The 72,089-nt window shown below is 39.6% G+C and overlaps 2 protein-coding genes and 1 pseudogene across 5 annotated transcripts; 1 reads left to right on the forward strand and 2 right to left on the reverse strand.

Annotated features, from left to right (window-relative positions):
- Positions 1 to 318: 318 nt before the first annotated feature.
- CD53 (CD53 molecule) lies at positions 319 to 34,416 on the forward strand. Its single transcript, XM_056123014.1, has 8 exons — positions 319 to 406; positions 23,563 to 23,642; positions 25,583 to 25,771; positions 26,553 to 26,627; positions 27,145 to 27,240; positions 31,007 to 31,087; positions 31,566 to 31,649; positions 33,108 to 34,416. The coding sequence occupies exons 2-8, from the start codon at positions 23,580 to 23,582 to the stop codon at positions 33,177 to 33,179; spliced, it is 660 nt and encodes a 219-aa protein (XP_055978989.1). The 5' UTR covers positions 319 to 406; positions 23,563 to 23,579; the 3' UTR covers positions 33,180 to 34,416.
- On the reverse strand, positions 17,830 to 18,684 carry LOC130031438 (ATP-dependent zinc metalloprotease YME1L1-like; annotated as a pseudogene).
- An 8,302-nt stretch (positions 34,417 to 42,718) lies between the features above and the next one.
- Positions 42,719 to 58,590, reverse strand: LRIF1 (ligand dependent nuclear receptor interacting factor 1). 4 transcript variants are annotated; one of them, XM_056123006.1, is made up of 4 exons: positions 58,208 to 58,590; positions 45,836 to 47,336; positions 44,292 to 44,564; positions 42,719 to 43,636 (listed from the first exon to the last, which is right to left on the reverse strand). In XM_056123006.1, the coding sequence occupies exons 1-4, from the start codon at positions 58,273 to 58,275 to the stop codon at positions 43,193 to 43,195; spliced, it is 2,286 nt and encodes a 761-aa protein (XP_055978981.1). In that variant the 5' UTR covers positions 58,276 to 58,590; the 3' UTR covers positions 42,719 to 43,192. The 4 variants fall into 4 exon arrangements, with proteins under 4 accessions (XP_055978981.1, XP_055978980.1, XP_055978982.1 ...); XM_056123005.1 differs by having other exon boundaries at positions 42,719 to 43,639; positions 58,208 to 58,587; XM_056123007.1 differs by lacking the exon at positions 58,208 to 58,590 and adding an exon at positions 57,695 to 57,978 and having other exon boundaries at positions 42,719 to 43,639.
- Positions 58,591 to 72,089: the final 13,499 nt, after the last annotated feature.

The raw sequence follows: 72,089 nt of genomic DNA on the forward strand, positions 1-72,089 counted from the left end.
TTTGCCGTTTGGGCAAGATACTCTTGATAGCTTGCTGGGCTCTACGAGAGGGCTGGAGGATTCGAACCTGGGTCAACCCAGGTCGGCCGCATGCTAAGCAAATGCCCTACCCACTGTGCTATCGCTCCAGCCTCATAGAAACTAGATTAGATATTTGAGTGAGTTGTGGAATTAATCTTTTAAACACCATCAGATTGTATCTCTTGTCTAAATAGGAGAGGCCCAGGCCTACTTCCTCCCTCTTCTCTTACGGGTTTCCTGTTGTCACAGTGCGACATACTTATACCTCCTCCACTTCTGCTTTTACATAAATAGCACCAGACATCCGTGTTACCAGCCTTGTCGTGGCCCTTCAGGGAAAATCTGAACTTTCGCCTAAAAGACTGAGGAGGAGTGCCTGCGAAAGGTAAGATCCACGACATTTTGTTACAATTTGAGAGCGAAAACATGAACCATTTCGTGTGAGATAAGGTGTTTTATATGTCTCCAAATCCTCTAGCAACTCTAAAAATCTCTTTTAACTTCTGTTTCACAAATCGTTAGTAAGGAAGTAAAGTTAGCAGGAAGTAAAAAGCTCAGCATGAACCTAGTAATCTTCAAAAGGCAATCGGGCCAGAAAGATTTTTAATTAACCAAGTTTCCAGATTGGCTATCTCCTTAGCTGACTCCATTTAAGTGCTTACGTTTCTTCAGAAATTGAATTTCTCTGTGTAGTTATTTCTGGTGACTAGAGCCTCCGTACCAGATGAAGTGGGGAGATTTCCATCATGTTCTGGTTTTGGTTTTATAATTTCAAAGTAAGAAAAGAATCAAAAGCAGAACGATTTAGAAAATCAGCTAGAAGATTAGGTCTTCTTCACAAAAATTGTCTTAAGTGTATCTAGTGACTCCCACTGTAATTGCTCAGAGGCGCTTAATAGAAGGATAACAAAAAGTACAACACATAGTTCAGAGCTAGGAACACAGGGTGTGCTCAGTACTTTTATTTCAAGAGATAAAAGTTACCATCTTTGAGCTTGGAGTGATAGTACAGCGGGTAAGGCATCTGCCTTGCATGCAATGTACCCAGGTTTGATCCCAGGTGTCCCATATGATTCCCCAAGCACTTCCTGAGTGCAAAGCCAGTAGTAAGCCCTGAGCGCTGCTGAATGTGATCCAAAAACAAAAACAAAAGTTACATTTCCAGGGGTAAGAAAAAACAATGTGAACTTCAGGGTTCTCCCAAATAAACTTACCCTTGTTGCAAAAAATATAAACATTGATAAATATAATATGAATGCACCAACCAACTGAATTTGATATTGCAATGATTATTGTAACTCAAAAATGATAATTCTGATTTTCTGTGGTCACAATAGTTTTAGTGGGACAGGTCTTTATAGAAAACTTTATAGCTTATATTATAATCTGTGTATATTTATTTGCAATTGAATAATCAGAAGACATTTATGAATAAACCACAATTAAAAAAGATAAAAAGAAAACTTTATATCAAAGCTTTCTTTTTCCCAAGATCTTCAAGAATTTTACTTGATTTTTCCCTGGAAAGAAAGGAAAGTCTCATAGAACCAGACCCGCCTCCTAACAAAGAAATGAAAATTGTAATTCTCAAATCACAGCAAGGGCTACTGATACTTGTTTTTAACCATAGACAATAAGACATTTTGATATATTTGATAAATGTCTCCATGGGCTAGTCACTGTGCTTTAGTGGAAAGGAGGAATTTCAAAGAAAAAAAGAATATTTATAACATATATTATATAATACATATGTTATACATTATATTATATATATACATATATATAATGTTTGTCCAGAAAACAGTTCTTCTATTAAGGAACTTAATGGAGTCATTACTTTGTCCGCCTTCCCCAGATCTCAGTTCACAGCACCTTTGGTTTCCAACCACATTGGCCAGATGAAAACACTTCAAACAAGGGTCCCAGCCTTCCGGCAGTTCCCATGAAAACAGAATTTTAGTACTGAGGATAAATTTCATTCTTAAATGCCCAATTTGGAAATTAAGACGAGGGATCAAAGATACCACACCAGTTAGAATGAAAGCCGAGGCATAACTGTAATAATGTGCCAGGAGTTTGGTCATTTTAGTTGCAAAATAACTCAGAAAATGTTGCCTTTATGGGTAGGCGGAGATTTTGGAGAGAAATGGACAATTGAGACAGTGTTGAAATAAATACATGTGTTTCTGTGAAAATGGTGGGGGCAAGAAACCTAGATTTGTTCATTGTTTTAAATAACAGTTTTACTTAAATTTGTTTATTGAAGTAACATTTGTTTTCAAGGTTAAATAGTCTTCAGATGCACATTACAGTTTAACTTTTGTGTCTGTACATGAAACATTACAATCTCCAGCAAAAATCTAATTGCTCTCTATCACCATGATTGGACTGTTTAATTTTTTTATTTTAAAAAGCTCAAATTTTGAAACAAAAGGGGGAAAAAGAACTCCCTTGGGAAATATCAAGTGTGTATGTGTGTGTGTGTGTGTGTGTGTGGTGTGTGTGTGCGCACATGTGTGCGTGCACACACATATGCACACGCATGTACACACCTTGGAAGAGAGTTGCACAAAAGTAGACTATTAGCTGTTGGCTAAATAAGTACATTTTGTTTTATCAGTTTCCAGTAGAAGCTGTACTGTTTTGAAACTGCGGTTGAAGTATATAGCACAGAGAGAACTGAAACATGACTTCCTGTGATGTTTCCTGTGAGGGCCAGTAAAAGTATTTTGCATTTTATTTAAAGGAATGGGCACCACTGCATTCACAGGAAGTGATTCTAAGTCCATCCTGTCCAGCTATCATTATTGTGACTTAAACAACTTCACCTATGGTAATTAAAAGAGGCATATAACTGGAAAAGACAAACTTGATTGATCCTAATATTTTTTGGTACCGTTTCTGGAACGATAGCACAGCGGGTAGGGTGTTTGCCTTACACATGGCTGACCTGGGGTTAATTCTTCTGTCCCTCTCGGGGAGCCCAGCAAGCTACCAAGAGTATCCCGCCCCCCCGCATGGCAGAGCTTGGCAAGTTCCCCGTGGTGTATTCAATATGTCAAAAACAGTAACAAGTCTCACAATGGAGACGTTACTGATGCTCACTCAAGCAAAATCGATGAACAATGGGAGAACAGTGCTAACAGTGCAATGCTAACCGTTTCTCCCAGTGATGCTGGGGTTTGGGGAAATGGGGTGTTCCCAGTCAAGGTCAGCTTTGCGAGTGTGGGCTTGAAGCTGAAGATACTTAAGTTGAAGTTTCTTTTCTTTTCTTTTTTAATTTTATTGAATCACCATGATAGTTACAAGCTTTCATGTTTGAGTTACAATCACACAATGAGCAAACACCCATCCCTTCACTAGTGCACATTCCCTATCACCAATATCTCTGGTATATCCCCCCTTTCCCACCCTCCCCCTGCCTTCATGGCAGACAATATTCCCCATACTCTCTCTCTCTACTTTTGGACAAGTTGAAGTTTCTGAAGGTGGGAAGTAGTACCTGTTGTGCTGGGGATGGAACTCAAAACCTGACATGATCAATTTCCTCAGCATTTGTCTTTAATTTTTGTTGTCGGTGAACCTGACTATCTGGAGGACTTTAGACTTCAGACATGAGTCTGTTTCTCTTCCTTGCTCCCTTTCCACATTTTGTTTGTGCAGGATAAGTGCTGGAGACACAAGGACAATGTATGGTTCTTTGGTTATAAATCTCAAAGTGTTTGTAGAGTTGGACAGAGGGGGATGGATACGGCAATACAGGGATAAAACATAATGTGGTGATTTTTTTTCTGTAACAGAGTAGTAGTGAACAAATGTAGTAGCAGTTTGTAAGTTTGCCCAAGATTTCCGGGGGGTGGGGGGGGAAGAGTATACTTAACTTTTTAAAAAAAGTAACAGTTTTTTATACAATCTGGGGGGTAATGACGTTCCAGAGAGGGCATAGTGTACAGAAAGTCAAAGAAGCGTGAAATTTCCACCACCACCCCCACAGCATGTTAGAAAATAAGAGTAAGCAAATGAGATGGGCATATGACATATCATGGCTGCCGATCAGAGGAAATAGGAATCCCGTTTTCCTTCTTGGTTCTATACCTTAACACCGAAATTGATCACTGAGTAAACAAGCGTCACTAAAACGCAAGTTCTAGGTCTATCCCTGGACTATGCCTAAGATATCCACACAACATGGTGGGTCAGACGTGGCTTAAAGAGGTTAAAGTCATATTTCCTCCTCCTTAACCAAGACTTTCCTCTTCATTAGGATGAAGGGTGGAGTTTTTCACCAGGTTATAATCTTTTTTTTTTTTAACTTCTGTTATAACTTCTGTTTCAGGAAACGTGGTGCTGATTTAGTCAGAGTGGTTTGGTTTTCTTCCTATATTAGTAAGCCATAGCACTTCCTGTACAGAATAAGTATCCAGGTCTGGAGAGTTAGTACTTGGGTTAAGGGGGGAAAGGGAAGATAATGTGTATCCAAAGTCAGTGTTGAGCATTCACAATGGAGGATATAGATCTTCGGCAATATAGCAACTAATCTTCTATTAATTTCCCCTTCACTAACACACTGAATTCCTACCCAAGCAACAGCAACACACACCAGATATATTGGGCAAGAATCACTTGTAAAAAGCAAAAATGCCACAAAGATACAATTCAGTCATCACTTAAATAAGAGTGCTACATTTCAACTATCTGAACATTGCTACTTAAGGGAACTTTAGAGATTATTTAGGTTCAAATAAAGATTTTAACTTATAGTGATATATGAAAAAATACTAATAATTATTATAGCTTTCCAATCAGCTTGCTTTTGGGTAAGTTAACTTACCCAGAATCATAGAACTACTGTGGTATAGAATGTTTCCCAATTCTCTATGAAATGTCATTTCCTACCTAATATATCTTATTCCCTTTTTTCTAATTTTTTTGAATAAATGTTTATTAAATAAACATAATTGCTCTGCATTCTTGACTTAAGAAAACATAAAGATACAACTAATTATAAATTCAAATTAATATCTGAAATTACTGTGTCTGGCATATCGAATACTCTCGGTAGCTTGCCGGGCTCTCCGAAATTAATAAACTAGCAAATAAAATAATTATATGTAATTTGAAAAACTTTCAAATTACATATAATTTGGGCTGGAGCGATAGCACAGCAGTAGGGCATTTGCCTTGCATGCAGCCAACATGGCCGACCCGAGTTCGATTCCTCCGCCCCTCTCGGAGAGCCTGGCAAGTTACCGAGAGTATCTTCAGAATTTTAAAATTAAGAAAATCAGATTTAAAAAATGGAATAAGAAATGATTTTGGAGGCCAGAGAAATAGTACAGTGGCCAAGGTGCTTGCCTTGCATTTGATTGATCTGAGTTGCTCCCCAGCACCTCATAGGGTCTCCCAGTCACTGCCTAAGGCAGAGCCAGGAGTAAGCCCTGAGCACCGATGGGTGTGCCCCTCCTCTGGCCCCTGAAAAAAATAAAGTAGACTCTGAAGCCTCACATCTTTTAAAATCTGTTAAAGTAAATTATGCCTCAATGTTCTCCTTTTATTAAAAATAGAGATATAAAGAATAATAAAGAACTATCCTGGTTTCTTTCTCTTCCAGAAAAAGAGTTATTTTAGAATCTTGGTATTTATATCATCAAGGTCTAAATTAGGATTTGAAATCAGAATTTATTAGGTCATTTACTCACGTTCGATTCTTTTATTTACTTTTGGACACACATTCAACCAGCAAAAAATGAAAAACATTGCAAATATAACCCTAAGAAGGCTTGAGAGATAGTTCAAAGGACTGGAGCACTTTCTTTGTATGCTGGGAGCCAGGTCTTTGGTCCCCAACCCCATGCAGTCCTCACTCCCACTAGATCCTTTGGATCCATATATACCCACTATTACCATTTTACCACCCTATTTTAAATTCTCATCAGATTCCTCATTTGAGAATTATTGCTTACCTGGTATCCCTTTGCCTCTAATTGTTTTAGTGTGCATTTTCTACATATATACTCAGTATTTTTTTATGGAAATAAAGACTGATATCTAAAAATACCATTTCAGTATGAAATAATATAAGAAAATGGAGTATAATGTGGAGGAAAGAGTATTTCATAGAGAAATAGTAATAAAACTCTAAATCACTGTCACTATATTACTGTCATCTGGTTCGTTGTTCATCAATTTACTCGAGCAGGTGCCAGTAACGTCTCCATTCATCCCAGCCCTGAGATTTTAGCAGCCTCTCCTTACTTGTCTTTCCCAACGTATTGGAGGCTCTTTCAGGATCAGGGAAATGAGACCCGCTATTGTTACTGTTTTTCGGCATATCAAGTACACCACGGGTAGCTTGCTAGGCTCTGCTTTGTGGGTGGGATACTCTTGGTAGCTTGCTGAACTCTCCAAGATATATATCAGGATCACTATCATCCTGTTGTCGTCGATTGCCTCAAGCAGGCCCCAGTAACGTCTATTCGTCCTAGCCCTGAGATTTAAAAAAAAGCCATATTCAAGGCTCTTTCAGGATTACGAGAATGAGACCCATCATTGTTACCGGTATTTGGCATATTGGGTACGCCATAGGGAGTTTGCCAGACTCTGCCGTGTGGGCAGGTAACATTTGGTAACCTGTATATATAATATATATATATATATATATATATGTATTTCTCTCTCTGATTTGTTTCCTACTGTCTGAATCCCATCAAATATGGTGTGGTAATTATGGAATATGGGTAGGAAGTGTTTTATGATGTGTTACGGCTGCACGGTCCAGGGATATGTTCACTCATGCATGAGACTCAGCCGGAGTATGTGGAAAGTGGCCTGAAGTGTGGCAGCAGTTGGGTAGTGGAGGTTGGCTGCTGGGGCTGGGTTCCATGGGATAGGGAAGGCTCTCACCCACCCTTCCCTGGGGCACCCGAGTGAAAACTGCCTGGCTAGTTAAATAGCTAGTTAAATTGTTTTATGACTTTTCGGCATATCACCTTACCCAAAAAGCATTCTCTTGTAATGGGCTGGAACAACCTGGATTCGATTCCTCTGCCTTTCCCGGAGAGCCTGGCAAGCTCCCGAGAGCTACTGAGAGTATCTCGCCCACACAGCAATGCCTGGCAAGCTCCCCGTGACGTATTCAACATATGCCAAAAACAGTAACAAGTCTCACAATTTGTTGTGGGAATTTACTGGTGCCCGCTCGAGCAAATCGTTGAACACGGGGAGGACAGTGCTACAATAATCAAAACTATTAAATTAATACTGATAAAATACTTTTTAAAATTTATAGATCTTAAGGGCCAGAGAGCACAGCAGGTAAGTCTGGCATGTGATTCATCCAGGTTTTATTCCTTGCACTTCATATTGTTCCCCACACTCTGCCAGGAATCATCCTTGAGCACAGAGCCTGAGCACCACAAGTGTGAAATAAAACAAAAATCAGATTTTATTCAGATTCTAACAGCCTCCCCATTAGTGTTCTCTCTAGCAAAATAAAATCTTTACTCAACTACTGCTTATAACTATCATGTCTCTTCAGTTTTCTTTATTTGGAAAAATTTCTTAATTTTTTTGTTTGTTTTTGGTATTTTGCAATACTTACATTCCTTTTTAAATTAATTTTATCATAATTAGGTGATAGGATTATAATATGTTCAAATTTTGGGTATTGATATACAAACATATTGCCCATCTTATCACTGAATTCATATTCCTAAAAAGTATAGACAAGTTGTTTTCTAGAATGCAACGCTGGGTCCCTGATGCTGCCTTCTGAGATTTAAGCTATTTAAACTTTTGATAGAAATTCCTTGGGGGAGACTTTGTCACATAGATCATGAAACTTGCTTATGTTGGGTATAACTTTTCTACCCGCACGATGAACAATCCTGAGAAACAGGGACTCTCTGCCACATATTTTTTAGGTTAAGGACAAAGAAGTCTCGTTTACTGATTCTGCAGCAGTGGTAACTTTTTTGTAACTGTTCCAGAATTAGAGTGTCATTGTTATGAAAGCTTGAGCTTTAGCTTAGTTGCTAGCATTATCTCTGATTTTTTTCCCTGTTGAGCTACTTTCCTGCTACACTCCTAAATGGAAGGACACAGTCTATAACATCATTTAGATTTGTCTTCTCTCATGTCTTCTCTCTTATGTAACTTCTTCCTTTTTCCTCCCTTCTACAGTTCTTCCTTTGAGAGCAGCCTTGAAGGGAAATTTGTTTTTTCAACAGACAACAATTTTATGATGATTACTAACTTGACAGACTCATCTCTGATAAGTGGTGGAGGCATGAAAGAAAATCAGTGTATAAGTGTTGATGGTTTTGTTTTCTTTTGTCTCACTGGCGCCTGTCCCTCATAATTGCTTATATTAATATCTCAAAGAGATACACACGAAAACCCCATGTAAACCCTTCTCATAGGAGTTGAGTCTGTGGCCAGTGAAAAGTGTTTCCATGGAGATTTCTCATATTGCAGTGAATAAATTGAGCTGAGGAAAGGAAGGCACACAACCTGAATCTGAGGCAGTGGAAAGAACATGGACTTTTAGGAGACTGAAAGCTCAAAGTCCCTACTCGGTTGACTATTAGCTGGGTTTGAGTTGTATTTTCTATCAGCAAAGTGGGGCTATTGACATTTAGGTGTAAGGTATATATGAAGATTATGAATACAATATATTTATGGAGAATTTGGCATTTTTCATGGTAATTTGAATTCTATATTCTATCTAAATTTAATTTGGGTGGAGGATCTTAATTGGGAGGAGGGGCTCATGGAAAATAATTCTTTCCTACGTTGACTAAATATTTTTACTCAAAGACTTAAATATTTTTTAACCAATACTTTTTATTTATCGTTGCCTTTTTTTAAAATTAGAAAACAACCATGATTTACAAAATTATTGATTGTTGAGTTTTAGGCATATATTTCAACACCAGTCCCACCACTGTTGTTGACTTTCCTCCACCAGTGTTACCATATTACAGTATTTCCGGTGTTCCCATATACCATCCCATGTTTGCGTGTCAATGTGATGGGCATATTACAAAGCTTCGGTGGTTGCAGCTTACATTCTCAACTTTTCAGTTTTATTAAGTCTGTGTTTTGGGTATACGATTATACCACTCACCCATATCATCGATAAAACTTATGCCCTCGTGCCCATTCACCCATTACTTCCTGTTCTCTTCTTCTCCCTTTTCTTTCTTTCCTTCTCTGTCCTTCTCTCTAAGTACTGGAGTAAAGGGTGATCTAGAAAGCCTCAATATTCTTTATTGATGAATGGGAAGCCTGTACAAGCTTTATATAAGAAGAAATAGAAACTCAATAATTAATTCACTGAATACAGTGTTCTATAGAAACTGGTAAATGAACCTGTAACTAATATAAAGAGAGAAACGTCTGGAAAGATTTTCATCAACAACAGTAATTGTTGGTATCTCTGGGAGATGGGGTGTCAGATTTTATGCCTTCTTTTTTCACTTTATTGTTTGATTTTTCCAGCAAAGAACATTCAAAAATTTTTTTACCTCCCCCCTTCCATTTATTTTGGCTATAATGATCAGGGTTTGCACAAGCCTGCGTGGCTACTATTCTCCTGGACTTGCACACCAGATGGTAGTGCTAAATTGAGGGTTGTACTTCTTTCACAAGTAAGCTGGAGTCATACTTTTTAGCTGTGTTGCTCACACACGTTCTTTTTGCAGTACTCACCAGGGGCCACTAAGTTTTCACATAGGTGTTTGCGAGGAGTTGTGTTACCGGGCAAGTTGCTCAAATTTAATAGTGTGTGTGTGTGTGTGTGTGTGCATGTGTGTGTGTGAGAGAGAGTGTGTTTCTCATTGGGGTTGCACCCCTTTAGGTGTGGTACTTACACACATATGGCCCTGTGGTTCTGGTGATGACAGAGAGCAGGGCTGCAGAAATCAAACAGCAGAATTGCCAACATTTCGCTCTGTACCAGGCATTGATCCACCAACCATGCTTTTGTAAAGCTGTATACTAAGTAAGAATAGACTTTTAGCTACATACTTAGACTTTTCTGTAAGAGACCCACAATGTACATTGGCAAAATAAGTCATTCAAATGAAAAACTTCTCAAGTCATTCAATTAAAATAGTTGTTTATTTTTTAATTTAATCCCATTTACTTCTAAAATAATTTGAATTTCTCAAATCAATAAATTAAAAAGCCTATTTATTGTTTTATTTTTATTTAATCCCACTTGCTTCTATAATAGTTTGATAATGGATTCATCTCATTGCTACAGTTTTGTCTATTTGAGGAATATTTATGACCAACTCTTAAATAAATCTCTTTCTAAGGCTTCAACTGATTTCTACAATTCAATCTTAGAGTTGAAGTTTAGAGATAAGGCTAGATCTTTAGTGAGGCTGGATACCAAGAATAGATTATTGAAACTTCTATCTAATATTAATCACTTCTTAACTTGATTAAATTCAAAACTAGACTAGCCAGCACTAAAAGTATAGGTTAAAGAAAAGAGAGATGGAACTAGAAATCTATAAGACTGTTTACTACAACAAGGTCTTTGGAGGAAGCGGTGAAATTCTTCCATGGTTCCATAAGTGACTATGGGAGGAACCATAGCTGACTATAATTTAGTCAGGCATTTCCAGGAATCTGACGTTACAGGATTTCTTCACAGTCATGAGTCATAGAACTAGGAGTCTAACAGTGAGGTATTAGTTCTTATACATCAATTATCAGAAGGTGTAGGAGCCCACTAATTGGCCAGTCATTGCAAAGAATTAGAAGTGAAAATAGAAGAACATTTTCTCTGGATTCATACGAAAACTGAGATCATTGCAAGTGGTAAAAGTAATAATGATATTCACCAAATGGATAGCTTTCTTCCTTCAAATGTGAGATCTAGAAAATATGACCAGAGAAAGAGGCTCTTCTTTAAAGTTAGGATATTGCCAAGTCTGTGGGCACCTTATAAGTTTTGTGTTTTGTGGACAGTTAGATTTTATGAATCTGAAGAAGTTTTATGGAACTTCAGGATTTCAGAACCAACGGGGCTCTGAGATGCATTGGCTCAGTCTCTTTTTGAGTAGATTATCTGCCGATGTCCAAAAGATTGTGTGTTTTTTTTTTTTGACAGAATAAATCTCAAGGCAAGACTTCTCGCTGCTACAACAGACTTTTAACTGCAGTGACATGTTCAGTACATCACCAAATTAGTTGTATATTCAATAACCTCACAGTTTTTAAGTATAATCAAATGCTCTGTTAAACCTTGAGGATTCAGTGGTAAACAACTAGCTCCACCCTCAGGAACTCTCATTCTAGTTAAGAGAGATGTGCATAAAAATCAAGTGCTTAGTTAGCTTAATACAATGCATGGTATTACCTATACTCTCCTGGAGGGGAAATGTAAATTGGATATGAAGAATTGGACATATTCAGGGACGGTAGATATGCTCAAAGGTTGAAACTTGAACTGAGTCTCAGAAGTAGTTAACCAAATTTAGGAGTCAGAGTTAGAAAAAACAGCAAATTCCACCAAAGTCCATGAGCCAAAGTATGAAAGAAAGCACTAGAGCTTACCTTGCACAGGGTGATCCAGGTTTGATCCCTGGCACCACAAATGGTTCCCTGAACACTGCCAACAATGATCCCTGAACACAGAGCCAGGAGTAAGCTTTGAGCATCGCTGGGCGTGTCCCAACTCCCCCACCTTCTTGGAGATAGCAAACATATTCATCACCCCTAAAAGATTATTTGCAGCCTTTTAAAATTCTTTTCTCCCATTCTGCCCTCCTTTCACTCTATTTACCCCACCCCATTCCCTACTCCAGTCTCCAGGCAATCATTGATTTGTTTTCTGCTGCAAGTCAGTTTTCATTTTCTAAAATTGTATTTCTATATTTCTATATTTTCTATTTTTCATTGAGTTCTTTCACTCTTCATTTTGAGATTTATCTATGCTGGAGTGAATATATCTCATTGTAGTATGGATTTTCTTTTTTGTTTTGCTTTTGTGCCACGCACAGCACAGGTTGCCTGGGATAGTAGCCAAGTTGGTCCCATGTAGGGAAGTGTCCTGCCCACTGTACTATCGGTTTGGCCTCTAATTTACATTATTAAAACGCTAATGAAGTACAAGTATCCCCAACTTTTCAAATATTCCTTTTATACTGTTTCCTTTACACAAAAAATTTCCCTAACTAAAGAATCCAGAGGATTTTCCATTTTACAACAGAAGATGACAATTGCATTCTTTCTGCATTTGTTTGCAACACTGTAGCACTGTCCTCCTGTTGTTCATCTATTTACTCTAGTTGGCACCAGTAACGTCTCCATTGTGAGACTTGTTGTTACTGTTTTTGGCATATCGAACATGCCACAGGGAGCTTGCCAGGCTCTGCCGTGAAGGCGGGATACTCTCCGTAGCTTGCCAGGCTCTCCGAGAGGGACGGAGGAATCAAACCTGGGTCAGTTGCATGCAAGGCAAACGCCCTACCCGCTGTTCTATGGCTCCAGAAGGTTTGTTTGCAGCAAGTCAGTATAAAGACAAGTCACAGGCAAGCAGCAAGAGAGGCACTGCCAAGCTTCATCCTCTGGTACTACTTTATAGACAGTGGGCTTGCCAAATCATTCTAGCTTTTACTCTATGTTCCTACTAATTTACAGCTTAGTTGGCAGGATTTGGTAGGTTGCCTTTTGGAGATGGTAATGTTCAAAGTTCTTTCCCTCAAATCAGAGGTTCTCACTTGTTTGTCTTTACCTGTCCCTGTTTAGAAAACAACAACAACAACAAAAAACCCAGCATCCCTAGGAATGCTGATTTAAGTAAACCTTCAGATGGACAAACAGAAATCTCCTTCCCTCAATTGCTCCAGAGATTGCTACAGCCCCCCCAACCTCCAAGGTCATTCTAGTGCCCTCCCCATTCCCCCTGAGGATATTACCCACCTTGGAAAACTCAGCTTTAATTGCATCTTTGCTTCAAGCCATTTCAATTTACAAGATTTCACAGGAAGCTTTACTTTCAGGCAGCAAAGAATAGCTACATGCTTTTTCATGTAACTTTTCACCAAGCAAGTATATAAAATTTTTGACAAAGTAACTGCTCAGTGATTTTGCCCATTTTTCAGTGTAATGATTTGCTTTCTAGCAGAGTTTTAAGAGTTCCTTTTGTATTATGGATGCATGTGCCTTAATTTATATGTGATTTGTAATATTGTCTCATCGTTGGCCTACTTTTTTGTTTTGTTTTGTTTTGTTATGTTTGAGGGAGCTGGGGGGGGCAGGTGACCACACCTGGCTGTGATCAGGGCTTACTTCTGACTCTGCACTCAGTAATTACTTCTGGTTGTGCTCAGAGGACCATATGGGATGCCAAGGATTGAGCCTGGCTTGGCCACATGCAAGGCAAGTTCCCTGCCTTCTACTGTACTGTCATTCCACACCTCCCCGCCCCAACTGTGGTTTGTCTTTTTGTTTTCTCTATAGTCTCTTTAAAGAAAATTTTAATTCTGAACAATTACAACTTGTCAGTTATTTTAGAGAGTGTACTTTTGGTATCTTATCAGAATAATTTGCCTAACTAAGGTGTCAAATATTTTTTCCTCTATTTCTTCACAAGTACGATAGATTTAGGTTTGAAATTTAGGTCAGATATATATTTAGATTTGAGGGGGGTGTACTGGAAGGGCATTCATTCATTTAGGTAGCACCTAGCAGTGCTTAGGACCCCCTCTGGGAAGAGCATGGGGAAATATGCAGTGCCAGGGTCAAACCCTAACCTCCCACACGTGAAGTATCTGCTTCAGCCCTGAGAACTACCCTCTGGCTAGATCTTCAGTTAATTTTTTTGTTTACAAATCTCTAGGAAATGTTAATAAAATCACTTCAATAATATAATTTGTTTGCAAAACCAATACAGTAAAGGCCCTCCCGTTGATCATCGATTTGCTCGAGCGGGCCCAGTAACATCTCCATTGGAGACTTTGTTGTTACTGTGTCTGGCATATGGAATACGTCACAGGGAGCTTGCCAGGCTCTGCCGTGCGGGCGAGATACTCTCGGTAGCTTGCCGGGCTCTCCGAGAGGGGCGGAGGAATCGAACTCGGGTCGGCCGTGTTGGCTGCGTGCAAGGCAAACACCCTACCCGCTGTGCTATCGCTCCAGCCCTAATTTGTTTGCAAAACCAATACAGTGTGCTCTAAAATATTGAATTAAATAAATTCATCTATGAATCCTATAACATCACATTAATACAACACTGAACAAAAATAAACATGATACTCCATTTCTAACACAGGATAACCCAGAAGTTCACTTAGAAAAGCACTGAGATTTCTGGCTTGACTTTGCTTTCAATAACGTAAATAATTGTTATTAAGAATTTGAGATGTGTTATTTATTTGTAGCACTGTTGTCCAGTTGTTCATCTATTTGCTTGAGCGCGCACCAGTAATGTCTCCATTCATTCCTGTCGCGTGCTAGTGTAGCCCAATGGCGTCTGCTCGCTCCAAGGAATACAAAGTGAGACTTGTTTTTACTGTTTTTGGTATATCGAATACGCCACAGGGAGCCTGCCAGGCTCTGCCATGCGGGCAGGATACTCTACGTAGCTTCCCGGGCTCTAGGAGAGGGATGACAGAGGAATCGAACCTGGGTCAGAAGTGTGCAAGGCAAACGCTGTGCTATTGCTCCAAACCCTGTTTATTTGAAAATGGTTTTATTAATTGAGATTCTGTGGTTTACAATACTATTAATAGTGATTTCTCATGCACATAATTTCAATACGGGTGTGTTACTTTTTATAAACAAAATACTACTGCTCTGGACTAAATTTCACCAGGCAAAGTAATAGTAATGATAAAAATACATAGAAATGCAACCTGCACTAAAATGTAATTTAAGAGTTATAATTAGATTCTGATTTTATCTGTATATTTACAATACACTTAAAATTTTGAAAAATCTTTTATAGAGGCCAGAGAACAGTGGATTGGACTTTTCTTGTATGCCACCAACTCAGATTTGATCCCCAGCACCCCTTACAGTCCCCAGAGTCCCCAGAGTACAAAGCCAGTAGTGTTCCCTGAGCAATATCGGGAATGGCCTACAAACAAACAAACAAACAAACAAACAAAAAGTAACTACCTTTTTTAGGGGTTGATAGTACAGTGAGCAGGGCTCTTGCCTTTCATGCAGTAGACCTGGGTTCAGTCTCTAAGCACCACCGTGTGTGACTCCCGAAACAAAACAAAACAAAATATATATATATATATATATATAAAATAAATAAAACCCTTTCTTAATTTGTGATCAGTCTGGAGCGTAATTAAATGCATTTAATGAATTTTCCATTAATTCATGATATAATTTGAAGTAATGTTTACCAAAAATAATGTGACTTTTATTAAAATAAATTGTATTTTCTATCTAATAATAGGCAATTTTTAAACAATTTTGCTTTGGGGGGGGCCTGGAAAATAGTACAGTGGGTAAGGCACTTGCCTTGCACTTTGTACACTGCTAACCGGGCTTCTATTTCTGGCACTGAATATGGTTCCCCAATACTTTCAGGAGATATTCCTGAGAGTAGACCCAAGTGTAATCCCTGAGTATTACAGAATGCACACCCTCCAAAATAAGAATTTTACTTTTCTAAATAAAAATACTTGCCAAAAACTTAAGCAACAATTTATTCACATTGAATGGAGTATCAACCATAAATTTTTTTTTTTTTTTTGCTTTTTGGGTCAGACCTGGCAATGCACAGGGGTTACTCCTGGCTCATGCACTCAGGAATTACTCCTGGCGGTGCTCAGGAGACCATATGGGATGCTGGGAATCAAACCCGGGTCGGCTGTGTGCAAGGCAAACGCCCTATCGGCTGTGCTATCGCTCCAGCCCCTCAACCATAAGATATTTACGGATTTTCTACTTAATAACTAAATGGACATTTCCCAAACAAGATGTCAATCCTGATTTTTCATTACTTTCTTTATCATATTTACTATGGGTTACTAATTTGCAATACGTTTAATAAGGAGAATAATCAAAATTAGATAAATGTAATAGAAGATTGAGCATTTTTCATGCTCTAGTGATATCAGATAATCTCTTCATCGGCAACCCTCCAGAACTCATGGATGCTCCTCCTAGACAGGATTATAAAAGGAGGCTCCCAGAACCATGCCACCGGACTCCACACCTGGCTGTGGGGCTGTTGAGAGCCCTCCCCACCCCAAGGGACCCAGCCCTGGCAGCCAACCTCCACTGCCCAGCAACCTCCACGCTCCAGGCCACTTTCCGGATGGCGCGGCTGCAAGTGACAAATTATAAGACACTTCCTACCCATTTCTGCCTCTTGGAGAGCCCGGGAAGCTACCGAGAGTATCCTGCCAGCAAGGGCAGAGCCTGGCAAGCTCCCCATGGCATATTCAATATGCCAAATACAGTGACGACAATAGGTCTCATTCCCCTGACCCTGAAAGACCCTCCAATCGTTGGGAAAAGATGAGTAAGAAGAGCCTGCTAAAATATCCGGGCTGGGAAAAATAGAGATGTTACTGGTGTCCGCTCAAGTAATTTGACGACCAAAGGGATGAGAGTGATACAGTGATATCAGATCAACTACACAAAAAAAACCTTGAAAAATCACTTGATCACTTCATCACTTGACATCCTGTTACTCATTGATTTGCTCGAGCGGGTGCCAGTAATGTCTCCATTCACCCCGTAGCGTGCTAGTGAAGCTCAATGGCATCTGCTCGCTCCAGGAACACGAAGAGCCTCAACCCGTTCGTTCAGGGTCTTGATGAAGAAGTCTGACCATCTTGTAGGTGGGCAGCCACTCGATCTTTTGATACCCCGTGGAATCCAGTCGGTAATGACTCTAGTCCAGCGGTTGTCTCCAAATCGCATTACGTGTCCAGCCCATCTGATTTTCGACATTCTCGATCATTGACGGAGGTTGGAACTCCGGATTCTTTCTCTCACTTGAGTGAAGCGTGATACTCCAGGCATAGCTCTTTCAATTACTTTTTGGGAAACCCAAATAGCGTTCTCATCCTGTTTTCTTAGGGCCCAGGTTTCTGAGGCTTATGTAATGCAAGAAGAACTGTGGAGTCAAAGAGATGTGCCCGGAGCTGAAGGTTCTTCATCCTCTTAGCTATTTCTTCGACACTCTTGAAGCCGTTCCACGCCACTCTCTCCCTTCTGCGTAACTCAGGTGCCAAGTCATTTGTCATGTTGACTTCTCCACCTGGGTACACATAACTGCTGCATTCGGAGATGTTCATTCCCTTGAGAGTGAATGGAATGTCAGGAACTAGTCCGTTTCTCATAAACATTGTCTTCATGAGATTCAGCTGCAGTCCAACCTTTCAACACTCATGGTCTAAGTCGGCCAGCATTTGTGCTGCTTGGCTAATGTTTGATGTTATTAGAACGATGTCATCATCGAAGTGGAAGTAATAAATATAAAATAAAATAAATTTTATTTATTGCAAAATAGTAAAGTAAGTAAGTAAAGGCCCTCCCGTTGATCATCAATTTGCTCGAGCGGGCCCAGTAACGTCTCCATTGGAGACTTTGTTGTTACTGTGTCTGGCATATCGAATACTCTCGGTAGCTTGCCAGGCTCTCCGAGAGGGGCGGAGGAATTGAACTCAGGTTGGCCATGTTGGCTGCGTGCAAGGCAAACGCCCTACCCGCTGTGCTATCACTCCAGCCCATTGCAAAATAAAACTACTTAAATATTACTTATATTCCAGTAAAACATCTTTATAAGAAAGTTATTGTCTCATTTCTAATTTCTTCCCCTCAAGTATCTTGGCACTCTAAGACTCTAAGTCTCCAAGGCACAATAAATGTTGTGCTTAGATTCTTGTGTGCTTTTGTATGAGTCTTCAAAATGTTTTGCTACAGAATAATGGGTGGGGATTCTTGGGCATTTTGATCATGGCAAGGTGAGAAAACTGTGTACGCCAAGACCATAAATTATTTCAACACCATTGTAAACTCATTATCTTAACTTAATAATTTTTAAAATAGGTTTTTCTAATTCATTTGAGTCCCTTAGAAGGATTTTGATTGCTTGTTCAATTACAGATTGAGTGTCTGGACTCAGTTTTTCTGTATCAATATGGTCAAGCTTTTCACCCAGTCCAAAATTGGAAATCATCTGTTTTATTATTTTAGTTGCATGATCAAAATCCCAAGAATCCCTTGTGGTAACATGATTGCTTCCAAATATGAGTTCCTCTGCCATTCTTCTTCCCATCCTAACATCCATCTGTGCAAGCAACTGAGCTCTGGTTTCATTCCACCTGTCATTCTCAGGTCTCAGCATGGAGTCTTGTGACATGACTATGACTTTCTTGATGACATGGTACCTTTAGTATATGAAATCATAGCATGATCAGATTTATAACACAGTAATGTTTATTGCTGTTATTAACATTGTTGTTAGCAAATGCCACTCTTCTATTTTCAGACTCCATTAAAATTTTATCTTTGGTAAACTCTTGTTTCTTCATCATAATCATTTCTTTTCTATCAACTGCTGATTTGACAATGCTTGACTCAAAATTCAACTACTTTAGAAAAGCCAACTGTCCCTCAAACTATAATTTTTGAATCAATATCCTGATCACACCTTATTTTACTGAAATATTATTTCAAAGTTTCTATTTAACTTCTATTTCGGCCTTGGAATTTTAAGTTGGGTGTCAAAGTGATCAGGATTACTAAGGCATTACTAAATATTCCTCTGGAAACTTTGAGACTTTTACGATAATTATTTCTTCACTGGCTTAAAAATCATTTCTTTGTGTAAGAAGTAGATTTATAGCATGACTTGAATATAGCTACAATGGAGATTTGATTCATGACTCACCAACAGAACCTAATACACCAATAAATACAACACAAGCAGCATTACTCTGCTTCCCTAGAAAGATTTCTAATATGCCTAGTTGTCACACCCACTAACATCTCATCAAATTTGACCCAGAAGTCTAATGAAAAGGAACACCACTTTCTCTAGTCACAGCATGAGCAAGACATTTCTTCCCTGTCACTAGTGGTTAAACTAAAAGAATTCCTTTAAGGAGTATATCTTAAAGTACAATAATTATTTTGTGAATTTTTTAACAACTTCAAGTAATTCTTTTTGGTGGATTGGAGGGTGGGATTGGGTCGCACCAGGTTGTGCTTAGGAATTACTTCTGGAAGGAGCTCAGGGTTGCAGATATTTAACCTGGGTCAGTCTAATGCTAGGTCTTACCCACTCTACTATCTCTCCAGCCTCGACTTTCTGTAATATCTGTTTGGCTTCCTCCACTTCTTCAACATGTTAAAAGGTGACATTTTTCATCTGGACAAAATAAACTGACAGTATCAAACCCTACTGTTGCCTGTCAGTGTACAGATTAAAAAATATTTTTAAGAGTTCATATAGACAAAGTAACAGGAAGAGAGAGAGAGAGAAATAGAGAGAGAGAAAGAATAATTTGAGTTTGCCTTGGTAATCACTGGTATTTTTGGTGTTAAGTGTTTATGTTTTCAGGAAACCTGCAAAAACCAGTCTTAAAAGCATCTTGGTGAGCTTCAGGTATATTTTGATTTTCAGAGTCTATCCAAACTCTCAACATCTGATCCTTTATTCCACAAAAAAAATCTGGTCCAAATTATGGTGCTATGTGCTGTGCTTTGACTTACTTTTTCAGAGTTGGGAATATAGATTTTGTATCTTTAATTTCTGATAAGTTTGATAACTCTAAAACTATAAAAACTGGTCAGTACTGAAGATCTGACCAAATGTTTTTTAGAGTCTTGAGTGCTGTCTGTTCAAGCAAGAGGAACCATTGTAATAATATGTAACCTATGTAATCATATTTATTTCCAAAGAATAGATGTGCAGAGACATGTGATGTATGTCAATTGTCTTTACAAAACTCAGGAAGTAGATTGTCCATCAGTTGGTCAATTTGTCAATTTCTAATTCAGATTGTCTAAGATCTAGACTCCCTGCTGGAAGTCTTATGCTCTGGAATGGCATCATGATTCTGGTTTTGAGAAACAAATGCACTGATAGAAAAAAGATGCTTTGGGTAGGTTGTGAATGGAACTGAGGAGATGAATCAGAACAACTGTAACCTGGGGTGCCAGGACTTCCCTGGAATATCATCTTCAAGCTTTCATCAATATCTCCTGCCTGCCTAACTGGCTTTTTGTTACGGCCAGCTAGGATGTGCTGCGTCCTTTTTCACTCCATCTTTTTCTCCATTCCCTTGACCCTCACTCTTCCTAGAAATTGAAAATTGCTTCCCTTTCCCATAGCTTCCAAAACAACAGACATCTTCCCAAAAAGCAAAGTATTTCTGGGGCTGGTCATCTCTGGGACAGGCAGGTATCAGCACTATCTCTTTGGCCTGGCGTGCATAGCTGGGTTGCTGAGATTCATTGGTCCCCAAAGTAGTTGATATTCTTATCCAAGAATAAACATTCTTGATACCAAAAGTTCTCTAGATTTAGATTTCCCTAAATATTTCCATGTACTTTATAGGGCAAAGGGTAATTTTATAGGATACTAATTAAATATTTTGAGATGAAAAGATCATCCTGTATTATCTTACTAGATCCATCTAATCACTCATATCCTTTTAAGATAGACATAAGTGACTAGAAAAAGAGATAGAAGATGTGATGGACAAGAGAAATAAGTTGAGTTTTGTGAGAAAGGGGACAAAGTGTAGGTGTGACTTCTAAAATCTAACTAAAGCAAATAAAGTTTCTTTCCTGGAATCTCTCATAGATATGCACCCCTGCCAATACCTTAAATTTGATCTGACTTTAGCAACTACAAAAATAAATTAATCCTGTGTTGATTCACTAAAATTGTGGCAATTTGTTTTCAGTGGCACTAAAAACCAATACAAATACTTTCCATAGATCTTTGAGGTTTGCCCTATGCAGCAGTCTCCTCTAAATTACTCTGCTCGGTGAACCCTAACTCTTTCTATCTCAGCAGCATTCTCTCTTCAATTCAGGGACTCTGACTTTTCTACCTGTCCAATGTCAAAGCAATAAACTAGAGCAATCATAGAACTCATATCATTTACTTCCCATATCTCAGTGATCACTGTCCTTTATTGTCTGTTGTTCAGTTTCTTTCTGGCCATCATATTATCATATATATACTTTTTGGTTATTTTAGTCAAGAAAATAAATCTGGTTCGTGTATCTTGGTCAATGGTATATATGGCAAATATGTGAATTTATATTTTCACATAAAAAAACTAAATTAAAAAAGGTGAAATAATTTCAGGAATATGTATTGTTGCCTCACTATACAGAAAGTATTATTATATCAGTGTATTTATTATAAAATTATATAATTTTGGTTACAAAGTTTAACTTTTAAACTTACAACACATCTTACCTCATACTGATTGGATACAGAGAATTATTAGAGTTGTTTTTTGTTTGTTCTGTGCTTTTTAATAATTATTTTTATTTTTATTAGGTCAGGTAGTTGTAATAGTGTTAAAGTTTATAGTATCAATAGACAGGATTACTTCCCCTCAACACCACCAAGATGGTCATGACCATCTACCACTGTCCCTACAACTTTACTAGTCTGATTTTCTTCCAGCCATCCCCAAAACTCTTCTACCCACACTGTTTTCCAATTTCTTTCATAATATAAGTCTAACAATGACTTATTATGATTGAGTACTGTTTTTACTCTCTATATTCTGCTGATAAAAGACAAAATCCAGTATTTGTGCTTCCTCTGACTTATTAAGTGATATTCTCCAGTTCCATCTGCTGTCACTGTCACTGTCACTGTCACTGTCCTCCTTGTTCATCGATTTGCTTGAGCGGGCCCAGTAACAATGCGAGACTTGTTGTTACTGTGTTTGGCATATTGAATACATCACGAGTAGCTTGCCAGGCTTTGCCATGGGGGCAAGATACTCGGCAGATTGCCAGGCTCTCCAAGAGGGGCAGAGGAATTGAACTCGGGTCAGCCCAAGCAAATTGCATGATTTCATCTTGCCTCTGAATGGTATTCCATTGTGTATATGTACCACAGCTTCTTGATCCATGCATCCACAGTTGAACATTTGTTTCCATATCCTATTGTACTGTGTTCTACTGTGTGTACATATATCTGTTTGAAATTATGCTTTTGTGTTTGATAAAGGAAGTGGAATTGTAGGGTTGTATGGAATTTCTTTTGTTTGGGTTTTGGACCGAATTTGGCAGTGCCCAGGATTACTCCTGGCACTGTGCTTAGGGAGTCCCTCCTGGTGAAGTTTAGGGAACCATAGGCAGTGCCAGGGATACCAACCCAGGCTGGTCAAATACAAGGCAAATGTAATACCCACTGAAGTATTTATCTGGCCTTAATTTTACTTTTCTGGAGAAATTGCCATACTTATTTTTTAGAGACTGAATCAGATGACATTTCCATGAACAGTGAATGAAAAATCCTTTCTTATCATATCTCCAATACTGGTTGTTTCTAATCTTTTGGATATATGAGATAATATCTCATTGGGTTGGGCTCGAGCGATAGCACAGTGGTAGGGCGTTTGCCTTACAAGCAGCCAACATGGCCCACCCAAGTTCGATTCCTCCGCCCCTCTCGGAGAGCCCGCCAAGCTATCGAGAGTATCTCGCCTACACAGCAGAGCCTGGCAAGCTACCCATGACGTATTCGACATGCCAAACACAGTAACAACAAGTCTCATGATGGAGACGTTACTGGGCCCGCTCGAGCAAATCGATGAACAACCGGAGGACCGTGACTGTGATCTCACTGGGGTTTCTTCAGTAAAATAATAATTAGGCAAAGGCATGTTCCCTGACCCCACCTTCATTTGAAGACTTTGTAGGCCAGATGAAACATGGGAAATTTAAGAAATTGCTTGATGAAACCAGTGTCCTTTCTCCACATTGATTGATCAGCACACCCCTGACTTAAGGTCTCTCTTCCTGAATAAGTATCCAGCCATTATCCCTGAGCACTGACTGACTAGACTACTGTCTATTATTATGATTCATCTTTCTATGTAAATGACTGTGTTACTGTCCTATATAGTCTTATTTCAATATTAAATATCTTTGGCTTGCTAAACTGAAACTAAAGCAAGTGTCCAAGATGAGTTGTTTGGGACCTAATTTGATTGAGACTAAGAGAGCATGGTAATTAGGAACATTTCCAAAGGAGAGTCACAATTAAAATCCTAATTGATGTTGGATGGCAGGAGAAATATTATAGTGATAAAGCTCTTGCCTTTTTGTGACCTACTCCCATTCAACCCCCAGTAATATATGTGATGCCCTAAGTATTGTCAGAAGTGACTCCTGAGCATTGAGCCAGGAATAGCCTGTGGGCACTGTTGAGTGTAGATTCCTCACTGCCACCCTCCAGATAAAATAAATGCTGAAATTCCTGAATGTTAAACAAGTGAAGCCTCTGATGTCTGGCACTATCTTGCAGAGCCAAGTTATTCTCTTTCTCTTATTTCCTCTACGTTTTAGGTCAAGAATATACCATCATGGGTATGAGTAGCTTGAAATTACTGAAGTATGTACTGTTTTTCTTCAATTTGCTTTTTTGGGTAAGTGTTATTTCTTCTGAATATGGGTGAGTTTACTTTTCGACTATGCTCTACTTCTCTCTACTGAAAGTTCTGATGTGGAGTACAACTCATGTGTACTTGGATTATGTCTAGCATATCCAACCTCATAATAAGGAAATAACTTCCTTCTCTTATCCACCATGGTCCGCAAAATGAAAGTCACATGTGTCATTACTTATGGAGATGCTGTTTCTCTCTGGGGGATTTGGGCTAGTTATTGCTCATGAATGAAAAACCTGACTTTACATTCTACAGATTGAATGACTCTTGTACCCCACACTCTCCACCCTATAAAGGGGAATAGTTGCATGAAAGGCAGGGCAGTTACCTTTTCTGGTGATAATTCACTACATCAAAATCAACAATTGGATTTCAGGAGTAGAATGGTTTGATAGTCAACACGATCACGACTATCCTGTTATTCGTCGATTGCCTTGAGCAGGCCCCAGTAACGTCTCCTTGGTCCTAGCCCTGAGATTTTTTAAAAAGTGCCATATTCAAGGCTTTTTCAGAGTTAGGAGAATGAGACCCATCATTGTTACTGGTATTTGGCATATTGGGTACGCCACGGGGAGTTTGCCAGACTATGCCATGTGGGCAGGTTACATTCGGTAGCCTGCCAGTTTGTCCAAAGTAGGAATGAGATAATAAGATGTCAGCTTCTGGGAGCTGGGTTTTATAGTCCCTGAGTCTTGGCCGCCGATGGGATTACACGGCGCCAGGGGGCCAGTTGTTGGGTGTGACCCCTGCCTACTGGAATTTGGAGGATCTGGGTGGAGGATGCTCAGCCCCGATCCGAGCAGGCTTGGAGATCTCAGCCCCGGGACCTGCATGCCTTTGTTCCTCTGCCGGTACCTTCATGTGTGTGGAGAGTGGTCTCAGCATGGTGGTGGCTGGTTCTGGAGGTCTTTGGCTGCCGGAGCCCTGGTCGGGGTGGGGAGGGAAATTCAACCTGCTCCCCTCCAAGGGGCCCCGGCGAGGACAGCCAGGTGCGGGGGCAGGAGACTCTGCGTTGTTCTCTTCGGGGAGCTGGGTTTTATAGTCTCTTTTTTGATAGTCATATGTGTAGAATATTCTTAAAAGTTTAACAAAATGAATTTCTTCAAAAAGGACATATCTTCTAAGGGCCAGAGAAATACTACAGAGATTAAGCTGACTTCCTTGCATGTAATTAATTAATCCTGGTTCAATCCCCAGGACCACACAATGGTACCCTGAGCACTGCCTAGGATTGCCCCAAACCTAAATAAATAATATCTCTTTAACGTGGTTGTGATTTCCAAAGGCAAAACTATGTGTAAGCAGTTGTAGGGAATTTGAAGCAGGAAGATACTATGCTATCAGCAGGCATAAGTTCCTCCTGGAATCTGTGTTGTTGTTTGTTTTGTGGCCACTACTCCAAGATCTGTGCTCAAAGGTTCCTTAGGGGATCATGAAAAATTAATCACTGAACCCAGGCTTCTTGCATGCAAAGATGTGCTCAGTCATTCATTTTTTATTTTGTCCTTATTTTGGTTCATACTCAGTGATGCTCAGAAATAATTCCTGACTCTGCTTTCAGGAATTAGTCCTGATAGTGCTCAGGAGATCATATAGGATCATATAGGGATCAAATCTGGGTCTGCTTCATGCAAGGCAAATGCCCTACACACTGTACTATCACTCTGGGCATTCTGCCAGTTCTTTGTGCCATTCCTCTGATCTTTCACTTGGTACCTGATATGGGAAGGATAAAGAGTGAGTGGACCATCACAGGGCCATCATCCCTTTTTCGGAGGGGAATCTGGATAGAGAGATTGTGTAGGAAAGCCTATATAGAGCAAATGGAAGAAGATAATTGATTTCAAGTAAGTGAGAAATTAAGGAGTTATTAAAGAATCACATCTTTACTAAAAATATTATGGAATTCTTCATTTCAGTTCTGTGGATGCTGCATTTTGGGCTTTGGGATTTACTTTCTGGTCCACAACAGCTTCGGAGTGCTCTTCCATAAACTCCCTTTCCTCACGCTGGGCAATGTGCTCATCATTGTGGGCTCCATTATTATGGTGGTTGCCTTCCTTGGCTGCATGGGCTCCATCAAAGAGAACAAGTGCCTGCTTATGTCGGTGAGTCCCTAGATGCACATGTAATGCCCTAACCAGGGTTACACAATGTCGTAAGTTATAGGTATGATGTTTCTATACTATGGTTCAGGGAAAACATAGAACTATAGGATTGATAAATCAAGTCTGACCAATAGTATTTTGCTTTTGATTAGAATTGTAGGATAATTAGAAGTGAGCATCATCCTTCTTTGCATTCGTTTTTACACTGCTAATAAGGGCTTTTGTCATCATAATTTCCATTTGTAGCATTTAATTCTTCTTTGTGTATGCTTGAAATAAAATATCACCCCTTTAAATTCTCACATTAGTATGAATTTTAAGGATGTGACTTAGTGTTACGAGCATAGAAAATTTAATCTCTAAATTCTTTGGATTACTATGACCTTCCATAAATTTTCTAAGATGCTTCCCTGTCATATATGTGCATAAGAATTGTTTAGTTTGCTGCCCTTTTTATAAATTATTTTAATAGATTAATACAAATTGCTTTATTGATTTGGCAGATCAATATGCAGCTATATAACATTCAATACACTACATGATGTTCAAGAGGCAAATGAAAGATAAAACAATGTAGATAGAAGATAGAAGATAGCTGACGTGTCCTCTAGAGACTTGGAATTAAGTTGTAGAAATAGAATACATAGTAAAAGAAGACCCAAGAAGACAGGAACAGGAACCTGTGCATATGTGGAAAGAAATGTCTGAATCTTTTTAGAGTGGAGTGGCAGTGGGGAAGAACTGAAATTAATGCTGTTTTCATCTCTCTGATATCACTTAGTTTTTTGTCCTGCTGTTGATTATCCTCCTTGCTGAGGTGACCTTGGCTATCCTGCTCTTCCTGTATGAACAGAAGGTAAGTCAGAAGAATGCAACTCATTTTTATATGACTGAGAGAGTAGAGTGTTCTGTGAAGAAAACCTATAATAAATGTAAAAGCTACATGGAAGAATGAAGCCAAAAGAGGTTTGTTATCATTTGGAAGAGGGGGAAAAACATTTAATACATGTTTTTTATAAAATAAATAAAAAATATTTTATCTGATGACTCTGAAAAAATGCACAGGAAGTATAAGAAATTCTTTCTCCTTCTCGATTCTTCCAGGTATTTTGCAGTAGGCAATATTTGCTCAGCATCTAAAGAGAGGCTACACTCTATTGTCCTTTTACTTCTCAGAATTGCAGAGGAGAAAGAATACTGTGTAATTCTTGAATGCTGTCTCACCCTTAGCACTTTTTAAAATATACAAAATCCCTTTCTCACTTCTTTTAGTTCTAAGGAGTTCAATAAAACCTCTAGTCTATAATAAAAACTCAATATTCTATTCACATACTTTTTATAATGTTGACTTTTCTGCATTGTGCCTTGTCTAGCTGAACAGATATGTGGCTGAGGGCCTGGCTGACAGTATGAAACGTTACCAGTCGGACAATAGCACTAGGGCAGCGTGGGATTCCATTCAGTCATATGTGAGTACAGATGTTAATATTACTCATCTCATCCCAAACTTCATTTCCAACATCAGTTCCAAGGGTCTAGAAGAGATTTCGTTTCCTGGGATCGAATGCCCAGAGCCAGGTAATAATGACTCTGGCTATCATAAACAGAAGGGTACAATACATATGATTAGTATAAATTCTATACATTCTTTACTTCCTGTCCACAACTCAATAAGACTTATTGTTTAAACACTACTAAGAAGTAAAGAAGAACAAATACATCATACTGAATTTTTTTACCCCAAAAATTTCCAGGGAAAGTTTGAGCCACTTTAGTGGTGTTCAGGGTCAACCCCTAATGATGCTCAGGGTACCACATGTACCCTAGATATTGAACTAGGGTAAGGCCAAAGTATCCACATAACAAGGGTAATGCCTTGCCTCCAGTACTATCTCTCTGGTCTCTATTTTCCAAATTTTTTTTCTTCCAAAGGGCTGGAGCTATAGCACAACAGGTAAGGCATTTGCCTTGCACGCGGCCGGCATGGCTGGCCTGGGTTCGATTCCTCCTCCCCTCTCAGATAGCGTGGCAAGCTACTGAGAGTATCTCGCCTGCACGACAAAGCCTGGCAAACTTCCAGTGATGTATTCAATATGCCAAAAACAATAACAACAATTTGTTGTGAGATGTTACTGGGCGTGCTCGAGCAAATCGATGAACAACGGGAGGACAGTGCTACAGTGCAGTGCTACTTCTCTTCCAAAAAAGAGAAATTATAAATGAAACTTAAAAGTTTGTAAGTATGCTAAATAAAGCTTATTAGACTACCAGTACCCCATTATTTATGCCTCACAGAAAACCTATATATTAACTCTTATTCATATTTCTGTGTATTGATAAAGAAAAATAATGAGATTACTCTGGCACAGACATAGTGTGAGTTTTGAATAATACAGCTATGCATCCAATTTCTCCCTTGTCCAAGTGTGGAGTACAAGAAATGGAATAAGAATTAGAAATAGAAAGAACAGGATTTGATGGCCATGAAAGTTACTAAAGCTCTCGGTATTCCCAACCCTTTATTTAAAAAAAAAAATCAGTCTGAATCCTTTTCGTTATAGAATTTTCAGACATATAGAGAAGCAAGGACAATATTAAAAAATAAATTTCCAGGTCTATATTACCCAGTTTCAACAGTTATCATTTTATTTTTCAATTGTATCTAAACTAATCCCATAGAATATTCTGGGGCTGAAGAAAGAGCTTAGTGGACTGAGCCTATGCTTTGCATGCATAAGAGTTAGGTTTGATTCTAGCACTGCATATGGTTCCCTGAGCACCTCTAAGAGTGAACCTGAGTACTAAGCTGAAAATGGTTCCCAAGAAACACTGTGTGGACTGAAAAAAATAAAAACAATACTTTAATAATATTTTTACATGGGTCACATTCAGTGGAACTTGGGAGGCCTAAGAGCACTCTTGGAGATGTTTATCCAGATGGTGCTGGTCTGATGACTCAGGACTTGGTCTAGTTGTTCTCAGGAGTCGCCAGGGTTTCGCTGGCGGTGTTAAGGGGCCATGCAGAGCAAGTAACTGAATTTCGGGACTCACAAAAACTAATCATATTCTACAATTTGAACCCTACAATATTTTTAAAGCAAATGCTAGAAATTATGCTATTTGGTCCATTTGTTTCTTCTTTTGCTTAGAGAAACTTTAGGTTTACAAAAGAAATGAAAAGGAAGTATAGAGATTATTCATGCATTGTCTTCATTATTGCCAATATCACTCACCAGGATTCTGAGGAGATGAGAATATAATAATTTTAAGCAAGGATATGCCTACATTGACAAGTTATAATCACCCAAGTCAACCACAGTTTATTCTAGGTTTAACTAAATAAATGGAGATATATTTGATGCTCATTGGTAGAAATACTCGATAATGTCAAGATATTAGTTCTTTCAAACTTATCTATATATTCAATACAAAATCATTGAAGGTTTAGTAAATTATTGCATGAATATTGACCAATTCTGAAGTTTACCTGCAGAGCAAAAACCCAGAAGTCAACATACTATTTGGGGGGAAAAAGTTTTAGATTCTATGCTATTCAATTTTAAGACTTCTTATATACTCACAATAATCGAGACTGTTTGGCATTTGAAAAGGAGAAAAATCGATCAATAGAACAAAATAGAGATACCAGAAGCAGGCCCACATAAACACAATCAACTGAAATTTTACAAAGGGACAAAGGCTATCTGAAATGAATAAAACAGTCCCTTCAACAAACTGTGCTGGGACAACTGAATATTCATATGCCAAAAACATCTGTAGTCATGGATCTCATAACCTTCAAAAAATAAACATCAACTGGTTCACATGCTAAATGTTAAACACAAAATTTCCTAGATAATCAAATAGAAGGAAAATATGAGGATATAGTGATGTCTTTTTAGGTGAAAGTGGGAGTGTTCAGGGTACATGTCCATAGATAGTGATGCTTTTTAATAGCAACACAAAAGGCATGATTTATGGAGGAAAAAACTGCAAAACTGAACTGAAGATTTCATTTTTTGATGAGACTAACCCAGCTGATATTAAAATGAATCACTTCTGTTCTATGAAAGACAGCATCAAGACAATTAGAAGAGGACCTGCAGTGATAGTACAGTAGGAGGGCATTTGTCTTGCATGTGGCTGACCCGGGTTCGATTCCCAGCATTCCATATGGTCCTTGAACACCACCAGGAGTAATTCCTCGGTGCAAAGTCAGGAGTAGCCCCTGTGCATCATTGGGTGTGACCTAGAGTCCCCCCAAAAAGAAAACTAGAAGAAAGGTAATATTATCTAATGTTTTATGTGAAACATAACATAAAGTTTGATGTAAATTAGAATTATTCTACTTTCTGTAGGGCATTTGCCTTGCACTTAGCCAACCCGGATTCGATTCCTCTCTCTCTCTCTCGAAGAGCCTGGCAAGCTACTGAGAGTATCCTGTCCACACGGCAGAGCCTAGCAAGTTCCCCGTGGCATATTTGTTATGCCAAAAACAGTAACGACAAGTCTCACAATGGTTACTAGTGCCTGGTGTTACTGGTGCCTGCTCAAGCAAATTGATGGACAATGGGAGGACAGTGACAGTGCTATTATCTTAAGTGTTTAGGGGGCCTAGTTAATTCAATCTGATCATCCCTCTATTATATAATTCCCTAGATGTGTAATTTTTAATCTGTAGAATATTAATAAATCAAACATGCCCTTTCTACTGTACATATTCTTCTGTGAATTAAATGATATGCTAGTGATAGAGAAGGGAACACCAAATAAAGGGTGTTGGGAGGATCCTCCCAGGATGGGAGAAGCATGCTGAAAGTAGACTATAGACCAAACATGATTGTCACTCAATGCCTCTTTTGCAAACCACAACACCCAGTAAGAGAGAGAGAACAAAAGGGAATGCCCTGCCACAGAGGCAGGATGGGGGGTGGGAAGGATACTGGGATCCGTGGTGGTGGGAAATGGGCACTGGTGGAGGGATGGGTATTTGATCATTGTATAATTGAAACCCAAGCACAAAAATTTGTAAGTCTACAACTGTACCTCATGGTGTCTCACTAATAAAAATTAAAATAAATAAATAAATAAAGTGCTTTGTTACAGGGAACTCTTATACTTAAGTCAATTTATTTTTTGCAATAAAATTAGATCTAAATGGATCACCTATTCCTCTAAGGTCTGTAGTTTCCTTTCTGTTGACTCTCTAATGATGACTTTTTGTTGAACTTTTAGCTGCAGTGTTGCGGTATAAATGGCACAAATGATTGGCTCGAAGGTCCACCATCATCTTGCCCCTCAGACCCACAAGTAAAGGTAATTTTTGAGAAACATTTCTATTATTGGCCTATTTGGTTAGTTTTGAATTACCTTAAAATTAAGACCTTTCTCTATCTTCTTTGCTCGGATTGGGAGATGTGAGCTGAATATATCTAATACCAAGCTTAATTCTCTTGGCATCATGATCACGATCACGATCATCCTGTTGTTCATCAATTTCCTCAAGCAGGCACCAGTAACGTCTCCTTCTTCCTAGCCCTGAGATTTTAAAAGAGCCATTTCAATGCTCTTTCAGGATTAGGAGAATGAGACCCACCATTGTTACTGGTATTTGGCATATTGAGTACGACACGGGAAGTTTGCCAGACTCTGCCATGCGGGCAGGATACTTTTGGTAGTCTGCCAGGTTCTCCAAGATTTACATAAGGCAAAAATATAAGCCATCTTTCAAAATAAGTCTCCTAATTAAGTTGAATACTGTGGAAACTCATTTGTATTTGTAAATTTTTTCTAGGGTTGCTATATGAAAGCAGAGCTGTGGTTTCAATCCAATTTCCTGTATATTGGAATTATCACTATCTGTGTGTGTGTGATTCAGGTAAGAGTTTAGTCACAGAACCATTATGAGGATTAAATTAATTAAGCCATGCAAGGTTTTAGGACATATTGGATATATAGATATACTCTATAAATATGAGCTCCTCATATTTGTAATATGTCGACATGCCACAAATTATATTATCAACTTAAGTCACTCAGAAAATTAAAATTAAGATATATCTAGTCAATTTGTCCCTACGATATACAAGTGTTTCATAGTCAGATGAAAGGCTACCTAGGAGTTTGTATAAAAAGAACACAACTCAGGCTTTCAGCCCTTAACTGCTGCTGGCTTTGGTCCATTCATTGCACTTCTCTGTGCTTTCGTATGTGACCTCAGCTGTTAAGTGGACACCATATCTGGCTTGTGTTAAGGATTATTAACATTTCTTTCCAATGCTTAGGATGATGCCTCAAAACAAATATTTAGTAAACAACAAATCTTTCTTTTAAAAACAAAAGGAAAGAAAGAAAAGCTACCAGGAGAGGTCAGAGCAATAGCATAGTGGCGCGAATGTTTGCATTGCTTGTGGCTGACCAGGGTTTGAATCTCAGAACACCACCAGGAGAGATCCATGAGCATGGAGCCAGGAGTAAGCCCTGAGCACCACCAGATGTGGTTCCAAAACAAAACCAAAATAGAAAAGCTACTAAAGGAACACTATCTTGTTTTTTTGTTATTATTGTTGTTGTTTTGGGTGGTCACACCCAGTGGTGCTTAGAGTCTTTACTCAGGGATCATTCCTGGTGGTACTCTGGAAACAATATTGTGTTCTAAGGATTGAACCGCAGTTAGCCAAATGTAAGACAAATGCCTTACTTGCTATGCAATCTCTCTGGTCCAAGGACAGCACTGTTTTAATCTCAAAAACACTTGTGACAGATAAAACCTTCCACTTGGAAAATTAGCTTTGTATGCTAAGAAAAACTGTATTATAAAAATTTAATCTATTTTGTCCATGTTCCCTTTTTTAGTTTGACAAGTCAGGGATTAAAGGCGTGGGTCTAGTTTCGTGATAGTTTGTGATAGCCTTTATACCATGTGATAGTTTGCCCATTTTATGTCCAAGTGCTTTGGGTCTGTCACAGATTAATTAGGGCTATCCCAAGAAACTCAGTGAGAAACAATATATTCTCTACTTAGAAATCAAGCCACTGAGGATATAGAATGATTCATTGTACAAAGTCTAACCTTGTACTGTGCCAGTATTAGAACATCTATATTTCTTATGAAGACTTAAGATGTCCCAACACTATACTCTAACATCTTGATGTTACTCATCTCTGCTTCCTACTGAAAAGCTAAAGGGGGCAAAATGTAGGAATTTAAAATAATTGCAGGAAGGCTGATATTAGTCTGAACATGTTCTTAGTCTCTGAGTTCAAGACTAGGGGCTATGGGAGAGATGGTTTCTCCTCTGAAAATCTTATATTTCTCCATACTTTACCCCCTCAGGTGTTAGGAATGTCTTTTGCACTGACCCTAAACTGCCAGATTGATAAAACCAGTCAGGCTTTAGGACTATGATCTACTACTATGCTGTGCTGGAGAGACTGACTTCATCTCTCTGAAAATCTAAAATCATCAGCCACATTCCTCAAGGTACAGATGCTACTACATGGGCATTTTCGAACATGAAAAAACCAAGAAAACCTGTATAAAAAGGGCTCAAGATCAAAGGTTGTGCTCGGAACTTGAAGTTTTGCATCTCCTATTGTCAAACAGGTCTCTAGTCTTTAAATTCCATCCAGTTTATTTTCAAAGTCAAGCAAGATAAGAGCGAAAGTGATCTCTGGGGATACATTCTTCTGTTTTCTTTTGACTGAAAACCCTTACAGTATGAATGAGGTTTTGTCTGCAGTGTGTGGTTTAAATTTTTTTTTAAAGGGCCTTAATGATTAATTCTACTCCATTTTCCATGCTGTGCTAGAGAGACTTGCTTCATCTCTAAAAATCTTCATCTACAACATGAAGTCCAAAATGATCACTTCCTTCATTGGAGTCTTTTTATTTCCCCCTCTCTATTCCCACTTTGGTCATTATCTCATACAACCAGCAAAGAGGGTCATTTCTCATCTCAAGCTTCAAGATAATTATCAGCCACATTCCTCAAGGAACAGACGCTACTACATGGGCATTTTCGAACATGAAAAACCAAGAAAACCTGTATTGAAAAGGTGTGCTTGGAACTTGAAGTTTTGCATCTCCTATTGTCAAAGAGGTTTCTAGACTTTAAATTCCATCCAGTTTATTTTCAAAGTCAAGCAAGAGAAGAGCAAAAGTGATCTCTGGGGACACATTCTTCTGTTTTCTTTTGACTGAAAACCCTTTCGGTATGAATGAGGTTTTCTCTGCAAAGAATAATGTGTGATTTAAATTTGTTTTTAAAGGGCCTTAATGATTAATTTTACTCCATTTTCCAGAAGAAATTACCCAGCGATTTCTATCCTATCTTCAACCATATTCTTAGACTTTTATTTACATAACTATGGAAGAACTCAACAAGATATGTTATCTCGGGGCTGGAGCAATAACACAGCGGGTAGGGCATTTGCCTTGCATGCGGCCAACCCAGGTTCAATTCCCAGCATCCCATATGGTCTCCTGAGCACTGCCAGGGGTGATTCCTGAGTGCAGAGCCAGGAGTAACCCCTGTGCATCGCCAGGTGTGACCCAAAGAGAAAAAAAAAAGACATGTTATCTCTGGTTGTTTTGGTATTAAACACATTCAAAAGATGTGATTACTGCAGTGTTACTGTCAGATAAGGTTTTGTTAATGTAAGATTCTAATTCTTCAATAAATAAAATGGATTTTTATCTTAAAATCTACAGTCTCATTCCTATAACCCAAATATACTTTCCATACCTTATCCTTAATTGCCCTGCCAGAATGCCAAACGTGTTTGTTAACTATTGCTACACAAGAAATCAATTCAAAACTTATTAGTTGAGAACACAAACATTATCTCACAGTATTTGTGAGTCATGTATCTGGGAGCAATTCAGCTGAGTGTTTCTGGTTCATGGTCTCTTACAAGACTACAGTCAAGACATCAGCCAGAACAAGCTCTCAACCAAAGCTTGATTGTAAAAGGATTCACTTTCCAAACTCTCTGATGTAGCAGTTGATAATAATACATGTCACCTGTTCCTGGCAATCTCACATCAAGTGTTGCAGGTAACTTGCATGAGGTGGGGAACAAGGGAGGCAGCCTCAAGAAAAGAGTACTTTCATCCTTCTGTTGACTCACCTTGGTCACCCAGAGAAATTTCTTGGTGGCTTAGGATTGGTAAAGTCTGCTCTGAGAGCCTACCTTGCATGGAATGCTAGTGTCCCACCAGCTCAACAAAAGCAGTTGTTAAATTGAACCTGAAGTCCACTTGACATACACAGAATGAAAACTGGTCTCCATCATCTAAATTTTCAGAATGATGAGGACTCAGGCTATTGTGAGAAATTTTGGGCTGGAGCGATAGCACAGCGGTAGGGCGTTTGCCTTGCACGCAGCCAACATGGCCGACCTGAGTTCGATTCCTTCGCCCCTCTCGGAGAGCCCGGCAAGCTACCGAGAGTATCTCGCCCGCATGGCAGAGCCTGGCAAGCTCCCCGTGATGTATTCGATATGCCAAACACAGTAACAACAAAAGTCTCTAATGGAGATGTTATTGGGCCCGCTCGAGCAAATCGACGATCAACGGGAGGACAGTGACAGTGACTCTTTGCCCATATCATGAGCCATGTTTCCATTATTGTCTTCCTTTGCAGAAAAGAATTTCAGGAGTGAAATAGTGAAGTAAAATAGTCCTAGAAACTTCTAAGTAAGAAATTTACTTAGATAAAAATAAGGGGCAAGAGGGACAGAGAGAAATGCATTCAAGAGAGAACCCAGGTTTTTCTAGAGAGGAAAAAAACCTTTTTGGCAGGTCAGTTTGCCCGCCAGTATTTGAACCCGTGGGCTTTCACCGTGCAAAGCCCAAGGCGTCCTCTAGGACCCTGGAACAAAAGCGGACCTGAGCCTTTTCCTCTTCTACCCCAACGCTCAGCCTCTACCCCTCCCAACCAGGTTCCTATGGGGGCGTGGCCTCTTCAGAAGTGGGCGTGGCTTCCTTAGAAGTGGGCGTGGCCTGATTTTAGGCGGCTGCCGCTCACGGGGCTACAGGTAGTTTAATCATACCAAGAAATCTAGTGTAACATCACAGTTCACATACCTACACACCAACATGCAGAGCCTTTTTGGGAAAAGGATTTTTTTAAAATTGCCTTGAGCCAGAGTTCTCTGCATACATAAAAGTTTTAATCTGAGTGTTGCCATATATTAACTTAAGGGTAACTCTGAGGGCTCCAGTAGTCCTTTCCAGTCCTTATCATGAACTTTAGATTCTCTCTGAGATTCTCCTTTCCACATTTTTGTGGAGCAATAAAGTTTTTTTTATTGAAACCTATTTTTTTAAAAAAGTGAGAGAAGAGAAGAGAGTACATTGCCCAAGAGAGAACACAGATTTCTCAAGAGTGGAAATAGTGGGCAGGAGCGATAGCACAGCCGGTAGGGCATTTTGCCTTACATGCGGGCTACTGGGGTTCGATTCCCAGCATCCCACATGGTCCCCTAAGCACCACCAGGAGCAATTCCTGAGTGCAGAGCCAGGAGTAATCCCTGTTCATTTCTGGGTGTGACCCAAAAAGGGAAACAAACAAAAAAAGAGTGGAAATAGGCAAGCAAAGAAACAGAGACAAGCAAACAAGATTTACTTAGATAAAAATAAGGGGCAGAGGGACAGAGAGAAATGCATTCAAGGAAGAACACAGGTTTAAAGACCAAGCATCTCTTTTTCAGTATTTGCATCTTTTTTTTTTCTTTCTTTCTTTCTTTCTTTTTTTTTTTTTTTTTTTTTTTTTTTGCTTTATGGGTCACACCCAGCGGTGCTCAGGCTTTGAGCACCTGGCTTTGCACTCAGGAATTACTCCTGGCTGTGCTCAGGGGACAATATGGGATGCTGGGATTCGAACCCAGGTTGGCCAAGTGCAAGGCAAATGCCCTACCCGCTGTGCTATCAATCCAGCCCCAGTATTTGCATCTTAAAGGGCTGATTTTCATGCCTTTGAAATACTTCAGGGTTGGAGATTAGGCATTTTCCTCTGAATATTACTTCCCCAAAAACTCATTACCAGGGCCTCCCTTATCTATTTGCTTGCAACAGTAAGACTCAGAAAACCATCTTTCAAAGTTTCTCATAGGGCTCTTAGTCAGGACTCAAGTATTTGTCATGTGTCTTTCCACAAGTTTGCTTTAATGACAGTGTAGCTTCCATTCTTCCACAGCAAAACATCCATGAAAGAATTTAGCACTTCAAACAACCCATAGTTCTTCCAGAATATAATTCAGAAGTGCCAGGTCATTAGTTGATTCCTTAGAAATAAGTAAAAAGGCGTGGCCCATACTCAAAAGAAAGATCACACAAAGATGTTACTATGGGAAGGATCTCACTGGGGAACCTAAGAGAAAGATCAGAAAAGAATCCTATGTGTTTGAATACTTGCTATATTATAAAATTGGTAATACAGTATTGCCAATCAAGTAAAGATGTGCTTTTTATGTATATGTACAAAATGGTATACAATTTTGTTTTCTAAGAAGATGGCCAAACTTTCAGCACCACACCCTACACCAGTGTCCATTTCTCTTTTAAGGCCCTTAATCAATGCACTTACGGTACCTTTATTTCACCACATAGTCCATCCCACTGTTCCCTTTGACTTTCTCAGTAATGTAACTCAGGGTCAAGAAGTTGCCATCATTTGATATCTTCCATTTTCTTGTTTTACTGCTTTAGGTATCACTGAGTGAAATCATCTCATATTTGTTCTCCCTCTTCGCTCAACCCGACAACCTTTAGTTCCATCTCTGCTGCAGTAAACTGTATGGCTTAAGCTTTCGTGTGTGTTTTAGGTCACACCAGGCAGTGCTCAGGGGTTACTCCTGGATCTGCCCTCAGGAATTAATCCTGGAGGACTTTGGGGACTGTAAGGGATGCAGGAGATCGAATCCTGGTTTTGCAAGGCAAACAGCCTATCATTACAGCCCATGTATTTCATCTTTTGTTATAGCTGCAGAGCATTCTACCATATTATATATATGTATATATATACACACACACATACATACCACAATTTTGCGATAGTACAGCAGTAGGGTGTTTGCCTTGCATGCGACCAAGTTGGCCAACCTGAGTTTGATTCCTCCTCCCCTGTTGGAGAGCCCGGCAAGCTACCGAGATTATCTTGCCCACACGGCAAAACCTGGCAAGCTACCTGTGATGTATTCGATATGCCAAACACAGTAATAAGTCTCACAACAGAGACTTTACTGGGCCCACTAGAGCAAATCGATGAACAATGGGAGGACAGTGCTACAGTGCTTTTTGGGTCACACCCGGCGATACACAGGGGTCACTCCTGGCTCATGCACTCAGGAATAAATCCTGGCAATGCTTGGGGGACCATATAGGAATGAGAATGGAACCAGGGTCATGTGTACAAGGTAAACGCCCTACCTGCTGTGCTATCGCTCCAGCCCCTACTTCTTTATTCTTATGTCATTGAATACCTGAGATGCTTCACGTCCTTACTTTTGTACTCAGTGTGCACATATATTTTTGAATTAATGTTCTTGTGTTTGGGGATAGAAACCAAGAAGTGGAAGTGTTGGGTGGTACAGAAGCTCTATTTTTACTTTTTGGAAAAAAGTTTATGCTGTTTAAAAGCAGATTCTTGCCCAGAGCCTCCAGAAAAGAACCTAACCTGGTGTACAATTTTGTTTTCTAAGAACCTAGCCAAGCCCACTTGGGATTTCTGTCTAGAATTTCATGATACAATGGATTTTGTTTCATACTGTCCATGTATTATGTATTATGCAGCAATAGAAATTAAGACAAAACGTTTAGACATAACTATGTGGTAAAGGAAACTGCTACATGTTCCTTTTTGCCTAGAAGCACAGTAGCACTTTTCTCCCATTGTTCATCGATTTGCTCGAGCAGGCACCAGTAATAACTCCATTGTGAGTCTTGTTACTGTTTTTGGCATATTGAATACGCCACAGGGAGCTTGCCAGGCCCTGCCATGTGAGTGGGATACTCTCGATAGCTTGCCAGGCTCTTCGAGAAGGATGAAGGAATCAAACCCGGGTCGGCTGCGTGCAAGGCAAACGCCCTACCTGCTGTGCTATCGCTCCAGTCCATTTTGCCTCATAGTGTCACAAAAAGACTGAGACATTAAAAAGTATCCTGAACTGAGAAACAATAGGATCCTGTGATTTAGACCAACATTTCTCAAAGAGGGGACATATGGGGACATGAATTTGACTTGAGTATTAAAAGTGATGAAAACTTACTGAAAATAAAAAGTCAAAATAGTTAACTTTAAAAGCAGGCTTCAGAGTATTACAAAAGGATCACATTTTTTTTTCTTTGCTTTTGAGGTCACACCCAGCGATGTTCAGGGATCGCTGGCTCTGCACTCAGGAATCACTCCTGGCGTTCCTTGGGAGATCATCTAGGATGCCGGGGATTGAACCCGGGTTGGCCGCATGCAAGGCAAATGCCTTACCCACTGTACTATCGCTCCAACCCCAGGATCACATTTTTTTAAAGCACAAATATGACACACATAAAAAGATCAGAAAAGAAACACATTACAAAGCTAATAAGGATAAGCTGAATGATGGCAGTGTGAAATTTTATTGTCCACTGTCCACTGTCCTCCCGTTGTTCATCAATTTGCTCAAGCGGGCCCAGTAACGTCTCCATTTTGAGACTTGTTACTGTGTTTGGCATATTGAATACATCACGGGTAGCTTGCCAGGCTTTGCTGCGCGGGCGAGATACTCTCAGTAGCTTGCCGGGCTCTCCAAGAGGGGCAGAGGAATCAAACTCGGATCAGCCATGTTGGCTGCGTGCAAGGCAAATGCCCTACCGCTGTTTCCTAAGAATCACACACTGCTGTTTAAACTTTTCAAAGGAATTAGCAAGTTTTGATATTATGTTCTCACTAATAAAAAGGTAAATTAAGAAGGCTGACACTGATCACTGGATCCAGCAACATCAGCAACATGAAAATCACTGAAGTCCTTGAAAAATTAATTTTGTTGGAATAAGGGGAGTAAACACTGGCTAGACAGTCTGATTTCCTCAAAATGTTAAACAGAAAGTCAGGATATGACCCAACAATTACGACCTAGGTATGTATATATATATATATATATGTATATATATATATATATATATATAGAGAGAGAGAGAGAGAGAGAGTACTGAAAACATAAGCACAAAAGTTCGTACATGAAAATTCACAGAAACATTAGTAACATAACATCTTAAATTCCAAAATATAAACAATCGAAATGTCCATCAATGGATGAATTGGGGGCTGAAAAGATAGTATGTTGGATAGGGCACTTGTCTTACACAGTCAGTCTGGGCTCGATCCCCTACCCCAACCCATTCCAAATTGCTCCCACAGCTCAGGGATCACTCTGAGTAGCTCCAGGGATCAGAGAACCAAAGGTAAACTCTGAGCACTGCTGAGTGTGGTCCAACAACCAGAACAATAAAAATAAACAGATGAACGAACATATCCATATAAAAGAAAATATTAACAATTGAAAAATAATTAAGGGGGCTGGGGAGATAATGATCAAAGGGCCCAAAGGTATGCTTTACATACAGGAGGTCAGGGTTCCAGTTCACAAACCACTTGGTTCCCCAGTCACCACCAGAAGTAACTCCCATGAGCACAGAGCCAATGGTAGCCCTGATCACCATTGGGTCTGGTCCCAAAACTAGTAATCTATTCTACAGCATGGCCGAAACTTGAAAACATCAAATTATTAAAGAAACCAGTAACGAAAGAAATCATGCTATATGGACGTTGCTCAAAAAACTAGAAATTGAGCTCCCATTTGACCCAGCAATACCACATCCGGGAGTATACCCTGAGGGACCAAAAACACACAGCAGAAACACCATCTGCACTCCTATGTTCATTGCAGTACTATTCACCATAGCCAGAATCTGGAAACAACCTCAGTGCCCAAGAACAGATGAATGGATAAAGAAACTATGGCACATCTACACAATGGAATACTATGCAGCTGTCAGGAAAAAGAGGTCATGAAATCTGCCTATAAATGGATGGACATGGAGAGTATCATGCTGAGTTAGGAGAGGCACAGATATAAAATGATTGCACTCATTTGTGGTATATAATAGATATTAGAATGATATCCATGGCCAGAGTAAAGGGTTAGGAAGACTGGTAAATGGTTGGATCCAATCACAAGTGTGTGGGGGGGCTGAGGGTAGGTAGGATAGAGAAGAGAATGCTATGACAATCATAGCTGGGAATGATCACACTGGACAAGATCTGAGGGTTAAAGGTAGGTAAGGGAAATTCTTGATAATCTTTCAGTATCAATATTGTAAACTATAATGCCCAAAAGGGGGGGGGGGAAGAGAGAGAGAGAGAGAGAGAGAGAGAGAGAGAGAGAGAGAGAGAGAGAGAGAGAGAGAGAGAAACAAATGCCATAGAGGCAGGCAGGGGAGGGATTGGGGTGGGGGCCTGATGGGAGGGAACCTGAGGACACTGGTGCTGGGAAATGTACACTGGTGGAGGGATGGGTGTTGGAATGCTGTATGACATGAAAGGCTTTGTAATGGTCTATTCCATAGTGATTTGTTAAAAAAAATTCATGCTGCATGATTCTTCCATGCAAATGAACATCCAAAGAGACATTAAGACACAAAAAAATATAGTAAGTGATTGCCTCGGGCTGGGAGGGTATAGAGATTGCTTACTATGGACAAGAATATTTGGAGGAAGGGGCATCATGAATATGTTCTAGAATTAGATCACATTCATAATTGCATAACCCTGGAATCTAAAAACACTGAACTGTACACTTTTAAAACTAGGGGCTCACCATTTCCAGTGATATTCACTTAGTGGTGCTTGAAAGGTCACCAGGGCCAAATCAAGGGTTTTCTGCAGGCCATATGGCACCAGGGATTGTATTAAGGGCCATCCACACACCTAGCATGACTCTTAAGCTTTTTTTTTTTTTTTTTTTTTTTTAGGGGGGGTGATCTGGGCTGCACACAGCTACACTCAGGGCTTACTCCGGGCTCTATGGTCTGGGATCACTCCTGGAGATTGCCAGTGGACTCTATTCAGTGACCAGGATCAATGCTGAGTCAGCTGTTTCCAGGGCAAGCACCTTAATCCCTGTACTATCTTTTTTTGTTTTGAATTCTGGATCACACCTGTAAATATTCATGGGTTATTCCTGGGTCTTGCATGCAGGAACCACTCCTGGCAGTACTCAGGGGACCATATGGATGCCAGAAATCGAACCCAAGTCAGCTACATGCAAGGCAAGCATATAACCTGTTGGGCCATAACTAGGACCTTCTCCTGTATGATCTTAAAGAATAAATTTTATGATATTTACATGTAAATTGTTACCAATATAGCTTTGCAAAAAGGGGAAGAAGGCGATGAGAACTGGCATTTGTTCTACCCCCTTTCACTACTTCTGATTTACTGTTCTATCTTGTAGCTAATGTATGAGGTTTTTTAAACTTTCCAGGATTTGTTGATAATTTTTTTAAATAGCTTTTAGGAAAATTTCTCCTTCCCCTTATTCCTATCTTCATATCAATCCTGAATTCTCTAAATCAAAGATAACCACATGTATATTTTTTAAGGTCACTATTAAGAAAACCTACATTTTACAATTTGTAAGTTTTAAATGTGCCTATTTTTCAGATTCATTTTTTATACAATCCAAGTGATACGTATACTTTTTTAAAAAACCATTTTCCTATGCATAACATGTTTAAGAAATTAAAAAAATCACATGACCTGAATTCGAAAACCTGTTTTAGATAATATAAAACTGTTTTGTAAAAGTTAAAAAACTGTCCCTCATTCTTAAGAAATGTTTGAATATTTAAATTCTATAGCTAGAACACATTTTCTTTCATGAAATTAAAAAAAAATGACAACAATGTTGGTAAGAATGTATCATTTTATGGATAAAAGCACTAAACAAAGACATGTACAAGTTCACAACGGAGCTAAATTAGAGTTCATTTCCTCTTGTGGATTGTTAATTTAGACTGTACATAATAATTATCTGTTTCTGGAATAACACCTGAGCTATTCAGCGAATGATACAAATAATAGGAAAAACTTTACACAAATATTGAAACTTTGCGAATGTCTAGTAAAATAATAGAAAAATAGAAAAATTTTCCTTTTTCCAAAAAAAGGATATCCAGACAAAGATTCTGATAGCCCTGGCAGATTATTCACAAATCTTATGTGAATCAACCTCTGTATTCTTTAAACAAAGTTTTATAGTCAACTGATGAAAACACAAGTTTCATATTCAAACACACATTCAGACTACATCTACAATTAATACCAAAAAAGGGAAAAACACAACTATTTCACCAACAGCTTTATATGCAGTTAAATTTTATTATTTTTGGTGCATCTTCTTACGTATTTCTTCAAGAGCTGCTTCTTTTTCCATCAATGCCTGCTTAAGTCTTCGTATTTTCTCATCTCTAACAGTTTCTTCTAATTGTGGAGGAGTCATGGGGAAAATATCTTCAGTATAACTTATATTAAAGGAATGACTTTCTTCAAAGGCTGCATTTGAATTCAATGTAACTGTCTCTTTGTTTTCATTAGTACATTGTTCTAATTCAGTTTTCTCTTCATCTCTGGAAGTTTTGTTGCTGCTTGTGAGAATGCTATCCTGTGGTACATCTGAAGCTGGTAAAACACTGCTGATAAGTTGGGAATTAGTGACATCAGTTCCTCCATTTACTGGTGTGTTAAGAGTACTCTGACTCTTTCTCTTCTTGGTGTTACCCGTCGTCCTCTTAAAGGCTTTAGCTTTTCTTTTCTTATCAAAACCCTGCTGCAATGTTAAGTAAGATTCCAAAGGAAAAACAAAATATTACTACCACAAATTATTACTATAAAATGTAAACTTAACAAAGTTTGCAGATATAAATATTTAGCAACTCAACAAATTTACTGAGAACATCTATGGCAAGGGACTGTTTTAATTCTAGCTCTGTGCTCAGAGATCACTTCTGGTGAGGCTTGGGGGTCCATGTGGTACCAGGGATTAAACCTGTATTAGCCACATGCAAGACAAGTGTCCTGCCCACTGTATTACCTTTCTGGCCCCTAAATATGTAGATTTTAAAAGATGTTTGTATTAATAATAGGGATTAACACCTGCATGCTTAGATTTTTCCCTAAATTGGAATATTTACCTAAATTCTTCAAAGAAGGTTTAGCAGGCTTAAAGGCTATGTCTATTTTCTTGTAATTATGATTAAAAAAAAAAAAGACAGTAGGTAAATAAAAACACTTGAAGTACTATCTTTAACTGTGGTTGCATTTTTACTTTTGCATGTACAATTAAACAATTTTTGGTATAAAATATATGCAAATTTGGCAGCTACTGTCACTCATATAAATTAGACTTTAAAAAAATCTAGAAAATGAATATATCTTCTAAGTTTTGGAGCACCTACAGAGGACATTTTAAAATCTATTACCTGTTTTCTCTCGTCTTCCTTTACTTTTGTAAACTCTTTCTCTTTGTGAGTATCGCTCTTTACCAAATTTCTAAAAGTATCAGAACTTTCTTCAGAACCCAAAATGTCAGGAATCCGTTTAAGGCACACTCTCACATCTTTAGTAAGACCAAATATTTTTTTTAACTCAGCATCACTCTTCAGACATGATGCCTTACTGATTCTCCCTTCAGATTTTTTGTCATTTCTTTCTTGAGGAACTTTTTTAAATGTTGATGCCATTTCATTCTGGATCTGGAATTAGGAAAAGAAAACACACAAACTGACAATTACTTAAGCTATTTTATCAAACTAGACAGTCATAATGGTTGGTTTGCTTTACCACTGTCTTACCACCACTGAACAAAATTTAACTGAATACACATTTAAAATGCTCCCCTCATTCACAGTCTCACAATTTTCTGGTAGTAGAAGTTAACAATTCAATTTTCCCCAAAACAGCAAAACTTAATCCCAAATTGAGAATAATCTATGACACTACTGAAAACTAGTCTTCTGAAAAAGTCTTATTATTATTATTATTTTTTCTTTTTGGATCACACCCGGAGATGCTCAGGGGTTACTCCTGGCTCATGCACTCAGGAATTACTCCTGGCGGTGCTCGGGGGACCATATGGGATGCTGGGAATTGAACCTGGGTTGGCCATGTTGGCTGCGTGCAAGGCAAATGCCCTACCCGCTGTGCTATCGCTCCAGCCCCCAAAAGTCTATTATTTTTTTAATCAACCTTTTATCAGTCTTATAGTTAATTAGAATTCACCTCCTTGCATCTCTTGAATTCAATGAATTCTTAAGAAGACTGACTAAGTTGACTTACAAGTAAGGAAGGAAAAGGTAGGTTCAAATATTTAGTGAGCAGACAACATAGAACAGAAAGGTAAATATGTGGGTATGTTAGGTAATTGGATGAGTTGTCAGGGAGAATAAAAAAGAAAAAGGGAAACCTGTCTACAAAAAAAATAACACTTTCAAAGATGCTGATAAATCTTATTTCATAACTAAAAGACATTGATTAACCGTGTACCATCTGGCTAAAAAAAAAAATTACTAGGTCTCTGCTAACACAAAACAAACCAATCTCTATCAAACTCTATTATACATAGCGATCTTTTTATATATTAAAAGCTATTACATACACAGGCTGTATAAATGTATGTATACAGACACACATACACACACACACACAATTTCACTAATAAATTCACACCATCCTTTCAACTCTTCTGAACCATAGTGTTCTGTGATATGTCTGATATTGTTTAAGGATTTGGCATGCCAAATGATTCAAGAAAAAGGTGTTGCTTGGACTCTCAATTACACTCCTCAAACATTTTCTTTTGATAAAAGTTTTTACTTAAACTATTCATTTGTGTATGGTATGTGTGTGATGGAGTGGATGATGGGAGAAAGGGAGAAAAAGAGTGTTATAGATAACTAACTTAAGAATTAAAAAAAAAAGAAATTTCTATGTAGATAAAAAGAACACCCTAACATGGGAAATTTACCTTTGGTTCTTGGTCTCTGAAAACACACTGTTGTGAAGTAACAGATGTTGCATCAATAGAGGAACTTATTTTCTCTATGCTCTGGATGATATTTCCTTTTCTGGGGGCATTTTGTCCTGTACTAAATCCATCTGGAAGGACTGGCTTTGTGAGTAAAGTCTTACTTTGTTTTAAGTAGTTAATAGATTGATTGCTATTATGTGGGTCTGGGGTAGAAAGAGATGGTTTTTCCACTTTTTTATTCTTCTCTGCCCTTAGATTGGCCATGGAAGCAAGTTGGGTATTTGAAAGTGATTTTGTCTCCATCAGGGAAGATTTACTTTTAGCCAACACAAAATTTACAACCTCTCTGGATATTTCTGTAACTGGACTTGAGCTCACTATCTGTGATGTATCTTTTCTTGGTGGAATATCAGGAGAAACAGAATTCTGCTGATCAGTTTGTGCTGGCAAAACATCGGTCCCCTTTTTAGCCAATAGATAAACTTTCCCATTAAACATAACCAAAGCATTATCTTTAATAGGCATACTTTTGGACTGTGTCCTGCTAGAACCAATGGTACTCAATGGTGGCATACTTATGGTACTATCTCCCAAACTTTTCCTATCTACAAAAGTTTTTAAAATCTTTGAAGCCACATTATTTGAAGATTTAACAGGAACAAGAGAAGGCTGTAGATTTTCTTGAAAAATCCATTTCACTGGAGCAGTTTGAGAATGCTGGCCACCTTTTAATTGTGTCTCTTTAGGAACATTCTTTGGAATCTGTGTGGTATTTAGTATTATTGGCTTTGCTATCTCTGTAACAGGTTTTGGGTAAATGCTTTGAAAGTTCTTGGTAACTACACTTTTCACTGTATTTACAGGAGATACATAAATAACAGTTGGTATTTGGGAGGCCTCAACTGTTCCTGAGGTACTTGTGGTTGCAGATGCAAGTATCTTTTGCTGAACTGAAGGAGGCAATGATGACGCTGGTACAGACTTCACTTCAGCATGGGCAGGAATCTGTAAATGATGCCCAGAAGGTAAAACTGGAGACTTCACGGTCATCGGAAGACTCTGGGTATTTACTATAAAATAAGATGAATCATTTTGTGTTGAGGAGGGAGAAACAGCAAATGTCTGCATGGTGAGTCCATCAATTTTCACACCATGACTCTGAACTTTAGAAACTGATGAGGAAAGATTTTCAGTTACCACAGAAGTAACTCTAACTTTTTCTGTTGTCTCTACTGTTCTTGTAAGAAAGTAGTTTGAAGAATTGGCTGGCTGAAAAATGGGCAATTGAACTGATGCAGCTGTGGAAGAACTGGAAATCTGAGTCTTAAAAGTAACTTGAACTGGACTTCCTGTATTCCCTTTCAAAGCATCAGACATGACTGAAGATTGAACTAGTGGTATAGGATTTCCAGAGGAATTAGGAATTGGAAGTAATTGCAGGAGATTTTTTCCATCCGAGCCAATCGTCTGAACTACTTGGTACATGCAGCCTGAAACACTTAAAAGAACATTATGAGTAAATAACCAAACATACTACATGGTATATACATTTTATTTAAAATAAAATATATCTTCAAATACTATATGAAAAAATTTTTATAAAATGTAATTTCTCACTTTGTTTTCAAAGTGAAATGATGCAAAAACCGAGATTTTGAGAAAGTAGAAAAGATAATCAAAAGATATAATCAGCTTTGATTTAGAGCTTCTTACATGATTAGGCAATAAGATGTTAACATTTATTTCTACAACTAAAAGTAGATTTTTCTAAAAATGTTAACCTTTCATAAAATTATGCCTACTAGGATACATACTCCATAAACTATTATTATCTTTTTTTAAATTTTGTTTTCCTGTTGTTTCCTTTGCTGTAACAGTCCCATTTTACTGTTTTGTTTCCCTCAGACCCTGCCTCCAACCCCATTCCTCCAGTCTGTTTTGTGTTCTTTCCAATGACAATGACTCACAAACTGTCTTATCAGTAGATTCCTTTTCTGTTTAAAACATCACTTAAGGCCGTTTGCCTTGCAGGCGGCAGACCCAGTTCAATCCCCAGCATTCCATATGGTCCCTCGAGCACCTCCAGGAGTAATTCCTGAGTGCAGGGCCAGGAGTAACCCCTGAGCATTGCCGGGTGTGACCCAAAGAGAAAAAAACAAAACCAAAACAACAACAACAAAAAAACTCGATTATGGAAAAACTTGAATGTATCACAATTCTAGAGACTAAACTAAGTTATTTCTTTATTCTTTATTATTTCAGTGCATGTAAAATTTGGTAACGAAAAATCTTGGACTGGAGATGACTCATGTAGTTCCAATTTCCTATTAATTCATATAAAGAAGCACTGCCATTTCAGTTTAAACATTTTCCAAAAAATGTGGAACACAGTGGAAGGCAATATATGTACTTTTTCACCCAGCCAATTTTGAGCCTGATGCTTATCAGCTAATTTTTAGTACAGATTGTCTAACTTTTAGAAACGTTAATAGATAACAATATGTCTGTGTAGTCAACTATTTGTAAATTTCTTGAATACAAACATCTCAAGTTACATATACCTAAAACCACCTCTTAGTTTCTGAAAACTGCCAAGCTCTCGGGGGACTCAGGTCATGATACATGTTATCTCTCTACCTCCATGTTATCTCTCTTCTCTCCTACTAACTTCACTCAATTTTCAACACAAACTGTACTTTTAAAGAGATATATTTTCTGGCTACTTTATTGACCTGAGTCTTCTTAATAATAATATCTGCAAATTTCCTGTATGGCATATATCTTGGTTGCTATCATATGTTAATCTGCTATTTTTTTTCTATCTAGAGCCTGTCTTGCACGCTAAATTCTAGACATGAGTGAGTGCAGTCTATCTCCTATAAAATTGAGACCAAAAAAAAAAAAGACAATGAAATGATTATAATTCTAAACAGCTATAAAGATGTGTTTACTAACTATATTTTTATAATGAGCTGAGCCTAAGGACATGAATTCTGCACTTACGTTGTTTTAATTTAAGCATGAGACATGTGGGCTAAATATGTCTACCTTTCTGATCTTATGTGGCCTACAAACTAAGAATAGAATTTGTATTTTTATTTGTTTGTCTTTATTTGGGGGCCATACCCTTCAGTGTTCAGGGCTTACACCAGGTTCTGTACTCAAGGATCACTAACTGCAGGGGGCTGATCATACATGCTGTCAGGGACCAAACCCAGGTTGGCCACTTTCTCCACAGACCTAGGAACTGGTTTTGTTATCCTGAGAAAAAAAGAGTGTGGCATTTTGCTCTCTGTGTCTTATAGTTTGAGCCATACTTTTTTTGTGGTTGTTTTTGGGCCACAACTAGCAATGCTCAGGGACTACTCCTGGCTCTGCATTCAACAATCATTCCTAGTGGTGCTTGGGGTACCACCTGGGATGCCAGGGATTAAACCCTGGTAGGCCTTGTGCAAGGCAGTATCCACTGTACTATCTCTCCAGCCCATTTGGATCAAAGTTTTCTCTATTAAAATTCTAGCCCAATTCTTTCCAACCTCCAAACTGTTCCACATCTTCATTTGGGTGAATTAAAAAATTCTTGCTCTTTTTCTTATTTTCTTCACAGGATTTCCTAGATACAATATTTTCCTGTCTTTTTAATGACTTATTCATATCCTTTCCCAACTTATCCTACCCAGGAACTGGAGAGATAGCAATGCGCTGCACTGTCTTCCCGTTGTTCATTGATTTGCTCGAGCGGGCCCATAATGTCTCCATTGTGAGACTTGTTACTGTGTTTGGCATATTGAATATGTCACCGGGAGCTTGCCAGGCTTTGCTGTGTGGGCGAGACACTCTCGGTAGCTTGCCAGGCTCTCCAAGAGGGGCGGAAGAACTGAACCCGCCTCGGCCAGACCGCTGCGCACAAGGCAAGGGCTCTTTAATAGTCAACAGTTGGAATTCAGAGTTTAATGAGAGGTTCCCTCTTCCTATTACATACTGTCCTGAGATATTATATATATTTTGTATATATATACTCACATACACATGGCCGACCCGAGTTCGATTCCTCCGCCCCTCTCGGAGAGCCCGGCAAGCTACTGAGAGTATTCGATATGCCAGACACAGTAACAACAAAGTCTCCAATGGAGATATTACTGGGCCCGCTCGAGCAAATCGACGATCAACGGGAGGGCCTTTACCTTTACACCTTTACCTTTACCACATACACATATGTGTGTATTCAATTAAATCACCATTCCTGTATCAATAATTCAAACATTTATATTTTAGCTCTATGAGACTGTCACACACACACACACACACACACACACACACACACACACACACACACACTTTCCCTTTTGACCTCTGATCCTCTTAACCCTCATGATCCATTCAGAATCTCAAATGCACCTAAAACTCAATGTGGCTAGTTTTAGGTGCGCCCACACCGCTCCCCACCCCCCCGTTATTTCTTTAGTATTTTTTTCCCTTTGATAAAAATCACACCATCAACCCTAGATGTCTAAATCAGAACAATTTTGCTTTTCATCCTCCCTACTCAATCTCTTACAAAAACCTAACTGATATTAACTCTACAATTCCCTCAATCTATTCAATGCGTTCCAAATCAAACTGTCTTACTCTAGACCAAGCAAATGTCTCCAGCTTAATTTTGTTTTGTTTATTGTATTTGGGGGTCACACCCAGTTGTGCTCTGGGATTACTGGTTCTGTGCTCAGGGATGACTCCTCTAGGTGCTCTGGATACCATATGCAGAGTCAACGATCTAAGCTGGGTCAGCAGCATGTAAAAGTCAAGCAAGCTACCCATTGTACTATTTTGTTTGGGGACCACATGCAGTGATATACAGGGGTTGCTCCTGGCTCTACACCAGGCAGGGATTGCCAGGGATTAGACCCAGATCAGCTGTGCACAAGGTAAATGCCCTACACACTTTATTATGGCTCACTGGTATTCTTTTCTTTAGTCTATCCTTCCCCCTTTATACATTCAGCAGACTAAAGCTGTAAAACACTTCAGAATATTTCCACAGTTCATTGAGCCATAGAAAGAAAACCAAGCCATTCTGATCTAATGAAAGTCAAAGGAAGAGAGCTTCTCAAGAAAACTGGGCAAATTAATGAAAAGGTTCTGAAACCAAGTGGGATGAGGATTTTAATGTGCAAAGGAATTAATGGTACAAGTGTCAACTGATAGCATAGTCATTTTTTCTCAGAAAAGTTTGATGGGAAAAGAGGCTCAAGAGTGAATATGAGAAAAAGATATTAATACAGACAAATCTTTTATGAAATTTGACAACAAATGGGAGAAAAACAGGCACATAACTGGAGGCCAAATGAAGTCAATAAAAAAATTGTTTAAGGATAGGTAAAAGGTAAAGGCCCTCCCGTTGATCGTCGATTTGCTCGAGCGGGCCCAGTAACGTCTCCATTGGAGACTTTTGTTGTTACTGTGTCTGGCATATCGAATACTCTCGGTAGCTTGCCGGGCTCTCCGAGAGGGGCGGAGGAATCGAACTCGGATCGGCCATGTTGGCCGCGTGTAAGGCGAACGCCCTACCCGCTGTGCTATCGCTCCAGCCCAAGAATGTATGATATGCTCATGGAAGACTCATTTCCCACGTGTTCTTGCTGGTACATACTGCTATTCAATTATTTCTTTATTTTAATCACTGACCTATCAAGATTTCCATTACATGCTCTTTTTTTTTCTTCTTTCAATTCTTCCATTCTAAACAGTCTATTTTTTAATTAAGCGAAAGGCAACATATATTTATTTTGGTTTGGGGCCCACACCTGACTCTGCACTCAGGAATCATTCCTGGCTGTGCTCTGGGACTATATGGAATGCTGGAGATAGAACTGGGGTCAACTGCATGCAAGGCAAGAGCCTTACCTGCTGTACTATCTCTTCAGCCCTCCATTCTATACATCAATGAAAGCATTCTCAAAGTACGTTCTTGACCTTATTTATCTTTCAAGAAAAAAAGACTGTACCATTTTTTATGGTTTCCTATTTCCTTCAAGTATCTTCTATAAAAGGAAATACACATAATGTACATGTCTTATAATGACTCTCAAGAGTGAGATACCTTTAATTCCTATCCCCTAGTATCTGCTTCATCTCCATATTTGTGATGGCTTGCCAAACACTTTCATTTACAGAGAATTGAAAGTGAAAATGAATGTCCACTGAGGCCAAAGAGACCACTCAATGGGCTGGAGAACATGCTTTGCATGCAGGAAGCTGAAGTTCAAACTCCCCACATCATATGGTCCCCCGAGTTGAATCAGGATTAACTTCGGAGTACTGCTATGGATACAGCTCAATAAATAAATAAATAAAATTACTTTCCACTTAAATCTAGTACTCTATTCTATTTATTCATATGGTAACACTATCCAAGACACCCAGATTTAAATCAGTTTTATTATTCTGCTTACTCATCTTTGATTCACCCACAGTACCATTTATAATTACAAACAAATAGCACTCAATAAATATATGCTGAATGAATCACTAAGTCTATAAAATTTTCTTCTTTTTCACAACGCATCATATTTCTTCACCATTGCACTTGCCCCTCTTGAATAACCTGCATCAAACCTTACGATTAGATTTTATCTCATTCTTGTATTTCACTTTGATGTTGAAATTTCTGTATTTTACTTTTATGATTCCAGCCACTATTATTTATCTCTGGCAGATTAAAGCACTCTTTCTATTCTGTCATCTACATCAAAATTTCAATAATTATTTTTAACTTAGTTTGATAATAAAAGATCAGATGCAGTCTTGTCCCATCTAGCATCTACAACAGTATTGCCTATTACTTCTCAATATTAAATATCTGGTCTTTACCAAAGAGGTATCTACTATCTGGGATATCCATGCATACCATTTATTGTAAGTATTCTTTTCTTTTTAATTGGAGAATGCAATTCATTTTTTTAAATTTTTTTATTAGTGAATCACCATGGGGTACAGATACAGACTTACAAACTTTTGTGCTTGCATTTTAGTCATACAATGGTCGAGTACCCATCCCTCCACCAGTGCCCTTTTTCCACCACCAATGGTCCCAGCATCCCTCCGGCCATCCCCACCCCACCCCCTCCACCCCACTCCCCCCTCTGTGGCAGGACATTCCCTTTTGTTCTCTCTCTCTTTTGGGGTGTTGTGGTTTGCAGTAAAGGCATTAAATGGCCACCATGTTTGGTCTATAGTGTACTTTCAGCACACATCTCCCATCCTGAGCGGGCCCTCCTAGCACCCTTTACTTGGTGGGCCCTTCTCTATCTGAGGTGCCTTTTCCCCCAGCACGTGAGGCCAGCTTCTAAGCTGTGTAGTAATCCTCCTGGTACTTATCACTACTGTTCTCGGATGTTAGTCTCCCATTCTGTTACTTTACAGAGAATGTAATTCTTTTTTTAAAAATTTTATTGAATCACTGTGCACATTGTGCACATTGAAGCACAGCGGTAGGGCATTTGCCTTGCACGCAGTCAACATGGCCGACCCGAGTTCAATTCCTCCACCCCTCTTGGAGAGCCCGGCAAGCTACCCAGAGTATCTCGCCTGCACGGTATGCCAAACACAGTAACAACAAGTCTCATGATGGAGACATTACTGGGCCCGCTTGAGCAAATCGATGAACAACGGGAAGACCGTGACCATGATTGAATCACTATGAGAATTACAAACTTTCATGCTTGAGTTACAATCACATAATTATCAAACACCCATCATCTCTCCACCAGTGCACATTCCCCACCACCAATATCTCCTGTATATCCCCCCTTTCCCACCCTCCCCCTGCCTCAATGGCAGACATAATTCCCCATAATCTCTCTCTACTTTTGGGCATTATGGTTTGCAATACAGACCCTGAGAGGTTATCATGTTTGGTGCTTTATCAACTTTCTGCACACATCTCCCATCCCGGCCAATTCCTCCACCCATCTTTTTCTTAGTGATCCCTTCTCTATTCCAGCTGCCTTCTCCCCTTTGATCATAAGGCAGGCTTCCAGCTATGGAGCAATCATCCTTGGTTTGTGGGGGACAGGAATTGAGGCACACCTTGCACACCCAAAGCTGAACTGTTCCAGGCATCCTCTATTCTAAGTACTATTAAGAGATTTTAAAAACTTTTTTCAATAATATAAAGCAGTTATCTGAGGTTCAACTTCAATTCACTTCAGAAAATATATGCTAGTCCTTCAAACTCACTTTAACTTCTTCCCACTTGGGATCCCTAAAGCACTGCTGCTTAGCATTCCTAAATCACACAGTGTTTAAGAAATGCCTATTCACTGTACTACCTCTCTAATCCAACACACTTAGAAATTACTGACATTTTTACTAGCCTAATAAAAACAAAGTACTTATATATCAGAAATGGAATAACGCAAATTTTGCAGACAATAACCCTTTTTGTTGACATTTTGCAAAATATATTTTTCAACCACTAGGAAAACTTTTCCCATCTTACTATGGCATTCATTATATACATGTATAACAGACATGAGTACATGATGTAATAGTATACATGGTAATATATACCATACAAAATTATGTATATAATAGATATACTATTACAAATAATAGCTATTAACTAATTCTATAGTCCAGCCAAGATGGGCAATGTCATTCCCACTTTATAGTGGGAAAAAACAGAAGGTAAGCAATATTAAATAATTTATTCAGAATTGCATATTCTCTTGGGCAAGCTTATTCACTTTCTGGTATTTACTTTAGAATGAGGCCTAATATAACACTGCTCAAAGTCCTCAAAAGCATAAAATGAGAGATTAATGAGAAACAGATTTGTTAGTTTGTAAGGTTTATAATTCTTATGCATACAAATCCACATAAAAACACACCATACAAAACTAGATGACAAATGTCAACTAAATTACCTTTTCAATGTCAACTAAAAAGACAATGAAGCATTATCTTCCTAGCCAAACCAGTGCCTTTACTGGGGACATATTTTAGCTACCCATTTGAGATTAAAGGGTTAATGGTGGATAGAAACCAGGATTCAATCACAAGACACCCTAATTCCTATTACTGTGGTATATATTATCACAGGCTTTTACTATAGCATGTCACAGACATAGTAACTCTCCAGTTCTAACCCTATTTGGGTTTCTAATTCAAATCTCTTTCCTTTCTGGGTATGTTTCTCACCTCAATCTACCAATCCCTATCAAATAAAATGATATCATAATCGATTCCCTTTTCTTTACACCAATGTACTGATAAAGTGTGCAATTTTCCCTTCTCTGTTTTCTGAATTCAACCTTTACTCTACATCAACTACTTTAGGCTCTTAAAATCTCTGAAAGGACAACTGAAATAAAATACTTTGGTCTTTGATCCCTTGCCCACAAAGTCAACTCTAACACCATTACCTAAATGCACATTTCACCATAAGTTCTTTTTAAAAACACTTTTCTTTTAAAAAAATTATCTCCAAGAGATAAAATCTAACCACTTTAGCAAGGCAAACCAAACTGCTAAGTGCATTACCAATTTATACTGCTTATAGTATAGAATAAAAAAATCAATATCAATTGCTTGAAATAAGACATGCTGGAGTTTTATTTACCAATAACCTCTTCTTGGGCATATCCTGTATTCACCTTTAATTGGAGAATTGACTGCATACATTAACCAATTCTGCTGCTCCGGGAATTTTACAATTCTCTTTCTCTATGTCCTCACAGCACCTTGTGTAAAACAATTAAAATTGTACCGGTCTCCCCAAAAGATTATAAGTTTTTTCACAGGCACAGTCCATAGTATCCTATTCTTCAGACTATCATACAATAGTCATTCAGTAAATTTTTTAAATCAAACGTCTGAATGACACTGATAATAAGTATTGAACTAGGTCTAATTTCAAAGTTTGTTTTTCTTTATGCCATTTGATTCGTACTTTACTCTTTGTTAATAAAGCCCAAATCTAAACAAACTTATTTCACAAATATCTTATTACCACAACTATCTTATTATCACAAATATCTTTCAGAATTTTCCTTTTCAATATGGAATTAACCTTAGGTATTATTTTATGTCCTGATGAAGACGATTTAAAAAATAAACATCCTGTATTCTATTATCAAATAATAAGTTTTAAAAACAAGCAGTAACGAGAAAATTTCAAATACCGAGACAGAAAGGTAAGTCTTACACTCATTTTAAGTTTTTACATTTTAAATTTATCGCAAAAACTATTTAATACTATCAAAATATCAGAAAAAGAAAGCTTTTCCAATAAAGAGCTGACAATCAAATTATTTGCAAAACTGTATTTGGATGATGCATATTTACTTCTAAGCAGCAGAATCAAGTATATAATCAATATGCAAAGTAAGGATCAAACAGCTTCAGAAAGACGTGGTAATCTGCCCCAAATTATAAAGTAACCCCAAAAGATTTGAAAAACATAAATGCATTCAAAGGTGATGAAAACAATGCCAATGAATTCGAAATGATTTGTGAATGTATCTGAAATATGATTCTATTTATAATTTTAAAATATCAAATATGGATAACCAAAAAGAAAAACCACAAATAAAAATGTAAATCTGTTTCTAAAAAAGAAATACTAAAGTAATATGAGTAAGTCAAATGTCATTAAACACCATGCTACTAAAAGGTACTAAAAGAAATGCGCAGTATTTTAAAAGAAACTCAACTTTTATATATCTATCTATAAAGGACATTACCTCGGCCTCTTGCCCCAACCTCCATCGAAACTATTGGGCCCAGCCGGTAGGTAGGACGTATAGCCGCACAGCCCTGTACAGCCGGTAGGGAGTATGCCTTGCGCGAGGCCCACTCAAGTTCCATCTCCGATCTCCCGCACCCTACCTCCAGCCCCAACCCCAGAATCCGCCAGGCGTGATCTTTAGGCGCAGAGCCAGGAGTAAGTTCTGAGCACCGACTATAAATTCAAGAAAGCCAATTTTGATTTGAGAGACAACACATCTGTCTTTGTAGTTCCATTTTGTTTTAGCTGAAAATTTCTGTAGACCATTTCATGTCCGAATGTTAATGCTTTTGTGAATGTCTGTATTTATAATTAATGTTTGTATCTATTTGTAATTAAAGCTACTTCGTAGGCTAGAATCAGGAACAGTGACAGCGACTATTAGCTATTATTAGCTGACATCTAAATACTGCTTCTCTAGCTTCCCTGTACTATTTTTTTACACTCATTATTCTCTTGAAATATCTCTAGGTGCTTTGATTTACAAACTGGAAACCAGATATTTGGTTCCACAAATAGTACCCGGGAAAGCTAAAATCAAATACGTGCAGACTGGTCTTCTTCGATCACAATTCTTTTCCTTCCGTGATTTTTCCATCTCAATTTACAGGCTTTCTTCATATTTTCTTTCTGCAGAAACCCATTAACTTTTCTTCACGCAACTTACACGTCCATTAACCATGGTGCGAGCAACTTAAAAATACTCTGCCACAAATTTTGTTCCGGTTTCATGTGATGCTAGCATAAGGTTTAAAGAGGTAAAGAGGGGAAAAAAATAAAAAAGGAAGGCTGCGTAGTACACTGCTTAATAAATTTACAAATGAGTATTTCTTTCTCAGGCATACTGACATCTCCCCACTGTCAAACGTGGTTCCTCCAATGAGACACCCAATTAAATCTGGCACACCAGTCACCTGCTTCTAACAGGCTGCTCCAAAGGGTAGGTTTTATAGGACCACGTCTCTATTCCATTTTCTTTTCCTTCATAGAAAGCTACTGTTCTAGTTAAAAAAAAAAAAAACCCAACCCAACCCCGCAACCCACTTACTCTGGAACAATTTTCCAACCTCTCCATCCAGATACTCATTTGCACACGCAAAACCGCCTTCTTTTCCTCTCCCTACGCTCTGAAATCACGGCTGCTTGCACGGGAGTCCAGCGCCACCTGGGTTGCACTTGCAACTCCGCGCTGATAGCTGCGCACTTTTGCCGCGAACGCGCGAATCTTCCAGAAGATTTTGTTTCCCCGGGAACGTCGGCCATATTGCTGTCCTCGCCCGTGGGGATCTACTCCTCGACCAAAGACACTGGCGACTCCGGCGTCCTGCGGAGTCACGGCGGGGATCTGGCTGCGTCCGGCGCCGGGCGTATTTTCGGTTTGTCTCAGTGACGCTTCCTTGAGGAGTGCGCGCTCCACGCGCTGAGCGCGACGCGACCGGCACTCTCGCCAGCGTGGCTCGGCCCGCGGGGTGTGACACTCCTCGGCGCGGCAGAAAGGCAGGAAGCGACGGCCCCGCTCGACTTCCCGAGAGGCGGGCGAGGGGCGGGTGTGTCGAGGGAAATTCGAAACCGGTACTTACCAATGCGAGGCGCTGCCTGACTTTTCTTCAGCAGGTTTCAGGAAGATCCTCTGTAGGTTATTAGACATTTTAGAGGGGCGCCGGGGGCCAGAGCATCCAGGGGAGTGGGCAGTAGGGAGCCGAGGTCGTCCACAAGACTAGAAAATAGCGCGGGCGAACTGAAGGCTGCAGTTGCCCGAAAGCAACGCGACAGAAATCGATGCTGAAGAGAGCGTCGGCGGCTCGCGACTGGGTGTGTCCTCGGCCGAGGAGGGAGGGAGCAGAGCCCACTAGCGCCGGAAGTCTCCAAGTAGGTGACAGCGTCAGCCCGTCCCTAAGCTCCCAGACAAAAGTCCTCTCCGAGTCTCCGCCCCTTAGAGCCTACGACGTCGGTTCAGAGCCACCCAGAGTCGGCGCGGGAGGCGTAGCCTTAAGGTACCGCCCCCGGAGGGGCCGGGTCGCGGGTGAAAACCTCGCCTGACGGGCTCGGCTGTCCACGCCCACCGAAGGCGCCAACCAGAGAAAAAGTCAGCCGACGACTTCCTTTCCGTCACTTCCGGTTTCTAAGGTCACTGGTTCGCTAAAGCCCCACCTTTATTATTCGGTCCAATCCTGAGTCGTTTGCTGTCTCTTCTTCCGGATCAAGTAGCCAATCGCAAAAGGAGGTCCGCCAGATTTCTACGCAAAACGAAGTGTTTCCGGGGTCAGTGGTAAATTTTCTTCTACTGTGAGCTTTGCTGCTCTTTAATCTTCCTCTCCCTTCAGTACTCTAGGACGCTAGAGAAGGCTCTTCTGGAATTGCCATACACTTGTGGCATGAGAAAAATTTAGATGGCCTTTCTTTTCCCATTCTTAAAAAGAAAAAGACAAAAACATTGTCTTTAATTTTTCCACCCTCCCCATTCAGACCTTGGTCAAAATTACTGTCATTTACTTATTTTGTTTTACAGAACTTTTGTTCCCCATACAGATATCTTTGCCATTTTTAATCTCCAGAGTTTTCTAGAAGTCTTTTGCTGACCTTTGTTAAATTTCTTATCTGAGAATTTAGTTCTGTTTAACGTGTGACAAAGGTTCCCAAATTTCTGTGTCCTACTGTCCCCCTATTCGATTATGAAAAAAACAGGTGAGTTTATCTTCTTTAAGGGAACAAAAGGGCCCTTTCACCAGAAGATCAAAAGGTGTTACTGCATAGGGATCTTTTAAGGGCGTCACACACTTTTGAAAGTAATGCACTGCACCTTTAGGTCCACCTGGCGCTGGGAGGAAGGTGTGGGAGGAGGAGTTTAAAAGATACAGTTTTGTCAAGTAGAGATGTATTTGTAAACTGCCTTGTGCAGTTAATAGGAGGAAAACAATTTAAAAGTAAAATTGTTTTGCCTTTTAAAAATCCTGGTTACAAGTTTCTCTACTTTTAAAGTAGGTTATACTGACTAAAATCTTAATCATTTAATAATATATTGATTTGGGGCCAGAGAGCATACATGGGTTAAAGTGCTTGCCTTGCATGCTGCCCACCCCAGTTCTATCCTGAAAGTCAGAGATCCCAGGTGCGTCTCTGGAGGCCACCATGCATTGCCAGGTGTGTCTCTGGAGGTCCCCTGGTGCCTAGGGTAATCTCTCGCACTACAGGACCCAAGTAGCACTACGTACTTGGGCCCTTGTCTTGAACAGCTAGCCATATTGATCAGGAATTGCTGGGAGGGGTCCCTGAGCATCTTGAGCAATGCAGTGCATACAATGAATAAGCATTAGCTATAATAAAAATTTTAAATCTTGATATTTCTAACAACATGGATGGAAATCAGCTAAACAAAGTAAACAAGGGGAATAGAGAATACCAGGTGGTATCATTCATTTGTGGAATTAGAAAAAAGAAGACCAGAGCAATAGTACAGCAATAGTGGGGAGTTTATTCAGTTCCTATGTTCAGTTCCCAGCACCATATACCGTCCCCAACTCCCACCAGGAGCGATTTCTGAGCACAGAGCCAGGATTAAGTCCTGAGGACAGCTGGTGTGGCACCAAAAAAAAAAAAAAAAGACTTCAAAAATCAAACCAAAACAATACCTTAGACTCTTGAATGAAGAACTGAGGTTATCACAAGGAGCAAAGGTAGGAGTCAAGTGTGGGAGTTCAGTGCACTGTGACAGAGATTACTGATACTTAATGATGGGTATGATGTCAAACATATACATGAACCAGCACTCCTAAAAAAAATTTGTAAACAAAGGTAAAGGTAAAGGTAAAGGTCCTCCCGTTAATCGTCGATTTGCTCGAGCGGGCCCAGTAACGTCTCCATTGGAGACTTTGTTGTTACTGTGTCTGGCATATTGAATACTCTCCGTAGCTTGCCGGGCTCTCCGAGAGGGGCGGAGGAATCGAACTCGGGTCGGCCATGTTGGCCGCTTGTAAGGCGAATGCCCTACCCGCTGTGCTATCACTCCAGCCCGCAAAAACCACAAAAATTAACTGAAAACAAAACAAAACAAAACAAAAATCCGATCTTATAAAAATGTATTTAAATAGTTACCCAAGAATTATTTAAAAATTTTTTTTGTTTTGGCTTTTGGGGTCACAGTGATGCTCAGGGGTTAATCCTGACTTTGCACTTAGGAATTAACTCCTGGAAGTGCTCGAAGGACCATATGGGATGCCAGGGATCAAACCTGGGTCAGCTGTATGCAAGACAAATGCCCTACCCACTTTACTATTGCTCCATCCCCAACCAAGTATTATTTTTTAAAAGCAACATAAAGGTGCATCATGAAAATACAGCAAGTAGGACCCTTGTCTGCAACCAACCTGGGTTCCATTCTCGCTATCTCATATGGAACCGGAATCCGTGCCAGGAATGATCCCTGAGCATGGACCCAGAAGTAAGTCCTGAGAATTGCTGGGTATAACCACCCACCCTCCAAAAAAAGCAACAGAAAATAAGGACAAAAACTAGAATAAGTTTGAAGAACATAATAAAAATAATGTGGGAAATTAATAAAGAGAAGATAGTTATTTGATAAGCTCAATGATACAGACATTTGACAAGACCTTTAATGACAAAAATAGAGAAGATAAAAAGAGCAATCAAAATACAAAATGAAAGAGTGACGACTATAAATATAGCAGTTATTTCTTTGTGAGTTAAATGGAAAGTTGTAACAAACTTTTGAATTTTGCAACAAAGATGAACTGTCAAGAGTTATTTCCCTTTCCAAATCAATGAAGGAAAACATAAAATGAAAACAATTTTGAAATATCTGGTGAAGCCCAGGTCTGTCTTAACGTGAAAAATTCATATAAGAAGGATAATGGTGATTGCAGTTTTACGTGGAACACAAAGGACAAATTAATACAATCGAGAAGGAGAATTTAAAATTCTTTATGGGTTTAGGGATGTGACTCTGTGGTAGAACTAATGTCTTACATGTGTGAGACCTTAAATTTAATCCCGAGGATATCCCACAACCTTAAATGAAATTATTGATATTTCATTGTGGTAGCAGATGTCAGTGCAGACATTGCACAACCCCAGCAAGAATTGCAACCAGAGGCCGGAGTGATAGTATAGTGAGAAGGACATTTGCCTTGCATGCGATCAACCCAGGTTCAATCCCCAGCATCCCATGTGGTCCCCCAAGCACTGCCAGGAGTAATTCCTGAGTGCAGAGTCCAGAGTAGCCCCTGTGCATTGCCAGGTGTGACCCAAAAAAGGAAAAACAAAAAAAGAATTGCAACCAAAAGTGAGCATACTACACCTAGATGTGTGACCACCAGCCTTCATAACAGCAGCCACATAAGGGAAGCGAAAAATAATACATTAAGTTATATACATTGTCTTTCTCCCACATTTTTTTGACATAATATCTATCCATAAAGAAGAAATTCAATGAATTAGCGCAGCTCCCTGGTGCAAGTGTTCATGACAGTCATATCAGATAAGCAAAACAGTAGTGCTGTGGTGAGGAACTCAATATATTGGTTAGTTTTATTAGACATATTTACTTGTCTTTCTGTTCTCCTCCCAAACATAGTCACTGTCACTGTCCTCCCATCGATTTGCTCGCGCGGGCCCAGTAACGTCTCCATTGTGAGTCTTCTATTACTGTGTTTGGCATATCAAATATGTCACAGGTAGCTTGCCAGGCTTTGCCGTGCGGATGAGATACTCTCAGTAGCTTGCCAGGCTCTCCAAGAGGGGCGGAGGAATTGAAATCGGTCGGCCATATTGGCTGCGTGCAAGGCAAATGCCTTACCCGCTGAGCTATTGTTACAGCCCTCCCAAATATAGTACATGTAGGTTATAGTCCAAGAGCATAATATTCTCAATTTTTTTTCTGATCTCTCTTTTTTATTGAATCGCCACAAGACACACAGTTATAAAGTTGTTCACGATTGGGTTTTTAGCCATACAATGTTTCAACACCCATCCCTTCACCAGTGCACATTTTCCCACCACCATTGTACTTGAAAATATATATTTTTTCAAATACAATTAAATACTAACATTATGAGTTGATTTGTTGGGTGGCAGCAAATAGCAGTAATTATTTTTTTAATTTATATTTAAAATTTTGGGGGGGGCTGGAGTGATAGCACAGCGGTAGGGTGTTTGCCTTACAAGCGGCCAACATGGCCGACCCGAGTTCGATTCTTCCACCCCTCTCGGAGAGCCCGGCAAGCTACCGAGAGTATCTTGCCCACACGGCAGAACCTGGCAAGCTCACCGTGACGTATTCGATATGCCAAACACAGTAACAACAATTCTCATGATGGAGACATTACTGGGCCCGCTCGAGCAAATCAATGAACAATAGGAGAACCGTGACTGTGATTTTAAATTTATTATCTTAATAATAATATCATAATCATTGATCACATTCAATGTTTCAACACCAATCCCACCACCATTACACCTTCCCACCACGAGTATTTTGAAGTTTACCACCACCACTCAAGTCTGCCCACAGGCAGATACTAGATAATTTATTCTGAATTGCTTGTTATGAATAGTATAAGATGTCTGTAAGGGTCTATCTCACAGTGATTTTTAAAAAAGTATGATATATTGTGCCCGCTCAAGCAAATCGATGAACAACGGGAGGACAGTATACAGTGGATATATTGTGCAGCTGCAAAAGTGGCCACATGCTCCTGGGATCATAAACATTTAAATAATTGGGGACTGGAGCCTTTCCTGCAGGGAGCTGCTTCTCGGTTCTGAGAAATCCTATGTGAGTCTCTGGATCATGGTCATTAATGCGCTTAAATAGCAGCCAGAGGCAGTTCATGGACGTGACAGTCAGGACCCCAAAAGGGCAGGGAGATGGGAAGAGATGGCCTAGTTCCCACCACATGAGGCCTGGCACTTTGAATCACTGGTCCCGCATATCTGGCTTTTTCAGTGGATTTAGTCTCTAGCAATGATTTATTAGTTTCGGAATACCTAATGTTTTCTGTCTTCAAGATCAACATACCCTTTTATTTTAGTGGAAAATGATACAGATAAAGTGAAGTATTGGCCTGACCCAAAGTACATTCCTAGGGAAGTCAGCCAGAAATAATAAGAGAATAGGATACCATAAACCAAAATTAAGTGAAAGTAATACATATATATTAAAAGAAAATAAATTGAATAACTTATTAAAATAAAAATAAATGGATATGTATCACTGTCATCCCATTGTTCTTCGAGTTACTCGAGCAGGCGCCAATAATGTCTCCATTCATCCCAGCCCTGAGATTTTTAGCAGCCTTTCCTTAATCATCTTTCCCAATGTATTGGAGGCTTTTTCAGGGTCAGGAGAATAATACCCATTAATATTACTGTTTTTGGCATATCAAGTATGCCATGGCTAGCTTTTCAGGCTCTGCTGTGTGGGTGGGATACTATTGGTAGCTTGCCTCTCTCCGAGAGGCATATATATATGTATTTCTCTCTATGATTTGTTGCCTACTGTCTGAACCCCATCAAATATGGTGTGGTAATTATGGAAAATTGGTAAGGAGCGTTTATGAATGTGTCAGTCCAGGAATGAGTTCACTCATGCGTGAGACTTGGCCTGAGCATGTGGAAAGTGGCCTGGAGTGTGAGGGCAGTTGGGTAGTGGAGGTCGGCTGCCGTGGCTGGATCCCTTGGGGAGGGGAAGGTTCTCACCCATGCCCCTCTGGGGCACCCTGAGTGGAAACAGCCTGGCGTGGATATGTAAATATATTAAAAGAAACTAAATTGAACAAATCAGAAAATTTAAGTTATGGAAATTAATAATCAGAAAATTAATAACAATGTAGAGTTAATAAAATTGACTAACCAAGTTTTTAGCAACATTAGGGTAACCCAAAATACATAGGACAATAATCAGAGGTTCCACATTCTTTATGTTTTAAAAAATGCTTTTATTATAATTCTGATCACATTTTTTTCTTTTTTGTTTTTGTTTTTGTGCAATATACAATGGTGCTTAGAACTTACTACTGACTCTATGCTCAAGGATCACTTCCGATGGGACTCAGGGCAATATGTGGTAGCAAGGTTTCAATCTGGCTCTGTTGTGTGCAAGACAAGTGCCTTACTCACTGTACTATGACTCAAGCCTCTCTGATTATATTTTTACAACCTTGTTAATGTTTAAGGTTTTGATGTTAAGAATTATTGCATCTTGTCGCCTCTAAAGTGCCCTAAACCCTTGAGCTCTGACCCTATGTAACTTCTAACCTGTTTCTTCTATCCTCACCAAATATTCTCAACATCTTGAACTGCTGTAGTTTTCTTATTGATTGCTGGCATCCTGGCCACAAATATGCCTTATTTTTACCTATTCATACCTTAAGCTATCACTAGTAACTAACTGTCCTTGGCACAATCCTGTGGCTGATTCCAGGAGAATTTTTTAAAATATTAAGTATTTATCAGGTTAAGTTGTAAGGAAAATTTAAAAGTAAATTATGTCAATAAAAGTCCAAAGATTTAAAAAATTAATAGATTATGTCTGAAATATACTAGCTAAATTAGAAACATACCAGGTGACATACGTAGTAGAATGTACACTGCTAAAAATTTATAGATCTGAATTCCACTGCTTGATATCTACCCAAAAGACACAGAAACACTCATTTGAAAGGGCATATGCATACCATTTTTTTATTGCAGTACTTAGTACAATAGCTAGGATATGGAATTTCCCCAGGTGTACAATAAGAGATGAGTGGATAATGAAGGTGTGGTATATAAATATGATGGAATACAATGTAGCTTCAATGAATGATGAGATCATGCAATTCATTGCAACTTGTATAGAAGTGAAGGATATCATGGTAAGTGAAGTCATAAGAAGGACATATATCAAGATGAACTCATTTATCTGTGTTGTACAGAATAACATGTGAAGATAATGAAAATTATCACAGGTGAGAGAAAACTTGGATCTAGATTATAGAAATTAAAAGGCTGGGGAAGAAATGAAATGGAGGTGGGAAGTAAGAAGAAGTGTGCAGAAGGCAACAGGGGCAAGGACCAGGGCCCTTGAACACACACACACACACACACACACACACACACACACACACATATAAATAATCCCGGGCTGAGTGATAGCACAGCGGGTAGGGCGTTTGCCTTGCATGCGGCCCACCCAGGTTCAATTCCTCCCTCATTTCTTTGCAGTTGTTTGTTTTTGTAAAGCCAAGTAGTTAATTTTTTGTAAAATCTTATCACGCCGAAGGTTATGTGTTCACGGGCTCACTGGACGGCACTGTCTCACCGCCTGCATTCAGTGCTCTTGAGCCGCTGTGTGAGGCCTGGATCGGAGTGGCTGTTGGCCAAGGGCAGACGGAAGAAGAAACGGGGGCCAGGCCGGTCTATATCAATAGTAGTTTATTCCAATCCTCTTCACTCCTGTCTTTCTCTGCCTCCTTCTCTCCTGGGCCCCAGTCTTGGAAGCTCTCTCCTTCTGGCTCTGACTCTGGATCTCTGGAGCCTGAGCTCTCTTGCTTCTGACTCCCTTTCCGAGCTTACGTCTTAGTTTATATAGCAGTCACATAAGGCGGTGACATAAAGGTGGGTTGAATACTGACGAATCAACAAAGAGAGGTAAAACCACTCCTCCAGGAGATTAACTCAAGGATAAAATCTCATCTACAGAGATTACTTCAGATTACTAGGAGATCCACCCAAGGGTGGGATCCCAACAAGGGTGTGTTCTTCCCTCAGTTAGTAATCTACTTAAATAGTTGTAATAAATCTATTTCTAATATTTCTAGCAATGAAATATTAGAGCATTCTGTATGAGCACAGTAAGAGATATAAATTTAGTTTGGTTCTTCCTGAGAACATCTCACTATACATTTCGCAGTCCTCAGGCCAGGTTAATCTTCCTAGCTCCAGCAGGGTCCTAGTCTCGTCGTTACTTACTTTTGGATCATGACAGCATTTGTCCATGATCATGCCCTCAACTTATAGTTGAGTATCGTGGCTCTTTGGCCTGGCCCATTTCGATGCCAGGGTAGCTCACTGCTTGCCCTGGGTCCGTTCAGTCCCTCGTCGGGACCCTGCTTTTGGGGTGCTAGAACTAAGGGCAACTGAGTCAAGAAATCAGAAGGACAAAAGAGTGTTATCCTACAATTTTTGATTTTTTTTTTTTTTTTGCTTTTTGGGTCGACCTGAGTTTGATTCCTCCATCCCTCTCGAAGATCCCAGCAAGCTACCGAGAGTATCCTGCCAACACGGCAGAGCCTGGCAAGCTCCCCGTGGTGTATTCGATATGCCAAAAAACAGTAACAACAAGTCTCACAATGGAGATGTTACTGGTGCCCGCTCAAGCAAATCAATGAACAATGGGAGGACAGTGCTACAGTTGCTGTATATAACAGGGTCATCAATACTATAAGCATGGAATTACAATAATCAAACTTAGGGGCCGGAGCAATAGTGTAGTGGGAAGGGCATTTGCCTTGCACTGACTGATGCCAGGTTTGATCTTTGACATCCCATATGGCCCATCGAGCACATCTAGGAGTAATTCTGAAGTGCAGAATCAGAGAAATCCCTGATAGTTTCTGGGTATCACCCAAAAACCCAAACATAATAATAAACTTTAAAATGTGCCTCTTAAGGAGGTGGATTGAGATGGGAGGGTGTGTGGGGACATTAGTGGAAGGATATTTACACTGATGGAATTGGTGTTGGAGCATCATATGACTGAAACTCTATTACAGATGTGTTTTTAAACCATGGTGCCTAAATTTAAAAATATTTTTTGAAAAAAATTTAAGCATCTGGTAGAACAGATTAAGGAAAATATTAGATGGTAGTGGAAATTACTTTAAAATGCAAACATAAGGAAAAACAAAATATGAAAAAATTTTAAATTTCATAAAATAGCAGTATTGATGTCTAGGTGATAGGAATTGAAGATGATAAAGGAAGCATATATAGTAATTATTATTTTAAAGAATTAAAGAAAATGAAAAATTTAAAGTAAAATGTCATAAGGCACCAAATGCAAAAGAAAAACATCCATGCCTAAAATATTAAAGGATCACTTAATCACTTAATCACTTAATCCCCGTTATTCATCGATTTATTCGAGCGGGTGCCAGTAACGTCTCCATTCATCACGGTTGCGTGCTAGCGTAGCCCAATGGTATCTGTTCGTTTTAGGAACATGTAGAGCCTCAAACCGATCATTTAGGGTCTTGACGAAGAAGTCTGACCATCTTATAGGTGGGCGTCCACGTGATCTTTTGATGTCTCGTGGAATCCAATCAGTAATGGCTCTAGTCCAGCGGTTGTCTGTAAACCTCATTACATGTCCAGCCCATCTGATTTTTGATGTCTTGGCAAATGAGACAGCGTCTCTGATTCTTGAGCGTTGACGAAGATCAGAACTCCGGATTCTATCTCTCATTTGAGTGAATCGTGATATTCCAAGCATAGTTCTTTCGATTCCTCTTTGAGAGACCCGAATAGTGTTCTCATCCTGTTTTCGTAGGGTCCAGGTCTCTGAGGCATATGTTAATGCAGGAAGAATAGTGGAATCAAAGAGATGTGCTCGTAGTTGGAGGTTCTTTGTCCTTTTAGTTATTTCTTCAATGCTCTTGAAGGCATTCCAAGCCGCTCTCTTCCTCCTGCGCAACTCAGGTGCCAGGTCATTCATCATGTTGATTTCTCGACCTAAGTATATATAACTGTTGCATTCGGAGATGGTGGTTCCGTTGAGAGCGAATGGAGCGTCAGGAACAAGGCTGTTTCTCATAAACATTGTCTTCGTAAGATTCAGCTGTAGTCCAACCTTTCCACACTCACGGTCAAAGTCCGCAAGCATTTGTGCTGCTTGGCTGATGTTTGGTGTTATTAGAACGATGTCATCAGCAAAGCGGAGGTGGTGTAGTTGCCGACCATCTATCTTCACTCCCATGTTTTCCCATTCTAGTCGTCGCATGATGTTCTCGAGGGTGGCACTGAAGAGTTTTGGTGAAATGGTATCACCCTGCCGAACCCCTCTCTTGATATGGATGATTACTTCTTTGTAGAATGGTGAGATCTTGGTAGTGAATCCGCAATAGAGCTCACGAAGGATCCTGATGTATTGAGTTTGTATGCCCTGATTTGCTAGGGCTTCCATGACCGCTTCCGTCTCAACAGAATCAAAGGCCTTCTTTAAATCAATGAACGTTAGACAGAGCGGCATCTTGAACTCCCGAGATACCTCAATGAGCTTGGTTATTGTGTGGATATGGTCGATGGTACTGAATCCTTTTCGGAATCCAGCTTGTTCACATGGTTGTCCTTCATCTAGTGTTCTGCTAATCCTATTCAGGATGACTCGAGTGAATAGTTTGTAGATGACAGACAATAGGCAGATTGGGCGATAGTTGCCAATGTCGTGGATGTCTCCTTTCTTGTATAGTAGTACAGTCTTGCTGGTTTTCCATTGGGATGGAACCTTGCATTCAGACAGGTAGCGTGTGAAGAGTCGAGCTAATGTATTGATGAGTACTGATGGTAAGTTCTTCAGGTGTTCAGGTCTGATCTTGTCTGGGCCAGGTGCTTTTTGTTTCTTTACCGACGAGATGGCATGTTGGATTTCGGAAGGGAGAACATTGGGAACGACATATCCATCATGTGGTATGTGGTATGTGGGCAAGTGGATGTGGCTATTAAAGAGATCTGAGTAGAATTCATGAATAATCTTCTCCATTGCCCTTCTGGAAGATGTGATAGATCCATCATGATGTCGGAGGGCAGTCATCTTGGTTTTGTAGTTGGTGAAGGACAGGCGGGCATTACGAATGTTTTTCCCAGCTTCTGCTGCATCTACCAGTACTGCTGCTCTCCTGTTTTTGAGGTTATCCTTGATGGCTTTTCTGCACTGTTTTGCCAGTTCGGACGTTTGCTTGTGGTTGCCTGAGGCACGTGCCACGCCACGTTGGCGAATAAGTTCAAGAGTGTTCGAAGAAAGACGGTTTTTTGTGGTTATCTCTCTCTTGGCATTCCTTGCACAATCATGGAGGTGCTGAATCATTCGATCGTATTCCTCATTAATGTTGTCAATGACGGCATCTTCCCATGTTGCTGCAACGGAGCCAAAGAGTTCCCAGTTGGTGGTTGTTCTGGGAGTCTTCTTCTTAAACCTTGCATTCTTTTCTCCTCGTTCTGTGAGGTAGAATTTTGCACGAAGAAGACGGTGGTCTGATCCTGTTTGGAATTTTGGGACAACAGCAACATCGGTTAGGCAAAACCGCCGATTGAATATGATGTGGTCTATTTCATTGTGGAACCGTCCATCGGGAGACTCCCATGTCCAACGTTTAGATTCAGCCTTTTGGAATTGTGAGTTACCATGGAAGGTTTTGGTTGACATGATGAACTCAGACAGTCTGTCACCTTGTTCGTTCCATTCCAGGCCATGGGTTCCGATGTGGAGTTCATCGACTGATCTTCTTGGTCCTATCTTGGCATTAAAATCACCAACAATGATCTTGTAGAAGGTGTGATCTTCTTTATAGAATTTCTCCAGCTCCATGTAGAATTTCTCAGTTTCTTTTTAACCATAACTGGATGTTGGTGCGTAGACAACAAAGATAGAAACTGCCGGTAGTGAGCCACATTTATTCAAGTGTAATCGTCCAATTCGGGTTGTTAGGCATTCAAATGAATCAATGCTTGTGACTAAGTTTGTGTTGACAAGGATACCAACACCACCGACGCCTCTTTTATCACATGTTCCAAGGAACAGTTCTTCTCCAGTGTCGAAAACAGCATGATGGGATTGATGTCTTCTCGTTTCGGTCAGACCAATGATGTCGTACTTGATCTTTCGTGCTTGTACCATAAGGTCTTCAATGGATGCAGCAGATGCCAGCGTACGAGCATTAAAAGTACAGACAATCATTTTTGTTTTTCTGCGTTTTGGCAGCCCATGTCTGCCTTGGTGTTTTATCAGCTTCTCCTTCCATATCCTTCTCGACTCTGCATAATCAGGGCTAGGGGAATGAGATCCATTTATTACTGGATTTGGCATATCAATTTGGTCTATTTGGCATAGATCACGGATAGCTTGCCAGGCTCTGCCGTGTGGGTTGGATATTTAAGGATATTTAAGGTATCCGGAAAATTATTAAATAAATAAATAAATAAAGGATATGAAAGAGATAAAATGTTATTAAGGCTGGATGTTGGAGACAGTGGGGGAAGCAGAGGGGAGAGGAGATGTGGTCTCCAGGGTCACACAAATCTTTGGGAAGTGGCCCAACAGTACTGCCCTAGACCAAGACCCTGGGATCAGTCAGGGTCTGTAAGAATGGAGGGGGAGTAAGAGCAAGTCTGGCTGGAATGGGTTGGGGAGATTTATGGGCAATGAAAGGCGCCTTCTGGACAATGGATCGGACGTAGTGCACCCTCCACTGAGACTTTTTGCTCCATCTCTTGCTTCATATTAGTGAGGATTTTACCAATATCTCCGTTTTAAATACAAATGCACTAGTCATTTCTTTCCTTGAAAAGACTGCTACATTATGAATGGATGGTTCCTAAAAACTCCTCTCAAAAGGTTCAATGCTTGAGAAGTTTCTTGTGTGATATCTACTTATGGCCATACTGGGGCCTCTTTCAGGGTCAGGGGAATGAGACCCATTGTATTTACTGTTTTTGGCGTATCGAATATGCCACGGATAGCTTGCCAGGCTCTGCTGTGCAGGCGGGATACTCTCGGTAGCTTGCTGGACTCTCTGAGAGGGATAGAGGCTTTTAGGACGGCCTCTAATCGCCCTTGAGGTGTTCCCATGGCTCAAACCATATTTGAACCCCATTAAATATGGTGCAGTAATAATGAAAAATGGGTATTAAGTGTCTTATGATGTGTCGCTTTGCAGTTGTGTGATCCAGAAAGTGGCCTGGAGTGTGACAGCGGCTGGGTAGTGGAGGTAGTGTAGGTTGGTCAATGAGGTATTTATCTGGCTCCGGCAGGATGGATCTTCTGGGTGTGATCCTTGGGTTGCTGGATATTGGTGAAAGCAGGCAGAGGATCTTTATTTCTGGGTCTCGTTGAGTCTGGAGTCCGAGGTCACAAAGTTCCATTTTACCTGGTTCTGTGGGACTTCACTCATGCGTGAGGCTCAGCCTGAATGGTCTGGAAAGTGGCCTGGAGCGTGGTTGGTTGCCAAAAGGAAGAAGGACTAAAATGACTGTCTGTACTTTCAAGGCATGTACGCTGGCATTGGAAGCATCCATCAAGGACCTGATGGTGGAAGCAAGGAAGATCAAGTATGACATCATTGGTCTGACCAACACCAGAAGGCAGCAATCACATCACACCATTTTCGACACTGGAGAAGAACTGTTCATCGGATCATGCGACAAAAGAAGCATCGGTGGTGTTGGTGTCCTGTCACCACGAATTTGGCCATG

This window comes from Sorex fumeus, unplaced genomic scaffold, assembly GCF_029834395.1.
Source record: "Sorex fumeus unplaced genomic scaffold, SorFum_2.1 ptg000047l, whole genome shotgun sequence".
In the NCBI taxonomy this organism is placed as follows: domain Eukaryota; kingdom Metazoa; phylum Chordata; class Mammalia; order Eulipotyphla; family Soricidae; genus Sorex; species Sorex fumeus.

Bases quoted from the DNA above. Each gene is read 5' to 3' on its own strand.
- CD53 (XM_056123014.1), top strand. From the start codon at position 23,580: ATGGGTATGAGTAGCTTGAAATTACTGAAGTATGTACTGTTTTTCTTC. The intron at 26,628-27,144 runs GTAAGTCAGAAG...TGCCTTGTCTAG, and splicing joins TCTTCCTGTATGAACAGAAG to CTGAACAGATATGTGGCTGA. The intron at 27,241-31,006 runs GTGAGTACAGAT...TTGAACTTTTAG, and splicing joins GGGATTCCATTCAGTCATAT to CTGCAGTGTTGCGGTATAAA.
- LRIF1 (XM_056123005.1), bottom strand. From the start codon at position 58,275: ATGTCTAATAACCTACAGAGGATCTTCCTGAAACCTGCTGAAGAAAAG. The intron at 44,565-45,835 runs GTAAATTTCCCA...TCCTAATTCCAG, and splicing joins TCAGAGACCAAGAACCAAAG to ATCCAGAATGAAATGGCATC. The intron at 43,640-44,291 runs GTAATAGATTTT...TTAACATTGCAG, and splicing joins AGGAAGACGAGAGAAAACAG to CAGGGTTTTGATAAGAAAAG.